A 72,089-nucleotide genomic window follows, 5' to 3' on the forward strand; every position below is an offset into this window, starting at 1 on the left:
CAGTGCGCCCCCAACCTGCGGAAGGAGGGGAGCAATTCGCTTCAATCAAACATGCTTCCAGTTCATAAAAAAGACGATTATTGAACACCGTCCTCCAGCAGTGCCCACAGACTGTCACCCCTTCTTCCCGGGAGTGTACGGGGAATATATCCACCCTATAGCGTGAATATAGCATGCTTCCAGCAGTGTGCTCTACGTCGCTACAATGTGCAAGCAAATGATAAAACACGAGCTTGCTGTTGCAGAGAAGAGGATGTGAACTCGTTGCGTAGCTGCAACGTTCGAGCTTCATTTCTTTGACGCTAGCTCCTTGAGGGCTTAGACTACGATTATGAGATGCTCAGAGAAGATAATAATTGACTTTTACTTTGCACACCACATTGTTTCAGACTGCATCGGAATGTTGGGCACCAATTTCGTTCGGAGCACGCTCTCGCGGAAAACGAACGGTTATGGGTTGCTTGATGACTCCTATTATGTTTCCAATTTCGGAGACCTGGTTCAAATCGTTGATTACGAGATTCAGTTTATGATTTGCGCAATGCTTTCGGATGCTTTTCTCTTATTTTTGTATTTACTCTTACTTCTTTTCCAGCTGTAGCAGAGCATCCATCATACCCCTGTCCAGTGATGTTTGAAAGAATCAGCCCGGCTGCAGTTAAAAACTTCAAGATCGCAGCGGCGATGAAAGCAGAGTTCAGTTGCTCAAGCTCCACACATCCCCACAACTGCCCTCGTATGCAAACTTCGGTCCCTGCCTTGTCAATGTAGAGAATCCCTATTGACATATAAGCAAACGAGGATGCGCAAGAGGAGCTGACGACAGGAAACTACATGCATTTCGTCTTAAAACCCTAAAGGCGAAGCTTAAGTGCCTATTCCGCCATTTGTATCGCTACTGAATGAATGAAAGAAGTGCTTTCTCCCGTATTCAATTTTTCTGGAGAATGTAGGCACGATACCGTCGCACTGGAAAGAAATGCGAACAAAGGAGAGCGGAGGAAACGGTCCACTCAATAGATGGGCCGGTCATCATCAGAATAGGAGCGTTCATTTAGCCGGCCACAGATTTGCTGCTACTTTACGTTCCCTTCCTGGTTTGTCCACTGGAGCTCCATATTCAGCCTTTACTAAGGTGGCGACTTGACCAGCGCAATTTCGCTGTCGGAAACGCCAGGGGCTCGCGTAGGTGAAAGCCAATCCTTCGTTGCTGCCTACAGCACTTTCATTTTGCTTCTGTCATCGCATTCGCCTTACCCATGTGCGCCGGAGCTGCTACCCTGCTACTAAGGGCGAAACTGCATTGCGCAAGTCACTACCCCCTTAAAGACTGAATGTGGAGCTCCCGTGTCCAAACGAGAAAGCAAAGTTATAAGAAAACAAAAGCAAAACTGTCGCTAACCAGAATTGGCGCTCTTATCTCTCATGGCTGTTGATATCAACAGTGATATTGTCTTAGACCTATTTCCACGCTCCCCATTGTTTGCATTTCTTTGCATTGCCGTAGTGCGACTGAAAAGTAAACCTTCCGCCCTCTTTATGACTTCTTGCGTTCTCTATGTTATCTTTCCCAAAACGTTCTCTAAATGTGAGAGCTCTCAGCTTCACTAGAACTGTACCCATTTCGTCACTCCCCTCGACATCCATAGCGCAAGGTGCCACCATTATTACTGGGGCAGTTTTAACTTCAAAGCGGCCACTTCGATAAAAAGAAACATTTAGTCATGCATTTACTACCACTTTACTAGGCACGTAAATGTTAAATGCCTGAATAAGCACGAATGAAAAACATTGTTTACTTAATACGATGAGTCCAGCTAGTCAAAGCTACCAAGCACTGGAAGATGTGCTGTGGAACATGTTTACTGTCCAGGATTCGCAATGTAGGAAAAAAGAGACCCCATAAGTTCAATGCGGAGAAAATGGCTGTCAGCCTTCAGACATCGTCAATGCGAAAGTTTAGTTCACATACTTTGCATTGATGCATAGTTCTCCTTTCGACAAGTACAAAGGCTATGTCTTTATTCGTAATTACAGAAAAGGCTGTCTTTATATCTGATTAGAGAAACGTTAGCTCCCTTTCGACTTCGGCAGCTGTGGCGAAGTCCCCATTGTTTGTCTTGACATAGCCATAGCTGCTGTTTTTCCTGTACTCGTCGTCGTAGGCCTCCAGATCAGTCCAGAAGCCCTCGAAGTCGACAGGCGGCGCATGGCCTCCGTATTCTTCTGGAAGTATTTCGGCCGGGATCTCCTTGTGCAGCTCCTCAAACTTCTCTCCGAAAAGACGAAACTGCGTTCGTCATGACCAAGTAGAAAGGGATAAATTTTCGATAGGTTCTATACAGCGTGAACAAGCTTAAAGCAGGATGTGATTCTCATTTTATCCAGAATTTGGGTATTGCTTATTTGTAGCTATTTGCAGGACATAGCACACCAGTATCTGAAACTGTCTGTCTTCGGTGAGCCGAACAGCGTATGTCTCTCTTGCGCATTAAAAAAAAATCAATGAATTATAAAACGCAAGCAACCAGTGCAAACCAAAATACCCTTCTGGAGATTTCTGCCCTAGAGCTTGGGGTAACTTCCATAGCTTATATTGTGACTTGATAAACAATAACAAGCTAGCTACCGTCCGCTACCTGCAGCGGACAATATCAACGAAGAATGCGGTTAACAAATATTCACCTTCGCCAGGTTGAACCTCATCGTGTTTAGAGATATAGGATATGTCTGTTTGGGAGAGGTTGCATATTAAGCCGGCGCAGTGTCTGACTTTGCCACAAAACTCACTCGAGAGATTAGATATCAGGAGAAATGTGTAAAACTCGTTCATATCCGAATACCGGCGACAATCTAAGTACTAATCAATGGCGTTAAATAAGAGTCCTAGAATTAGGAAGTAAATATCCTTTCATGCGAAATGGAGCCACCCATGTAAAAAGCCAAAAGTTTGAAAGAATGGACCCTTAATCCTATGTTTTTCCCTGCGAGCCTAGTGACGCATGTGCGTATATTTTGAGAACAAATTAATTACAAAACAGTGTAGATACCCAGATACAAGCCTCAATGTGTATCGCACAGTAAGGTTATAAGGGTCGCTCACCCTCTCCGCCAGCTTCGTCTTGAGGATGGGTCGGACAAGTGCGAATACCATGTCGAAACCTACGCTTTGCCTTACGTGGTGCAAAGCCTTCAGTCGCATTGGCATGCAGTCCTGGAACACGAGAGAAGAGAGCCGGTAGAATGCAATCTGAACTTGCACGCAAGCTGGAGCCACCAAAGAATCTAAAATAACAGCGCGAACGAGAGCAGAAATCAGGAGAAGGCTCAAAGCTTTCTCGAGAGAGTGAAATGTAAATTTGCACCATTCACAAGCATTGAAATTGCTCCATCTCTGCTAGTTGTGCTTCAGTCCGGCTACAGAGACCTGTCTGTGTTTACTATGAGAAAAGTTCAATGCGTGTGAATTTGCGTTGGTGATTTCGCGAACTTGAAACAGAATTCAAAAATAAACAAACAAATCATGCGGAACCCTGTGTGAGCACAAAGCTGAGGCTTACAAATGGCGGGCATAAGTGTAGTTACCTATGAATAAGCATAAAAAGAAGAATTTCAAGTAAGGATGAAAAAAGACGGGGTTCCTTACAGAGTGAATTAGCCTTAGCAAAATAGTGCATTCCTTAACAGATATTTACCCCAATTATGCATTAATATGAACTACAGTTAGGTGTATGCCTCTCATTTTTTTTTTTCAACGTATCGTTGATACAGGGTCCATTATTAAAGTAATGAGCATTTTCTCGGAAAAGTAGATTTATTGGCTGAACCTGTACAAATGGTTAAAATTCATCAAAATACTCTCCCTCGCATCAATAGTGCCCAGATACGTCTGCCCTGCCTGGAAAGCACCCTGAAAGTCCTCGACAGGAATGTCTCTCAGCAACGCTGTAACATGATTTTGGATGTTTTTCACGGTCTCCCCATGCTTTGCTTTCAGCGTTTTCTCTAGTCGGGGAAGCAAAAGACGTCGCACGGAGCCAAGTCGGAACTGTAAGGAGGATGGGGGACCACCAGGGTTTTACTCTAGCCCAAGAAGTGGGTAACCATAAACGACGTGTAGCTGGGGGCAATGTCATGATAGAGCTAGATCATGTATTTGATGTCAGTCCTCACCTGCGTGACCCGTCGTTTAAACCTCTTGAGCACTTCGAAGTAAAACAATTTGTCCTTGCGGTACAAACACAAAATAGATGAATTCTCAGACGTCAAAGAAGACAATGAGCATCGTTTTTATGTGAGACTTGCTCATTTGAGCTTTCTTGAAGTGGGAGGATGGTTTTGTGTGCCACAAGCTGCTCTGCCTTTTCGATGGGTCGTACTCAAACATCAAGGATTCGCCTCCGGTTATCACAAAGTTAGGAACGTTCATGCCGGTTCGCCAAAAATTTCCCTAAAACACAATACCAACCAAGCCAGGAGAAAATAACGAAAGTATTACTTTTCTGCCTTCTAACTTTTTATCATTTCTGTTTGTAGAATTTGGCGGGTACTAGCGGGAATCAACTGGGTGGCGCCCCATTTCGGAAACTAAACGAAGTGAGGTATAGGTTTGTCCGAGCAATCGCCAGTTAGTCTCAGCTTGAACCAGGTGCGAAGTTTCATATAAACCAGCTTGAACAAGTTTAACTGGTTAAGATTTACACCTGGGCAATCCGCTTTATCTTTCCTTGTGCTCCAGCCGTCTGTTATTTCCATCAAATGACATTTGGCGGCATTGAGGTTGGAGCACGCCATATTGGAACGGTGTAAGTCGCGTGCGGGCATAAGATGACACATTGTTTCCTTCACTTAAATAATGTTTAATAGGACTCCGGCTTATTGCTTGTATGAAGACCGTTCTTCCACCGTAATTCCCGAGTAGCATTCTCTGTCTTTCTATAATATTGTTTTTCTTCCTTTTTGCCAGATTGCGTAACGTCTCGGAAAACACCACTAATAGAAGCACCAGACGTGTTGGTACGGAGTCATGCATCGACATCTTCAAATTTGGCTGGGGATCTAGACTAATCTTACGAGCCATGATTTTAGTTTTGATAATGATTTCTGGAGGAACAGCGTGAACTGCGTTTTTTTATCGTGGGCCATCAGCGGATGCACGTAGGCTCATGCAGAACGTTTGATTGTTACCGACATATTTAGCGTCAAGCAATAATGTACGACTGCGGTGTCTGGCATCAGGTATTTCCTGTATTCCGATCCTTTCGATGGCAAGTACCACTCACTATAATAGGTCGCATGGCTCCAGAAACTTCAAAACCACACAATTTAAAACATTACTAACATTATTCTCAAAGTATATTTATCTATGTTGAATCATCGTGTACGTACACAAAACCTAGTTTAATTCTGATACGAGCAAAATCTTTCAGCTCATACACCAGATATTCTAAATTGAGAATATTTGTTTTATATTTGCGCATACAAGACCTCCTTTTAAGGCGTGCACTAGTTTTAGTTTAATAGCCTGACTGGCAAATTTGGGCGCTAAACTAGAACGTCTCAACTTTTATCAAGCTCCTTTAGCGTTTTCAGTACTTACAACTGCATTTTATCGTTTGCTTCTGGCCGCGTCAAATATGTTTTAAATGGTTTGACAAGGCTACTATCACATTTTCTATGTCTACTGGCAGAAAGCCACGGCCGCTTTTCTTTGTTCAAGCATATGAATCGTATGGTTTTTGTTAGGCAGCCTTAAAAGCTGCATTTTATGTTCACACCTTCCTTAAGTTCCCGAAACGTTCCCGCCGTTTTTCTTTTATTTTATTTTTCGGCAAACATCACCCGCCAATGTTCAGGTGTTTATAATGTTCACTTTTGATGAAGCTTATAGAGCTTAGTTTTCTCCGTATGATACTTATAATGTAACTTTAAGTGCATATTTTGACGCATAATGTGCGAAATTTAGTGCCTAAAATCGGGCATTTTATAATCGAGACATTTTGTGTTATGCATAAAATATAAATAAAATATTCAAGAGTTTTATTATTGACTGCTGCTACTAGATGAATCACTGCCTGACACGAGACGCATTAGTAACACGTATTGCAAAAACAAAAGAGAGGATTTTTTTTTTTGCGCAAAGGTGAATGTTTGAAATATTCTGATTCTATTTGCAATGAAATCAGCCGACTGTAATCAAACTGCAATGCTCGCAGCACGAGTCTATGGGGGCCTGTAATAAATTACTGACAATCTTAGGCAGTTTTTCTTTTCCTTTAACTCCTCTACAAATTGCCTAGAAGCTATGATTTGTTTTTACAGGTTGAATCAATCTCAGCACTGGACATTCTCGACACGGGTTTTCTTGTAAATGGAGATATATTGGTTTTTAAACTGGTCGCGACTACACTGATTGCGAATTATAGTCTCGGATATTCGATGCTTTTTAGTCAGTATAGTTTATGGCTTTCTACATGCTGTGAAAGAAAAAAAAGCATTGGAGCAAAAATAAGCAAAACATTGCTTCCTCTTTGAATAACATAATCAGAGGCTAATAGCGGTATTTAAAGTTACTCTGCGATCCTGAGAACGATGCCTGCTGACCCGTATACGAACGACACTTTGTGGTTTTCCGCCGAAAAACAGAAGTCTATTTCGTGGGAACACCAGAACCAAATTTATTTTCATTATTATCTTGATAACTCCTCGTCACATTGCGTCAAGTATATAAAGGCAGTATCTCGCAATCAGAAACAGAAGTCCCTGTGTCTATGTTTCTGTATACCGAAAGTTCAGATTAAGTTCACGGTCCTACTTACTTGCAAATACTCGTAGCCTCTCCTGATCAGCCCCGCGTTAATGGCGAGCACTTTGTCAGGTGTGAAGCCTCCGTAGTCAAACAGCATTACCATGCCCAAAGTTTGTGTAATTGGATCCTTAGCCAAGTATTCCAGGCACAGCAGTATGGCTCGGTGGACATCAACATATGAAGATTCAGCTATATTCCAAGAACCTTGAAAATAAATGAAAAAGAGATAAAAATAAAATCATTCGAATGGACTCCACATATGAAGTGGCAGATCTATATTACGTCTTGTTTATGCTTAGACCTCTATTGCATCTCCAAGACCCTAGACTTGCTTTATGCGGTTTTAACATTCGTCATTCCTATGAGGGAGAACCTGTACAGGAGTTCGGGCACGTGTACTACAAAATATTAGAACTGTTGTTTGGAATTACGAGTAATTCCCAACTGCCGGTTCTGAAATAAAGCGCACCCGATTTAACCAAACTGCCCAAATTCTTCATGCGTTAGCATGCTACATTTCGGTTGGTTCGCCGCGAAAATTTTAGGATTAGGCTTAAATTAGTGAAATTGGTTATTGGGGACCTTAGTGGCAGAGCAATATAATGTTCTGGAAGCGTTTAACGCACCTTAAGAAGACAATGAGATTTGGTTGTGTTCTGAGTCTATTTCGCTCGGATGAAAGTTGATGACTAATAGGACGCGCAACCCGCAAGGCAAGACAGTGACAACTAATAACCAGGGTTGTTTGATTGCGAAAGTTGTTCTTTCGTGCAGTGGCCAGGGAATCTGATCTCTGCACGCCGTTGCAGGTTGCAAGCCCCTGCCTAAAACTTCCTTTTCGGAAAGTTTCTCATCCCCCTCGTTCTCCTAACCGTCGCTGCAAAAAAAATTAACAAACACAAATTAACAGTAGCAGTCATTTTCCTTGCATCAGGCGGCAAATCAAAGCACCGACCCCGACGTGGTCGGTGCTTTGTGGTGGTGTTGGTGAGTTACTGAGTCTGCGCAGTCGGTGGACGTGCCGGTTCCATCGAGCTATCTGCGCATCTCATGCGCTCAGTATCGCTTTTGCGCGGAGAAAAGCACCCAATGTTTTCAAGCTGCAGGGCTTTAAAAAATTGGCCTGCTTTGTCCGATATGGCGTCGTCTTGTTCATAGTTTCGAAGTCTGTACTGGCACTCACAACTTTCTTGATTAAGTTAAAATGTTTTATCTCGAGTTCTACTTATTCGGCGGTGTATTTAAAATTTTTGTTACAAACATTACGTCGGCAACTGATGACAGTTTGTTTCCGATAATTTCTTTTGTTTTTAACTCTGTGGTTTTAAGATTTTGAGAACTATAAGCCGAAACACCTGTCCCAAAAATAAATACAAGTTTTAGGCATCGGGACGACCCTATAACAAACTCACAAAACTGGTTCTTACAAACGACGAGGACAGGGTCGTTGCTTCTTACTATTCTTTCTCCTTGGAGTTCCAAACAAGAGCTTTCTCTGCTACCCTAGAATTGCATTTTTTCCTAGCGGAATGAAGCTGCCATACTTCCGTGTGTCGACTGACGATGGGGTCGGCGCAGTGCGTACGTGAGCGTGTTTTTTTTTTTCTCCTTCTTCTTTTCCTTCTTCTCAAGGACAGGCGCGATCAACCACGGCGAAATGGCGAGATTGGGGTTTATGTAGTTCTCGCTACAAAACCCGAAGTGCAAATCTCGTACTTTCGTTTCAGGACGCCGGTATTTATTGAAGCCCAGGTTCGTTTCATTTTTGTCGGGTTAGGAAAATTATTTACATGCTAGCTGTTTCATTCCGAATATGTTTACTGTTGTATTCCAACTTCTGTTTATAAATACGCTATTCCAGTAAGCTTACAGAAAGCGCTGCTGCACCATCAACAACTTGAAAACAAGATTAACGGCTGTAAACGGGAGCACCACTGTTACAACCGCCCCTATATGATCATATAGATAATACAAGCGCAGGAAATGCCAACACCACATACGTCCCCAAGTTTAACAGGTTTCTGCTATCTGTCAGATGGTGCGATCCGTCACGCGACTATGTCGGCAGTCGCGTAGGTGGCTCTGGTTAGTTCTGACTGTCGAAAAACCGGCGCGGCTTGGTGAACCATCTCGTGACGTCACAACCAATGCTAAATAAAGGAAAATTTACAATATCGCCTCCCGAATTTGCGCTTTGACTTCCCAGAGTTTTTTTTTTTTTTTTCTTGGTTATATCTAATAATTTCGTATCGCACACAAGAAGGGAGCCGCTTAGAAACTCAAAACAGGCATTAACTCTAAAAAGATGAAAAATCACCAGAGTTGCCCTCAATTTGGAGAATGGAGACGAGGTTTCAGGCTCAGTAGAGCAGAGAGCTGCGCAAGCTGATTAAAACAAGTGGAATGGACGCCGACAGGGACAGCTAGACGTGAGTTACTTTAAAAGAATAGATAACGTATGACTTTCGACAGTTCTACGGGTCATGTCTTGTGCTGTAAGCGTGGAGGGGAGTCAAGAAATATGCGAAAACCCAACGCAGTCTCCGGGAATGCCGAGTAAGCGGCGGTGTCTGTTTTCAGAAAAAGAAAGGATGCCGTGTTTTCTCGCTAATTACCCTCTGACGCATATGTATACACAAACGATTGCTGCGTGCGCTGGCTGGAGCATAACAACAAATGAGGAATCGTGGTATTTCCTTATTTCTATTCACAGGGAGGCGCCTCAATTTACAGTTTGGAAAAATTTTGTTAAGCCACAGTGTCCTAAAGATCAATAAAACTGATTATTACCGCCCACGGTCACAAGAGTTACAAATTAGTGGATCATGAGTAACACCTTAGCGCCGTCCTAGGTCTGCTCGAGTCCTAAAATGTTAAAAGAAGCTATAAACGTTTTCTCATGTTTGAGCAGCGGAAAAACCTTTCAAATTTCAGCAGGTTTTGGAAACACTGAGTATTTGATCGGTGCTATTCTGTTCCTTTGTTTTGTGGATCGGGAGCTTCCGGACGTGCAAGCTGGGTTTCGCAAGGGCAGAGGAACTAGAGACCAAATTGCCAACCTCCGCTGGATCATGGAAAAAGCAAGAGAGTTCCAGAAACCCATCTACTTCTGCTTTATTGATTATGCGAAAGCGTTTGACTGCGTAGATCACAGCAGATTGTGGCAAGCTCTCCAAGAGATGGGAGTTCCAATTCACCTCATCTGTCTCCTCACGAACCTGTATGAAGGACAAGAGGCCACAGTCAGAACTGGGCATGGTCTTACTGATTGGTTTCCGATTGAGAAAGGAGTGAGGCAAGGCTGCATACTGTCGCCCTGCCTATTTAACCTATATGCAGAGTGCATCATGAGGAAGGCCGGTCTGGACGAGTCTTCAGCTGGAGTGAAGATTGCTGGAAAACGTATCAACAACCTTAGATATGCGGATGATACCACTTTAATGGCAGAAAGTGAAGTGGAACTCAAGAGACTTCTGATGCGCGTACAAGAAGAGAGTGAGAAGTTTGGGCTTAAACTGAACATTAAAAAGACAAAGATCATGGCGTCTTGCCCTATCAAGTCCTGGAGCATCAATGGACAAGAAGTGGAAGCTGTGACAGATTTTCTCTTCTTGGGCTCCAAGATTACCTCGAAAGGAGACTGCAGCTATGAAATTAGGAGACGCCTGCTTCTGGGAAAGAGAGCAATGGTTAGCCTTGACCGCCTAGTAAAGAGCAGAGACATTAGTCTGCCAACCAAGATCCGTATAACTCGTGCTATGGTCTTTCCAGTTGTGATGTATGGATGCGAGAGTTGGACTGTGAAAAAGGCTGACCTCCGAAGAATTGACGCGTTTGAATTGAGGTGCTGGCGCAGACTCTTGAGAGTTCCTTGGACTGCCAGAAGATTAAATCAGTCGATATTGTCGACCATAAACCCTGCCTGCTCATTGGAGGGTCAAATTCTAAAGTTAAAGCTCAGCTACTTTGGTCATCTGATTAGAAGAGAGGAGTCGATGGAGAAAGATTTGATGTTGGGAAAGGTTGACGGTCGCCGGAGAAAGGGTAGGCAGCGAACGCGATGGTTAGATGGCATCCTCGAGGCACTGCAGATGAAGTTATGTGATGTTAGGAAGATGGTGAGAGACCGGAAAGCGTGGCGTGAAATGGTCCATAGGGTCACAAAGAGTCGGACACGACTGAACGACTGAACTGAACTGATTTTGTTCCTTTACTTTGCTTCCACAGTTACTTTCACAGTTTCAGCGAGAAATGAATATGAACACGCAAAGAGCAATAGAAACAGAAATAATGGAGAGAATTGACAACGCGCTATTTCGTCGAGCATGAGTTTCGCGCCTTACACCACAGAGGGGGCTCGTGGATAGGCGGCCTTGATACCTGCAGTGTCGGCGCTCGCTGCGCGGCTGCCGTCGAGGCATTCAATGTTTTCCTTCCTCCACGCATTCAAGGTAAACCTAGGAGGATGGGCAGGTGTACTGCCTTCTGACCAATGCCAAGGCTGTTTCTCGTCTGTGATCTACGCATCACCCGCTGAGCCAAGCGGCAGTCTGGGGCTTTCTTTCTTTTTTCTGGGCGCTCCATGCACGTGTGGCTTTCCGCGAGAATGCCGCTGTGCTCGGGGCAGCGAGACCAGCTCGCGACGCGTCCGGCTTTGGGAGGACGCCAGCAGGAGCGACTTTTGCTGAGACGAAGCGTTCGCCTAGCAATGCATAACATTTGGATAAGGCAGGAAATGTAATTAGGCTACACATCCCGGAAGACGGACGCTCTTGAATCTTTTTTTTTTTATTTTACTGTTTAGCTCTAGTCGCTTGTTTATCTTTTGTTTGATGTCTGCAGCCCCCAGGCTCGCGCAGGAGCGACGCTCGTGCGACGTGTTCTATTATGTTTGGGCGATTTTGTGAAGTCACGAGACCAGATGTGACGGTCTATTTAGCAGAAGGGGCCAAATTGGGCAGCACTTTTGAGGTAAGGATTCAAAATATAGCTGGACTCATCTGGACCCATAGAAGCTACCATTTTGCATTGCAGGAACACTCGTACGACATAGTTTAATTATAGTGAGGCTTTATGTTGAATATGTGGTTTCCCGTAGTTGAGTATATTCCGAATGTATGGTAATGAATGTGTGGACACAAATTCGAAGGGGTGGCAAAATTAATTAATTTCACACAACCGCGCTAATAAGCTAGGGTCATCCTGTGTACAGCACTCTGTGAAATACGCTTTTCGCGCTTTTTATTTTGTTCTGTTATTTCACGTAACCGCGCACTAACTTGGCGAGAAAGCTGTGAATCTTCAGTATCACGCTAATCCACCCGTCATTCTTTGGTTATTCTTGGATGTTGCATAGCTAGTTGTATTTCTTATAGAGCATTGAAAAGGTCACAGTACGTGACACTCTGCTTCTTTTCAAATTTTTTGATTTGTTGTTTCTGTTGCGGGAAAAGCAATGGCCGCCTCTTTTACACACACACACACACACACACACACACACACACACACACACACACACACACACACACACACACGCACACACACACACACACACACACACACACACACTCACACACGCGCACGCACGCACACACACGCGCGCACACACACACACACGCACGCACACACACGCGCGCACACCCACACCCCCCCCCCCCACACACACACACACACACACACACACACACACACACACACACACACACAAACACACACAGGCGCACGCATACTCATACGTAATACCAACCGGGCTTGAACAAGAAGATGGGGCGTCCGTGAACGTCCTTTTCTTGCATGACCATCATGAGTCTCCGCGTGGCTGGCGACACCTTGGAGGACAGAAAGTCCCGAAAGACGGGTCCGCTGGCGTTTCGTATCTTGTAGTAGTTTTTGACAGTGCGTAAGGCCCCTTCCACGTTGTATTTGCGCACACGCAGGAAGCGCAGAAGAAACGACGCATCCTTCCGGCTGATGAGATTCTCCTCTTCTGCTATAAACAAGGGGTGAAAATTTGTCAACTTAGTTCTGAATAAGCCATTCATTCATCCAACCACGGCCGGGCTCAGACGGTGACGGCGCACGCTTTCCTACGGCCTGTACACTTGCCGCGGTTCATCTAAGCGAGTTGCTGTCTTCCGCCGCGAGGGGCGCGCAGGACCTACCCAAACTAACCCAAACCTGGCCGCTCGCTTCTGTGGCGGCAGCCGGTGTGCGCCTCCTTTTGCGCCTTTAAGCGCTCGTTCACGAGGTTCATGATTCCAAAATAAAAAAAAAGAATTGAGGGGAGTTCATTTCGCGAATTCCAAACGGGAATTTTCTTCAGAGAGTTGGCTGTTACAAAATACAAAGAGGAGGAATCGTGCTCCTGTTTTAACGAACTAGACCGAGTGTATAATTAATTTTGCGGTCGTAAATGATCACCGCTTTACATTGATTTATTTAGTTTGTTTATCTCCCTCAGCACGTACTACGTGGACACGAAGGATATGTCTCATGCCTAACTGAACAAGCGCTGAAAGTGAAAACAAATAAACGTGAGTATCGGGGAATGCAGACTCAAAGTGTGCATCATTTGACTTTTTCTCCATCCACATCGTATAGCGCACTTTTTATAAGATTTCGCTGCATCAATACATTGCCAGTGATTAATACATCCAAGTTAATTAGTGTGGCGAATCTAAAGATTGTCAGTAAAGATTGTTTTAACTGGGTGAGTAGTATGAGACACTAATCATATCATTAAACATGGATTCCATTTGCCCTCCGCATGTGCTCAGTTCTCAAGTGTACTATGAGAGGAACTGCTGATCATCAAAAATATAAGGACAAGACTATTAAAACACAGAACTGATCACATGAGCATTTTCGGCCTCTAAAGTCTGTTCGCTGTAGAAGCAGATCGAACGCGTGGTATGCTGTTCCCGTCAGATCCATTGATCGCTGCGATGCATCGAATTCTGACAGCCTTTCAGGAATAATGGACGAGTGAAGGGCAGTACCTGTTTTGCCTACATACATTATCTCAAAGGATATACCAGATAGATGTTTTTTTTTTTTCGCTTTTGGCCACGTTTCTGTCTGGTTTCATACATACGCTAATTTTTTGGGCGCCTTCAAGTTTCAGTCGGCTAATCAGGCTGGTCACTGACCTTTAGTAAGTTCTGTTACCGCAAGTTGAAAACAAAAATCTACTCTTGTCGTACTTTTCGTGCACTTCGAATTGCTCTTTTACCGTATTGCCTCTTCCTGTTCTGAGGCGTACTCATCATGGCCTCGGGGTAACAGACGGTGTTCATTACTGTCTTCATATAGAGATAGCCGGAAAAAATCCCGACACATGCATATGCCTGCCAGCAACGCTGCTAAATCATGCGGCTAGTTTGTAACGAATAAGCTGACTTATGACAATATTTGACATTCTCAACCGCAGTGTACTTTTGGAATTTCCTTCAAAGTGCATGGTTGTATGTTTTCTGCCCACATTTCAACTCTATTTCCCCTGCACGATGTGCACACGCGTGCGTGAGTGATGCATCCGCGCCTGGAATAGGTGACCTGCCTGACGTCTGACCCCTCCTTCGCCGTGTGACTACAGTGTCAAGGTTTGCTGCTTCGTCCTATTCTGTACGTCCCGGTCTAGAAAGACTACCGGTGTTTCCCTTTACCTTCGGAGTGATGCAGAACTCGGTTCCAAACATATAGCTTAGCTGTATTTTACGTTAGAGATTTTACCCGGTTATTGGTGTTCAGCAAAATGCTGATGCGCAGCCAGAGCCTGTAAGGATGACTCACGGCAGGCGTACCCATAATCTCCTCTCACCCTCAGTACTGCGGCAAAAATCAAGCTAGGTCACTCGGAGCGCTCCTCAAGTTTACGATGTCTTGATGGTGAGAATGAATGCAGGTATCACAACCGAGTGAATGCGTTAAGAATGTGGCTTGCGGCCGCAAACTTGAACAGTTCCGTTTCCTTTCTTCAGCTTGTTGCGCCCGCGGCGGTCGAGTAGGGTCACAGCGCCACGATTTGAGCGGCGGAAGTCAAGAAATGCCCTCTGTGCGCAGGCCGTAAAAAGCGCACCGCCGTCACTCGAGTCCCGCTATGATCCAACCTAGTCCTATGGGTAGACCGATCCTTCCGGAGGCACTAAAAATCACTGTGAGGTATAGTTTTTGAACCGTCGGGTCCAGAATATAAGTTAAATGAAAGTTGATAGCTCATAATCACTCTGATGGGACCTTATATAGCGTCGCACTCGACTCAGAACTTTATCCAGAGAATCATACAAGTGTGACTGTTACAAAATGAAAACTCCCTTCATAAGAGGCAAGCGCTAATATAGAAACAAATTTTAGAAATTCAGAGAAGCCGAGAAGGGGCAGAGGTCAAAACGTGTTGGGTTTGAAAATCCGAGGAGAACGGTAGTTTTCACTGAATTCAGACAATTACACTTTGACCTCTGAAGCAGGGCAGTGATGGATGAAGTGGTGAAGCTTGCGGCTAGCCGTGACTATAGTCTCAGCCTAAGTTGTTTTTGGTTGGCATATGAGAAAGTACAGAGCTCGGAAATTATTCTTCATCTTAATCCCTCTGAACATACTGGTACTTGTGACCCTACAAAGTAAAACTGCGCCACCCCGTTAGAGAATGTTTATAGCTACTTGTTCTTCCTCACCTGACAAAAGCTGCAAAAGTTTGGCGAGAGACTCTTTTCTTCGTGCTGGAGTCTCTCCAAGCTGGTCTTCGGCGATCTGTTGGAGCCTAGTAGGAAGAGCATCTTCGGATGTATCGAACAAGTCGTCGGTTGACTTCTTTATGTACACGCCGGACATAGGGGCGATGAATTCTACCGATGCCAGGAGTCGGCACAGAGGGAACTGCAAGGGCGAAACGTCTCATAACAGTGTAAAAGAAGTAAGCACTCAAAGCGGAAAAATTATCACGGCGGAAAGAAGCAGGCCGACTAACCGAGTTTCACTTTCACCTGGAAGCAAACCGGTTGCAAGGGCAATCGGTGGGCTGCTTCTTATAAGACCACAGACGATTGCTAGTCAAACGTGGCCCCGTGAAAAACGCAAAGCGCGTAAATTTAAATGTCCTGTTTTGTCCTGCGGTTGGAGCAGTCTCCTGCGCGGCACCGCATTGCATTAAGTAACGTCTTGAATCATTAAAAAATCTGTCTTTTAAATAGGTTAGTCATCACAAAGTTCAATAGAGGGTGCGACATTGAAAGTGCGGTAGTAAGCTGGCAGTTGCATCAGAATGAAAGAAAGAAAGAAGAGGAGAGGCAGCGGAACTTTACGCAAGACCTTTCACTAAAGCGTTTTTCTTTTTTTATAGCCCTACAAGAATAGTAATTTCTAAATATTGCGACTAACCACAATGTCAATACAGTATTATCACCTGGAAGGCAGAGAGCGGAGACAAATGGATATTTGGCAAAATAAAAGGGCACATCGTTTAGTTCTTCAAGAATCTAGAAAGGTTTCAGCGCCTCGTACACCGTAACTGACTTGCTTGCATACGATAAAAGCAAACTTGGACGTCTACTCCGCGCTTGTAAATCGATGCATCTCAGAAACTAAACGATTTGAAAGGGCAAAACCGAAACATAGCCCAACGACACTGGCCGCTTGAGGCGCTGCCCAGCAGGAACGTTCTTTGCCTTCCAACAGGACTTTTTGCCGTCTTGTTTTGGTGATAAATGTTAGCATGCAGTTTCGAACCAAAACTTACTTCACAATACAGATGTGTAACCGCATTGCGCATTTTTCATCTACGGAATGTCTTTAGCACCACGGCGCTTGTACTAGCGAGAATGGGCTGCGGTGATGATACCTGTCTTTCGGCTGTTGATGTTGCCTACATTATAAGGGCTTTTTAATTGTTTTCAGCAAGCTGGTATTTTTGAGATAAAGAGCCCGTACTCTGTCCATACAGGCTAACATCATTGTTCTCTTCAGTGTCACATAATGAAGTACTATATAGTCTATAGTGCCGCGCGAAAATTAGATATGATAGCAATAATTAAGGAATGATAATGTGAAATGATAGACGATTCTAACTGCTAACTGAAGCCTGTGGCAATTTTGGCAAGTGCAGAAGAGGCGCAGCCGGAGTTCACAAGTGGCACTCTCTGGAGAGGCCGAGTGTAGGCAGGATGGAACTCCAGAGCCAGTCACGTGGCTTCCATGTGCCCTTGAAGGAGAGAGCTACGGTAGACAGAAGCGCACGTTCAGGGAAGTGGGGCTTAGATGCGCCCTCAAGAGTGGTTTCAATTAGAGCAGGAATGTTGCATAACGTAGTTGGAATTGTCAACTGATGCCGAGCCCGCTATGCGACCTAATATTCTACTTAACGCAGAGCCCATCATGCCGATCCCATCATTGTTCACTGTGGTGACATATGGCATGAACGATTAACGAAAAGACCAATGTGTGGCCGGCTGCATTGCGCCACTCCCAATCAAGTTTACTGCAATGACCACTGTTTTAAGCATGAAAGGCTTTGAAGTCCCCTTGTCGGCCACTTTGATGTGACGTCGAGCCAAAAGTAGCGAAGAGATTTAACGAGACTAGTTTTCCGCCCTCGCGGGACCGATATACAATCGCTAGGTCCTACCCAAACGAGTTACATAACATCATTGTTTGCAATTTCATTTGGTGTTAGTTGCGACATCACTGAAGCTGTGGTATAAAGTAAGCTGAATTTTAATTTGTTATTTTTCATATAGCATTGCAAAAGACAGATATCCTCCTGAGACCCGGCTATGGGGATTTGTCCAATGTATTGGACACTAAGTAATCAGACAGTACTCCTATGCCAAGGCATTCATCCTCATAAAACCCTGCAGTCCAATATATTGGACACCTGCTAGCGCCATCTATTCAACATAGATGAAAACGCATTGTTCAAATTCCCGCCAAAACTTTTCAAAAGGGCGACATTCAGCGGCGCGGCGTTTGATGGCACCTGTCGGCGAAGTAAGTCCTTTTTCTCGTATTTATACCTGCTTTCAAAGCATATCTTTGATTTTATATTAAAGGTAATACAACAGCGAATGTGCAGAATAAGAAATGTAAACTGTTCAAGCGCTTACTTTTATTCATGCGTCCTTTGATTTCGCGTGTCCACTGTGTTGGACGCTGGGACTCAACCCGGTCATTTTGACCGCGCTTTTGCCACGGCCTTGTTATGAATAGCAGACGAGTATTGTTGCTATTTAGCGGCTTGCGGACAAAATCGCCTCTATTTGTTGTGTAGCAGACCGGCCTCGCATGTCTGATGAGACAGCTGACGAAAGTTTATAACTTTAATTAAAAATTAAAATTTATAAATTATAGCATCATAAATTATAAATTTAAAATTTTATAATTTTGTAATATAAAACAATGTTCTTTTGCACCAAATGCCCGCTCTTCTTCTGCATCACAAAGGACAGAAGATGTTTTGAAATTGCCCACAGAAAGTGAAGAAGCAAGCGAAAGTTTTTTTTTTTTTTTTTTGAGCAGACGAAGGCTCACTTTTACGTTCTTTTTCACCATTTTACCTTAGAAGTTAATAAAAAAAATTGCACACGAGTTTGAGAGCATTACCTGCGGCATGTAAATACATACGCGTTTGCTGAAAAAAGAACGGGTAGAATCCCAGTGTCCAATATATTGGACATCGCACTGAGCCGATACTATCAGGGCTATTCAAAAAACGTTTAACACTTTTCACCTTCATAACCATACTGACTTATTCTGAAAGTTAAAGAAAAATCTGTGCACCCAATGCATTCCCGGTCTCAGGAGGATATATGGGACCATGCACTTATCAGTTGGCTGTCAATTGCCTCAGACCAAAACTGTACCCATGAAGCTTCATGTGTCCGTTCCTGAATAGTTCATTCCCAAACAGCAAAATAACATGAAAAATTTTAGACTTACTGTCCCGAAACCCCCTGAATTTTTTTCAAGCTCTGCGCTCCTGTGACGCTTCAATGAATGGGATTAAATTCAAAATTCTGTCTTTAGAAAAATACCAAGAAGCAGGCGTAGTGGTAAATACCCTGAAACAGAGGAGAAAAATTTAGGCAGACTCTTAACTTAGCTCTTAGGGGTATATGTTGTGACAACGGCCTGTGGTCCTTTTCTATTGTATGCATACTCCTAAGGTAAAACTTCGCGCGAAAGATTTCACGACATGCATATATTGTGTTTCACCGATAATGAAGCAACGTTTTTTAAACTATCTTTTAGAGATATCGAGATGGCTTCAACGACATTGCACTACCAGTGTTAGCTGACACCGTAAAGCAAGAGGCGAGCGCAGGCGGCACACTAACCTTTTTGCAGACGTAGCCTGGGCAGCTGGGCTCTCGCTTCGTTCGGTCTGCTCTGGGCAGCGTCGTTCGTTTGCCTTGCTGCCCGTCCCACCACCGCCGACCGTGAAGACGAGAGAGGGAAAGGACGGTCGTCCACGTGTGGTAGTGTATACTGTCAAGAGTTATAGCCAGGCTGGTTTTCGCGCTGACGGGCAAGAAGGGGTGTGCTTGTCCTCCGCGCTTTCCGCCGCTGCTTCGAGGTTAAGGTTGGCCAGGAGGGGAAGGGTTGTGGCAGCAGTTAGAGAGTTCCAGCGAGAATGTCGTGTCGTGCACTTCCAGCAAGTGCGGGTAATGGCGCTCCCCACAGCAACATACAACGGTTTAGAAGCATTGGAAGCCCGAGCTCAAGTTCGTTTGCGCGACGACAGCGCCGCGTTTCCAAACACTTCTATCCTGGCTGTGAGCTGTGCACGATTTTGAAGAGGGTTGCGTCCGGCGCTGCCGGTTTGAGGGTATCGGTGGCATGCGCTTGGCCGCGCCTGCTCTCTCTCTCTCTGGGTAGACACACTTGTGCAGATAATTAAAAGCAGAATTGGTTTATAAGTTTTTGGTTCATAACGCAGGTGTCCTTGTCTGTTTGAAGGATGAGACGAGAATTAAAAAGGTTAATGATTCAATAAAAAAGCAGAAACGTTTCCTTCTATAGGTATCGCCTGGCAAATGCACAAAAATTTAAAAAAAAAAAAAGTTGAAGTGAGCTGCTCCTGGCCAGAAAACGCTTCTAGCGTGTTCAGTTTTGATGCAGTCATTTTATTGAAATACTGGAATATACAGTCTGAATCCTTTCTTTTTTTTTTTTTGCTCGAGCAGATCTGTAAAACTTTCTATTCATGTATCTCTTCGGCTTTTCACTCCACCTGCCCTGTTATTTAGGTTTGCTGGTAATTTCATGAAGGCCCCACCGCTGGGTTGAGTTGTTGCGGCGATCAACTGCTGAACTTAAGGCTCAGTGGATAGAGTGCTCGACTTCCGAGTCGAGCAAGGACGTGTGATAAAATCCAGGTCGCGTTGGTCGTAGCTCACATTGAGCGCGATAACACAAGGTGGTGTTCGAATTCACATTTTCACACAGTCTGCTGCACTCATGCTGCCTTTGGTTGCATGTGACAACGCATGTACTCTCAAAGTAATTGGACATATTATCAGCGGACAGCCAATGAAAATTATGTCAGCCTCGTGTACTTCCTTCTGAGATCATGCGCCCAATGCTCATCTGTTCTTTCTCCACTCGTAACTCAGCCTTTACCGCAACATTTTAGCAGGCCTGGCATGTAGCTAGATATATTGTCGGCTAAAAAGCTTTTCTTTCCTCCTCTACACATATAAACTTTGAAAGGAAAACGTTGTAGTAATATTCTGTTCGTGTGCTATGAATGAAGCCAGCTTAGCAAAGCATGATCTGTGAAGTTTATGGTATAGTATAAATTGGATTGCTACAGAAAACAACGTCACTCATGACACTGTCTTCTGTGTGTCAGAAGTTTGTAAATTCCAGTGTCAGAATGTTTTTTGTCACATTTTTTTTTTTTAATTTTGCAATGATTCTTGGAGTTAAGTTCTTTGCAGTGGAGATGCTAAGACTAGAGGAAAATAAATTCACCAGAAGAATATATACTGTAAAATTAAAAAGAAGCTTTAATGAAATGATGTATGTGTTGAACAGGAAAATCAGCACCTTGTCTTGGGGCAAAGAACACTTCGACTCTGGGAGAAAAGCATGCTCACGAATTTCTACACACATTAGCAGACACATTCCTGCAGCAAGTACAGATGTTATTTCAAGACTGAGAAACAAGGTCTCTTTCTGCACTTTGAGAAAAGGGCCACTGCTATCATTTTTAATATAATCTACGGATTTCATTATATGAATCGGCAAGCTAGATTGCTCAAAATCACTGTTTTGTCCTGTGCAGCAAAGAAGAGAATAGCAGACTTAAAATAAACACAGAGTGCAATCCAGTATACAGTTTGTTTCTTGTTCCCCTACCCACACTTCATTAATTTCTTTATAAAGAAAATATGTGTCATTTCAGCAGTGAGAAATATTACAAGATTTTGAAACCAATGGTAAGCGCAACCAGAAGTCATCAACAGAGCGCACTTGCACGAGGAGGCTCGGATCCATGCTCACGCGAAAAAAAAACACTAAAAAAACCAGTTATAGAAAGGCAGACGCTCTAAACACCGACGCATGGAAGCAAAAAACCTCACTCATGCATGTAATCAGAAACGTAATTCATAAAAGGCTTATATCGAAATACTGCGATACATATTAAAGTAGGTCAAAATATTGTGCTTTGAAAAATTTCTCTCACCTCAGTACTTTAGCAGTGCTTGGAGGTCAGTTAATGCTCACGTAGTGGCTTTAGACCAAAATAGTCTAGCGCTTTATAGCCATGCAAATGCGTGTTAGAGTTATCGGGAGTTCGCATTCACTTCAGGCGTACATTCCAATTCTAAGGGACGTAAAAGGAAATAAACTTGCGCAATAAGTAGAAGAAAAGAGAGACGTGACGACAGGGCAGAGCAAAAAGTTCCAACTGGTTTTATTTGGGAAACTGTAACTACCATATATAGAAAAGGTAAATCATACCACAGCAATCCAAGATTAAATACGTGAGCACAGTATTAGTAGTGTTAGATAAAAGAAGCGGCGCATCTTCATCAACGGACATCACAGGCAAATTGTTTGGTTATAGCAAGACACTCCGCAGACTTCACACATAGTCTTTATCGAAACATGACTTAGTACAAGAAACCCCGTCATTCGTTTCGTCGGAGCTGTAAAACCGTGACCAAAAAGCGAGCCTTTTAGGTCCACGCCAAACTGATTTAGTGTAGGAAGTCTTCAATTTCTTTCCACTTGAAAATGGAGACAAGACGATCTTTCAGAATGCTTTGTGGTCTTGTTATTTTCCTGCTGTCACGCGTTCATAAATGTAATTTATTAAAGATGCATCAGTATTAGTGCGCACACCCCCAGACATTCTTAGAGTGTGGGGGCAGCTGTTCCGGTCTCAAAGGAGAGGCCCTCAACTTTTGTGGCAAGCTCAGCCGGAAGTCAGCTGCCTGCAGTGACAGAAGGGGGTGGCCGTTTGGTGCCCAGCTTTCGCCGGTTCAATACAAATGAAATGTCGAAGGCAGAGTTAACTAACAAACTTCTAGCACTGCAAGAGACGATACACTAATAAGAATGCACAGAAAACAGGTTCACAGAAACACAATACAAATCATGCAACTAAAGGGAGTTTCAACAAACACAGATGTTTTAAAACAATACACAATACACGAGAAAGTCAGAACAAATAAACACAAAACTGTTTTCCGAGCACTGTCGCAAACCGACGTCCGGAAAGTCACCATGTGACCGCCCTATAGAAGTGCGCCGCTCCTATACTGTTTTATTTGTGCGCCATCATGTGCCAGTTGACTCTGGATTATTAGATTTATGGGCACGTAACTACGACTCTACTATTTTTTAAATTTATCTTCCTCCACTTAGGGGGGCGAGATTAATTGATGGCTAGGGACTCTTTTTTTGTTATGGCACGGATGCAGCTTCCACCAAAGAGTGCCATAGCGCAAAGTAATTTTCTTTACAGGAGGTGAGATCCACTACTCGTTGTCTAAGTATTTAACACAGAGAAGCCGAGTACTACAGCATGAGAAAACTTGTACAGACAGTATCACTCTTGAATACCTTGCTGCGCAGGGGTCGAACCACGCATTTCCCTTATTCAAGGTGCATGCTAAACTCATTATGCCGACGCAGGAAGGTTTCTACGTTCCATCCTCTCTTATATATTTATGGCATCATGAAAACATTTATTATTACACTGTAGGCAGCTGAGGAAGAAGGGTGAACTAAATGAAATCGTATGCGTAAATTGTTATGACCAGGTCTTTGATGATCCCTGAGGACAGTCTTTCCATAAAAAGAACGGCCAACTGCTTAGGACACACACCGGATAGAACTGGCTGTGGTGTTTTGGAAAGCACGTGATGGCGGGCTTCACTTGACGCCTCGATGAAGGAATGCGCCATCGTGCGTGTTAATGATAGCCTAGTAACTCTTAAAAAATAGAAAAACTGCGTAAGACCTGAACGGGATGCAGGGTGAGGGCTTGGGGTGCTTAGACTTGACAATGCTGAATTTATGATGTGAACTCTGACGAGCTTTCTTTCGCTCTTGGAGAAATGCCGTTCTGCGCCATGGATGTTAACGTTGGACTGTGTAAATAATGTACTGCTTGCACATTAATTCCTCTCGTCAAGAAGCCTCAGGAGCGCGATCTCCTTATTGTTCAGGTCCTCAGCGTTTCACCTGCAGGGGCATTAGCTATGTCAGAACTTACAACGTTTAGAAAGGCAGAGTTCCAAGGAAGCGAAGTCCAATTCGTCCAGTGAGTGAATGTTTGATATGTGTCGCATTATCTACCATACTTCATCACCCTTAACTTCAATGCGTGTCATCACAATTAGGTGTCTAGCTTAGTGCTGAGCGTGCTAAACTAGGGCCGCGTCTTTACTGCCTGTTTTATATGCCGGTTGATGTGGGGTGTTAAGTATGAACTTATAAATTTTAGTGAGATTAAGAGCAATACTGTGTTTTTGTTTTGGACAAATCATGAAATGCTTCGAGATTGTAGCAACCGCAGACAGAGTAAGTCAGAGTGAACATAACGTTTTGAGATTCCATGACTTGTGGAAGAGTGCTGTATTAAAAATCAGTGCCAAAGGCAAGATCTTCAGCTCAGAGGCTCGTATAGCAATTCTAGAAAAGCTTATATTTTCATCCTGATGTACTGCACAAGCGCCATTCTTTTGCAAAGCTTTAGGCTGCACCATCAAAATCAATTTACCTACATACCATTCAACGGGAGCCTTCTATTTCTTTTATAATGTAATGTTATGTACAGCCTTATTTTTTATGGCATTCTTTGCGACTCGGTGCCAGCGCAGGGCATATCTTAAAGATTTTGACACGCATCCATGTCAGACATTTCCCATCAACATGTTCATAAAAATGTATCTTACGATATATCTCTCTTACCTCCATAGTTAAACGCAATGTCCCAGAAAGGCTGGCTTGTGAAGAAGGAGGCGATGAGAAAGCGTATACAGACCTTGTCAGTCGTAAATCACAGCTCATACAGCTTAAGAATTTAAGCATGCTCTTCTTTCAACTGGAGGAACGACCATATATTTTATTATATTTACAGAAATGTGAGCTCCTTTTCGATTTCTTCATCTGTGGCGAAGTCCCCATTGTTTGTCCTGACATAGCCATAGCTGCTGTTGTCCCTGTACTCATCGTCGTAGGCCTCCAGGTCAGTCCAAAAGCCCTCGAAGTCGACGGGTGGCGCGTGGCCCCCATATTCTTCTGGAAGTATTTCGGCGGGGATCTCCTTGTGCAGCTTTTCATAGTTTTCCCCGAAGAGACGAAACTACGTTTTGAGCAGCGAAGCAGAAAGGTGTGAACATTTTGAGGCTAAATGATGACAGTCGAAGCAGAAAAGCATGAATAGATATTTTTGTAGCCTAAATGGCAACAGTCCCCTTTAACGAAAACAGGGAATATTCGTTCAAATTATAATAAAGCTCTTGTGTGCGTTGTCCGCAAGACTACAACATTGCGATTTGTTCTTAAATGGCTTGCGTTCATTCAGGGCAGAATCATAAGGCAGAGTCATAAGAATCATAAAGCAGCTCGTCTAATAGATCTGCCAACATAGTATTCAAAAGAGATTCAAGCTTCACTGAAAGAGATTTAAATAAGCCTATACGCGATTAAAAATCGTTTTACTTTGATACTTTTAATCGGAATTTCTGCGCATCTTCTTCTCGTCCGTTGAAACATCTAAAAGCACCAGCAAGGCGTTGTCTTTCGCAGAGAAGTCGTCGACGATGTTTACGGCACGCGCCCTGCCTCGCGGCGAAGCACGCTTTCGCAAATGCGTGGTACATGTGCCCCCACCCCAAGGATCTTTATTCACCACCTGAAGTGGAACGGATGAAGCGAGAAAGACAGGCGTAGCAGGCTTTCGGCGCGTACGGCAGACATCTTTTCATTGAAGGCGCTCCATCAGGTTACGCAGGTGAACGCTACTTATTTGCACTGAAAAAGCTGCTGATCAGCATTTTCGAAATGCCAAAGCTTATTTGCAACACATATCTTGCCTAATCAGAACATACGTAAACCGTAATTGCCCTCTGGTTTCGCAAAGCTCCATTTAGCAGCTTTTTATGCCTTAATATTTGTCTATTAGACAAACCTGAATCTGTTGCACATTGAATGGTTACGAGGAGCTCACCCTTTCCACGAGCTTTGTCTTGAGGAACGGTCGGACAAGTTTGAAGAACATGTCGAAGCCTGCGCTTTGCCTCACATGATGCGCAGCCTTCAGTCGCATTGGCATACATTCCTGGAAAAAAAAAAAAAAAAAGGAGCAAGCACACCTGCCTACATATTGTCGCGTGGTGGCAGAAACGCCATAATAAAAAAAAAAACAGCACATTGTTGAAGCAATAAAATTAAACATTTAATGGTCTGGCTTGTTCCCGCATAACAGCTCAGCAACTCGGTGCAGGCGAGAGCAAAAAACATGTTCGACTGTCGTCGAACTACAGAATGTGTGTTGCTTCCGGCAGCTAATGCCCCAAAGAAGCGTCGAGGCAAAACCTCACAAGATATATAGAACAACCTGGAAATACGTAGAATCAGTGGCGCATGGCTGCAATCATTCCAGACACTTCTCAGTGCATCCTATGCCGCAGAGAAAGTAGTGAGGTCACACTCGGCGATGTTGAGCGTGAACAAACAAAACAAAGCTTCATGGCAATATCTTCTGAATGCACAACTACTTGCGTCGACAATGATTTGGAACTTTAGACAATATGGCCGAAGCATGGCGATGATGTATGTACATATAGCAATGCGCGAAATATTCAAAGCTTTTTTGAAGTATCAAGTATAAATTAGTGCACATTTACGAACAGCAAAAATGTTCCTTACAAGCCGTTTGTGATTTAATGCGGTTTTTCCGCCCTTCCTGCCTTGACAGATTACTCGAAATAAGGTGCACCGATAGTTTGGTTCAAAATTGTATGCAATAGAATATTTTAAAAAAATGGAAGTTGGTTACATGAAACTAAACGAAACAAACACTTCGGAGATTGTTGCTTTTGCATTGAGGCAATAAAAAAAAAATCTCGAGATTCGGAACTCACATTTTTAGACCACTGTGTATATGCAACAGAAAACAGCCTGGAAACAGCAGCTAGTTGAGTAAGCGCAGCCTCACCATGATACACATCGCTGCCGCATTCTCGGTTTTCCTCTCGGGGATTTTCGGTTTTTTGGTACACTTGGCACACTGCTCTCGCATCGCCAGTCTCCAATCTCCGTGTGCTTGTAGTTGAGTTCAGTTGGGCCTAAGTCTAAAATCTTTATTCAGTGCTGTGTGTCAGATTTCTTTCGCGAAGTCAGCATCCGATAGCAGGGCCTAAATGACCGCACAATGCGCTTGCGTTTTGAAGGAAGATGGATATCATCAGCCTGTGAACGTGGTCACTTTGCTAAAACGGCGCTTTTCACGAAGTAAGCTGACGAGAAAAGCGATACAGAAATACAGCTGTGAGAGCTGAAAGAGGAGAATATAAAGTCATTTTTCACTAGCAAGTAAATCACAGTTCCTGTTATGTATTTTACAGGCAAAATAATTAAGTGGTGTGCTTAATTTTTATAAAATTCACGTATTATTTTGTAAACAAAGAGCATTATCTGTTATTTTTGTGAAATAAATTTTTTCCCTCTTTGTACCGTTCTCCTTATTATCATAGATACGGCATATCGGTATTCACTTCGGAGATTGCCAACTGTGCCTCCGCCTAGAGCGTCGGCACGACGTTGGGACCGCGACGCGGAAGCAGACCACTTAAAGCGTCGCCTTTATTCGGTTCCTAAACGAAATTCCTGTTTAACGGAGAGCATTATTTCTCAGTCCCTTAAAGTTCTGTCGAAAGCAAGTCCACTGTACGTCATTTTGCATGTCAAAATAAAGACCGCAACCTTGTGTACAGCGTAAAAAATGATTTAAAGACCAGAGTAGATTGCTATCTAAGCTTAAAAAGGGCTGATATAACTGTGTCACGAAAACAGTTAAATATAAAACGACACACATCCACGCCAGAATCTAACATTCTATGATGAGAATAAAGATACCTTTGTTAATAATAGAGGCAGTCAAGGAATGGTATTTTATCGCCATTAAAACTACGCCACGCACGAACTGGCGGAGAACAGTTTCAAAGCGCAAAGGCTGGAGCTGCGACTCGGAAGTGAAAAAATTTAAAATTGGTAGTGGCTTAGCTCAGCTAAGCCAGGATACAAGCGAAATCAGCAGGATTGTTTACAAGGTTGGCTTCGAATATTCTTGTTGCCGACTCACTCGGTGTTAACCGTACCGTGTAGTCAGTAGTTCGCCATGTCTTCTTAGCATCTCCTTCTTCTTACTGTATTGCCTTGTCTGCTTGTACTCGCAAAGTGGTATCGACCCCAGCCACTCGCAACTACCGTTCCGCCTTTTCACGCTAACGTTTGGCAACACATTGTTCACGTACATCGGCCGTCTCTGACACGCGCTTAACACTCCGCGCTTAATTCTTACGTACGGGCAACCTCCCACCATGCAGTAACTTCAGGGTCAGTAGGAGCAGCTTCCCGTAAGCACTGAAGATACCGCTTGCTACACATGCGGCCACTCACCAGCCGCGTCATCTTCTATTGCGCCTTCTCCCAAGGCAAGCGGCTGCTTCGCGGCTGATATCCCCCGCCGCGGCGAAGCCGCTAAGAGCATAGCGCATGCTTATTGACCTAATAAAATGGTTTGCTCGAGATGTTTGTAAGTTTGTGATCGACAAAGACATCCTAATTGCACATCTGACGTTATTTATTTATTTATTTATTTATTTATTTATTTATTTATTTATTTATTTATTTATTTATTTATTTATTTATTTATTTATTTATTTATTTATTTATTTATTTATTTATTTATTTATTTATTTATTTATTTATTGTAACCTCAGGGCCAAAGGCATTACAGAGGGGAGTGGGTTAATTAGGATACAGAACAATGAATATAATACAGTGAAAACAAGTAGTGCAAAATAAAATTTCTCCAGAATAAAACAAACAACATTCACAAAGCGTAAATAACATAAAATCAATGTACACGACACAGTGGAAACAGATATAACATATGATCAAATTCCTTCAGAATAATCATTGTTAGCTATTGCGTCGTGAAAGGTTTTGTTATCTGAAATGGCTGCAATAACGGGGGGGTGCAATATATATGCACCGCTGCCTCACGTTTGAGGCACTGAAAATGCAGCGATATGCAAGGGATGTCGCTCTGTCTCTCTTCCTAAATCACTGAGAGGATCATTACGCCACTACGTACCTGTAAATATTCGAAGGCTCGCCTGATCAAGCCCAGGTTAATGGCGAGCACTTTGTCGGGTGTGAAGCCTCCGTAGTCAAACAAGATCACCATGCCCAGTGTTTGAGTCGTTGGATCCGAAGCCAAGTGTTCAAGGCACAGCATGACGGCTCGGTGGACGTCGACATATGGAGATTCACTGAGACACCAGGAACCTGGCAAAGAGCAAAATACTGCTATGATGTATAAATTTCAAGTGTGAGCTGGCAGGTGCCTCTTATTTGTAGCACATTCATAGAGCTTTATTCGATCAGCGGAGCCTGCCGCATGTTTTGTGTGGCCTTAGGATTCGTTATACGCACGAGGCGGAATCAGTACTTTAGATATAGGGTACCCGACTCAGCGTTTGAAGTGCGATTGGCTGAAATTACTAAAATGCTGGTTGCGAAAGAGCAGTTGATCTATTTCCCTTTCCAGGCAAGACACATGTAAAATCCTCTCGTGGACAACGATGGTGGTTTGAAACAGATCTTCCCCTTTGAGGGGTCTGAACAGAAACCGAAAGGGACAATGCGCCCTTTCTCTCTGCCGCAAGAAACAATGCTTCTTACAAGCCTTCTAGCGCTTCCGTGAACATCTGTTTGGCAGTTAAGTAATAGAACAAATGGAATGCATGTTTTTGAATAGGCTATTCCTTGCGGCATACTCTACAAAGCACTGAGCCCTAAGAGTTCGAAACCTAGCTTAGAATGGCAACCAGGTAGTGCCCTGATCCTGCACTAAGTTGTATTGAAAATAAAAAAGAATTAGACAGGGTTTACGTCCGATTAAACCGATAAAGGCGTGCCAAATCACTTTTTGATGTGGTTTCGCATGGTCTCGCTCAGTACTTTATAATTGAGTGTTTGGTGGTAAAAGCATTTTAGTTGGTTCTGGTTGTGAGGAAATGAAAGGCTGAATATATGTGTCACATCTCGATGAACATAATGGCGTACAATTGGGTATACATAACTAGTCATTTCAAATCTCTTCGCAAACATGCCTCCAACTTGGTTTGTGTAGCGAAATGGCATGACGCCACCTTGAACGCTGCGTTATAAATGACTGTGCCACAAATTTGAAGCGGAATCACGTTATGTGGGCACGTTCGAAAGCTCCCACAGGCTTTACTTTTAACACTAAAAAGAAACCACCGTAGCCGATTCGAACTTGGGTTCTCGCGTTGAGCAGCCGAGCGTATCAACTATTCAGCCACTGCGGCTGCGTTTCCGCTCTTTATAACCAGATTCTAAATGCGGGCACACCATTTGACACAGCGGCTCTTAGATGGCGGCACATGTATAGCTGAAACGGCAGCTCCCATTCTTTTCTAACTATAATTAGTTGACAGGATAACCCCGCCAACTGTTTTCTTACCACTTATTGTGGGCATTCTGCGGACGCCGTTGACGAGCCAAGAGAGCATTTCGCTTTAAACGTCGTGTACCTATGCTTCAAGGAATTTCTTGCGATGCAGCTTTCTCATTCTGGTCACAAGAAGTGCCAGAGACTGGTTTGCTCGTTGGCTAACCAGCTAGTGACGTTTAAATTATATCGTACTAAACTATAAGGCCATTTTGTTTGGTTTAAAAAGTTTGACGTCCCAAAGCGACTCAGGTTATGAGAGACGCCGTAGTGAAGAGCTTCGGTATTTTTGAAAAGCTGCGGTTAACTAAGTTACGCTGATATCGAAAAGAGCGCCTTGCTTTCTTCCTCCACCGAGAAACGGTCGTTGCGACTAGGATCGAAACCACCTCCTTGCGAACATAAAGTCGCGCGCCCTGACCAGAGATACCACAATAAGGTCGTTTGCAAAGCTGTGTTCACGGCCTTGTAGATACATGACCTTGAAATCAGTCATGAAATGTACTTACTTGGGCTGAACATGTCATGAGGTGAGCTGTTTTCAGCGCAAAACATGTCACCAGAAATTGTAGTATAGAAAGTCACGCGGCAGGACATGACGTCGCAAGTAAACAATTGTGGTTATTAGGGACTGGACGTCCCAACTCAAACATAATTGGCGTATTATGCATAACAATTGTTAGCAACTGGGACACCAGCCAACGAAGCAGCCAGTTGTACGGCATGCACAGCAGGTGCTGCTGTGACAGAGCCCTTCCTCTGCACCCTCCCCCCCCCCCCCCCTTCTTCTGGAGGGTCGCTTGCTCGTAAGGCATCCGTAACGGACCTGCAGTGTCAAATTTGGTCTATTTCGAATCAAAATTGGGGCTCGTGCTTTGTTCATGCAGCTTTCCATGTGCGGTTACACCAATTCGCTGCTTAAGGACAGCTCAACAGAAGGGTTAGTTGGGCGAGTTGTAGGTTGTTCATGGTGGATTGTTGGGTGCTGTTTAACACAAGACAAAGAGAAGAAAACACGGGACTGGCGCCATCACTTGAAGACAGCTACATCACTTTTATAGAATTCCGCGATATTCAAGGATTCCTTTTTAATAGGCTGTAAGTAAAGCATGCAAAGCCTTTTTGTGCTGGCATTCAAGCGAGTATGACGTAATTGACGATTACAACTCTAACTTCTTCTCACAGCACTGAAGGAAGGTGGAGAAGTTTGGTGCTGACTTCATGGACGGTAATATTTCTTTTTTTCGTTTCCTTCGCCCACACCCTTTTCTAATGCCGCCAAGCAATGTTTCTCGGTCTTCGATTTTCGCAGCGTTGTTTTTAGTTCTTTAAACCAAGCTTTTCTAAGCGTCAAAAGTATTGGTACAGTCAATGACGTCATCATTCGCCCCCAACCCGTCGCTGTGCATGGCGGAGAAGCCGATTAGCTATCACAGTTTAAAATGCTAATTGCGCCACTGTTTAAAATGCTAGAGCCAAGATATTTGTAATCCTTAAACTGCAGCCTATAACCATCCCGCCCTTCTGAACTCATTGAAATCTAAAACCGGTGCAGTTTCACTTTAGGGATTCAACCGCCATATGTGTCTTCAGCAGTACGTCCTAACTACTGCACTACACCACGCGACCTATTGCGCGGGTGTATTCAGAGGAGACAGAGCGGAGTGCGCACCGTTAGAAGAAGCGGAAGAGGAGTGGAGAGGGTGCTGTTAGAGAAGCAGAAAGAGCACAGACGACATCAAGCTATCGGCCGCGAGGGGGCGTGCACCACAGAAGGAAGCTTGCAAGTCTCGGTCGTTGGTGCCGAGCAAGCTGTCGCCTTCCTACAAACAGTCGGTCCTAATTGTCTCCTTTTTGAGTAACAAAAAGGTGGTACATAGTTTCTCACAAGTTACCATTTGAGGCAGTTACCATTTGGTTGCAGTTTTCTCTTTTTCTCATTGTTCGATGCGGAGCATCTGGGGACTGCGTTTCCCAATGATTGGACCGAGCACAAAGCGTAAATCTATCAGCTACATAAAAGAGTGCCACATTCATGTCACTTTAGGATTGGTATGCGACCTCATCAAAAACAGTTTTGCTACAACTTGTTTTTCTCATTAAAGCCTGCCATACTAATTGTCGCCGTTAGAACGTATCTAAGGCTCTTGTTTCAGGCTTGAGCGGCGCTGCCGTCGGCGTAACCAGTGGGCAACTAAAGGTTGCCCAAAGTCCTATGGGATATGGTGGCCCAGGGGGCCACGGCCATCATATCACATCTTGCATTGACCAACCTGTAGGGCGCAATGTTCTGATTGCCCTCCCGCAGGCTGCCATGTTCATTATGAACACAGAACACAGATAGGCTGATGAATAGCAGCGCTGCGATACTGAAGGAGCAATTAAAGCTATTGCTTCCTAAACTTAAAGGTAAAGTTTAAGCGTATTATGGATATGGTGCCCGGGATGTTTGCCTATTCCATATATTGAAGTCTATGGCAATCATTGTGAACGATACTGTTGTGGTGCCTGCAATATGAGGCGGGCGGCGGCGGAAAGTGGGAAGGCGGAATCGTAAAGTGGAAAGCGGAGGAGAAGGGTACAGGTGGCGGTAGGCGTTATGAGCGAAAAATCCCGAGCATGCTACTTGCGTGTGTATTGGCATGTCACATGGACTGCAGGCTCGGTTTTGTACTGATTCCTTTCAGACTGTCCAACAGCAACCTCGGCAGCTGTCAGATGGGAAAGTCATATGGGAATCCGCTACACTTAGATCGCGAGTCACACGTGCAACATTTAGGCCGCGCAGGGACATTGGGACGGCTTGGTAAATTTGAGGCTTTGTACCTATGTCGGGTGGTCTCTCACATAATGTGGTGGTTTACTATTGCATGCTGTATATGCTGGAGATGAGTAATATAATAGGGCCGCAGATTAAGGGTGCGATGACTTAGTGAATAGGAAAGTGCATGAGCAAGAAAGTAAACTGGACAGGGCAGCTGCAGACTGGAGCCATTAACGTGGTTGTGTTATGCCCTTGAAGGCGGAGTGACGCTGGTTTCCGCTTTTTCGCAGAAGGGTAAAACGCTCATTTCCCCCACGCTCCGCTCGCGACGAGGTCGTCCAAACAAGGCGGCGACGCCGGCAGTTGTCATGGCAGTGGCTGCTTTAGAACAACCGTACTGAGGAAAGTTGAGTGCATTTCGAGGGCACTTGTGGGATAAAGTACTGAGTTGACTCAAACTGCACATATAAAGAACTTAACCTATCTCCCAATTTCATTACTAGCATATTGCGAGATTAAACTGCCTGGACAACTGCCCTGAAATTTCGGATTACCACAATCGCCAGCCATTATTGCTTTTTTTTTTTTAATTTCTTGCCCGCGTATAGGACAATGTGAATACGAGCTAGTGTTTCTACACTCGGCCATGTTACCTGCAAACTGCTGTTCGCCGGTCAACTTGGCTACGTTGCATTAGCTTGCGACGTCTACACCCAAGCTTGTAATTAGCATTCGGTCATAACACCTGCCCAATGCCAGAACGCCTATAAATTCGGCCACAGAGTTGTCCGACTGTTCATGAGGTTATAGAGCGTTAGCTGTGCTACCCACATTCAGCGAGTCTGGAATGATGCTTGATATTATTTATTGATATTCTTGATATTGATAGTCTTGATATTAGTTACAACAGGTGCTTGCCTCAGCGTTGACACAGTGTGGATACCCCGTGACTACATGCATACCACGGGACCGCAGCATAGAAATAAAAAGGAAAATAAAATAAAATGTATAATAAACTGAAATGGAAAATAAAAAAGAATAAAAGACATGTCTTCACATTGTGTCAACAGATGACGCCACCGATCAACTGCATACGTCGGACCGGGCGCCACATCTTTATGCACCGACATGTGGCCTGGGGTATATATAAGTGCGCGTGCCGATCGCTGTATACAGCCATGGCTTCATGTCTATCACGGTCAACCACTTCACTGACCATCACGGCGTCTTGGCGTTGGTTCAGCAAAATAAATAAGAGCTCCGTAAGCATTTTACGAACGTGTCGTGGCTGAATTTCTGAACCATATATGACATCAATTTACACAGCAATGCTACCATCTAGGCGTGCCCTAGACGAGGGTAATTCATGAGCTAATGCTCGAATACATGTTTGGCAGCTTCGAACCGCAGCGTTTTTGACGCCACGTGGTCTCCGAAGTCACGATCCCAGCCAGCCAATTAACGTTCGGCAATGTCACGTTAGCTTAAGACGTCATAAGCATCTCGTCCAATTGCGTCTTTTGCGACGCGGATAGAGGTCGAGTTTTCTTGCGAAAGGTACCTTATTACTGTCACAATAAGTCGACCTGTCGAAGTGTTCCAATGTGATTTGAAGGGCTATTTTACAAATATTACACACCGGGTTTGAAGAGGAAGATTCGACGTCCATGAACATCCTTTTCTTTCATGACCATCATGAGCTGGCGCGTCGCTGGAGACACCTTGGAGGGCAGAAAGTCCCGAAAGATGGGTCCACTTGTATTTCGGATCTTGTAATAGTTTTTGACGGTGCGTAAGGCCCCTTCCACGTTGTATTTGCGCACACGTAAAAAACGCAGAAGAAACTGCGCATCCTTCCGGCAGTTGAGGTCCTCCTCCTCTGCTGCAGAGAAAGCGTGAAAATGTTAGGAGTGGCTGCGTTTAAATCATTCTGCTAATCTAACCGGCAGCACCATGATGCGTGCGGTTATAATCCATTCCTCATCTGAAAGTCTTATGTGATTTCTGCCCAGTATCGAAATAGAAAATGTGGGTAAGTTACAAACAAACAAGATGCCCGGGAAATTATTAGTGTTCTCTATGGCTTTAGCTGACGTTAGACAAAAATCAATTACCAACCAAAAAAAAAAAAAGGAACGTCATGGCGCTTCAGAACCTACGCGGTTCCTTTATCAGGTGTGATGGCGGGTGTATTGCGGCCTCCCTTCAAGCCCGCGCTTAATCATTTACTGGGTGATTGATGGCGGACCATGTATTCAACAAGCTTGACGACTAGGCGAGTTGGTAACGGTTCATTTTAAACCAACCAAAAGATGAGACACGGGAAAGAAGAGAATCAATATTCAGTTGTCAGTCCAGCCTTGTCTTGTTCTCTTCTTTCCTGTTTCTCGTCTGTTGGCTGGTTTAAAATGAACCATGTATTTAGGAGGGGGAAATGTTTGTAGGGAACGGTTAAAATTCCTCTTTGCCTGCTGAAAATTTTATGACTCGAACAAGAGTGTCCAGCGTGGGCACGGCTTGGCGTCCAGTAAAATAATTCCCTCGATGTCAGACTTGTGGTCACATATCGCGCAATGTTTGGCCATCGCTATTTGATCATTGTGCATTTTTTTGACATCCGTTTCGTGCTGGTTCGTTGTTTCGAGCACTCCGAACAGACGATCAACTATACGACGGCTTGAGCCTTTCCTTTCCTTTCGCGTTGCGGTCTTTTGGGAGGGGAAGAAAGCGGTCGATGCAGGAAATTTATTTGTGTGTCCTTTGCGCATCTTCCTCGCAAGTAATACGAGACAAGATTTCACTAGCGCCTTTCACATGCGGAATGTAAACGCGTTCTTGTAGAACACATTTGATTGGTCCAGAGGTGGAATTATTTTGCAGCGCGGTCTGCATATCGTAAGGTTTAAGCAGGACTCATGAGACAACCGGTGAGGGAAGAGGGAATGAAGTCACTCCTGAGTGAGATGGTGAGTGCTCCAACAATCAAGGTGAATGCAGTTGCTTTTTTCCACGCCTGGCGGAAAAAAACACTGGCCCACTGAAACAGCTGTGCGAGCGGGAACCGTAAAAGAGTTGAAAAAATAAACAAAGACAAATCCAAACTCTCTTCGGCAGAATATTCGAAGTTTCTTTTCCTGTTTCGCTTGAGCTCCACCTTCTTAGGCGTTCACACTGTGAACTCTATAACTGCCTTCCTTCGGTCGTCTCCTGACAAACTGATGTGTGGACCTCAGTTGCAGCATGGTCGCGTAGCCACTAGCTCTTCGTTTATATTTGCTTACAAAGTGACAAGCGTTTGAACGCGAGGGTCGAAGAACCACTTTGCAGTCGGCCTCTTTTCTCGATGCCAAGAACATTTTGTGAAATTGTTTTGTTGTCTTGTTGCGACGGGGTCCACTTCGTACTCTCCACCACTCAGCCCAGCCCGCAGTAGGCACCAAGCCGTGGTTATAAATTTTCAAGCAGAGAGGTTTCTAGAAAGTCTTTTCTGAATCAGGCCGTCAACGGCTATCATGGGTCTCTCGCGTAACAGGACCCGGAAATGCAAAAGAGCAAATAGCGCTGGACTCTCTCCTACTAAGCGAGCGCGGCTTCCCTCCCGGACCCGCACTCGTCTGCAAATTAAGGGTGGGTTAGAGGGGGAAGGATTTAAAATGCTACACAAACGCGTGACTACATCCAGGCTACGCCTACTGCTAATTCAAGGCCGTACTCGGAGGTGTGCCGTGTGGTGCGCGCAGAGTATCTGAGCCACAATTAAAGCGATGCCACAACGGGGGAAACAGAGAAACAGATCAAACCCTCCATTGGAACAGCGGTACCGCGAGTGTTTCAGATATCCTGTCACAAAAGCATGTGAGCGCTCGCTGTGTACTACCAGCGAGTGTATAGAGACAGCAAAGCGGCCAATTTCATTTCTTGTCCACATGTGGGTAACCATGTCATGCGGAAGCCTGGCAGCAGCTTTCTGATGCTTCATACCACTGGACAGAAAATACCAGTCAGCTCATGCTTTCTGGTGCGCTGAGCCTTGAACCTAAGCTCTGCCCAATTCTTTTTTTGTTTTATTGATTTTTTTTTTCATGATAGAGTGAATGAAGGAAGCGGGGTAATCGTTCTTCTGAAGGTCAGAGACAACTCGAATCTTTTCTCTGTTTTCTTCTGAAGAGGATGAGATAGTGTATGCTTTCTCCAGTAAACTTCTTAAGGCAGATGCTTTGGGAGGAATGGGGTAGTTCGAGCAGAATTGGAGGTACCGTGCCATGTGGGTTGCCCTCTTGTAGGCTAAGAACTGTATGCGCTTCTTGTGCCTCATGAGCAGAATTCAGAGAATATGAAGGCTGCCCTGCTTTTCGCATTCGGCGGTGGCTGGTTATGTCGAATCTAAGTGCGACTGGAAGTTCGTTATTTGAGAAGTCGTAACCACACAATAACAATCGTCTACGGAATATAGGATCAACTATGGTTGGAGGCTGAAGCTACGAAGCTCCAGTCTTTCTATGCACTAGATGTTAAATTACCTACCGTGACTTAAATTAACGCTTGCATTTTAGTTCCAGTGGTTTACTTGAAGAACTGTGCCTGATAAGAGGAATAGCCATTGTAGAAGTAAAAACTAACGGGGTTGGAAATTACGTCGATGCTCATTGGTGTTCGCTCGTGCAGTATTCTGTAATTCTGTCTTGCATTTCGAGGGACAGATACTGCTACAGGAACTGGAACACTAAAAACTAGCAGCATGGCATCGAGGGCGACAAAATTCAAACCATCCTTGATGATCAGGACAGACATGTTGGACGGAGTCTCCTATATGTGCGTTTGTCAGTGTTGCGCCGGTGAGAGAGCTCGTCTATATGCTTATATCTACTTCGTCGTCTACTTTGTGAAGGCAGACAGAAAGGTGCCACAGGAGAGACAGGGCGAAGTCCACAATCGGCCTTAGAGGAATGTCAGGTTTCTGAATTTTCGGCAGACTGTACAAGCTTAGAGATTATTTTCCCCCAACTAAGGTGAAGGTAGAATCTTCTGTAAGCTAGGTATCAATTGAATTTATCTGCAAGATGTCTGCTGAGGTCGATTTGCTGCGAAACGTCTGACATGAATCAATGCTTAATAGTGTGAAAGCCTTGAGGGCCTTGTCAGCTGGAACAATTAGATGAGGGCGCAGTCACGGAGTCTACGCAGAGCTTTTGTTCCTTGTAGGGACAGGTTACTCGCAAATTCTGAGGTTATCTTTGCGATGACAACAGTCGCTTGCCACGCAACGTCTGCTGACATATTCAGCACACATGGGGAATGTTATCCACTTGTTGTGAACCCTACCTCGCTTATATGCACGGTCCATGACCCGGCAGATGACTAAACGGGGCTTCTAACGGCCAGCTGCAACTCGGCCTCAGACACAACTGATCAATAAATCTAGTAAATTTTGAAACTGGGATTGTTTCTAAGGCTCCTTTTATGTGGCCGTTATTTTGTAATACAAATTGTGTTCCCAAACAGACAGATCTTTGTCAAATATTTTCCTTTTTCTTTTGTGTACGTATGTGCATAGTACTATTTTCAATACCAAGCGAATAAGATTAGTAAAGGTAAAAAAATTATCAGATATAGATTTAATATTTATAAAACTTAGTTGAATACTTCTAGTATATTTGTACTTTCATTCTCGTTTTTTTTTTCTTGATATTCTTACAAAACGAGCAATCATGAGAAATGCCACAATGACTACGTACAGCGCTGCGGCAAGGCGCCAGTGCTTGCGGGGTTAAAGCAGTAGTTGCTAAAGTAGAAAACTAATCTTCGCAAAGCGGGCGCTATATAGAAAGTCGTTTTGTTAATTTCATCAAAGTATACTTAAAATTAAGATACATTTTTACTATTGCTGATAAAAGATATTAAACAGTGTTTTAAACAACACAGGACATTAGATGACCGACGGCTATACTTTAGACATGACTGCCAAGATCAGTCTGCCATGCAAACTTTGCTCATCTTTCCTGAGCTCTGCCACATGTCAGATGCCACATGTCTGATGTCAGATGTGTTGTATGAGAACTACGGAACCGCAATGCGAGTGCCCTGCGTCAAGGAGCTTGACCCTTGTGCATATCAATTTGCTCGATTGATATGTGCACATTGATACGATTGCGCATATCAATCGCGGTAGGATTGTAGATGGAATCGATGCGGGCGCTGTTTTTGAAACAATCGTCGAGCAAAAAGAAAACGCGAGCATTGGTCGAAGCTTGTGTCAGTTATTCGGACATATCAGACTATATTCGATTCGTTTTGAAACATTTGGGCAACTCACCACTCAATTGACACAAATAATCTTATAAGGTAATGTTTCGGAAAATCAAATAAGCTAATGTTCGCACAGTACTGCTTAGTTCACGTTCAGCCGCGGTGTAGTGCTTCTTCAAAAGGCCCTTACAAAGCGATTTTAAGAAAAATTGATTGTTGGCTATGACTCGCTTGCGGCCAGGCATCCCAATCAGTTCGATGTTTTTAGGCTGCTGGCCACAGGACAGTGATAGCTACACTATTTAGTGTCTGAAAAAAAAAATTCACAGCAACAGACAACACGACGTCATATATCTGACAAGTGTATATGAACTTATACCTCGATTGAACTGCGGTCATCTTTCAGAGAGACGTCGACACTTGGCGCGAATGAAAATGTCAACGGAAGTAATTGCGAAAATAGCGGCTTGGGTGCTGAATACATCCGCAAGTAGCATCTGAAGAAAGCAAGCTTTCGGCCAGCAAATAGTATAGTCGCAACTCAAGTGCCTTGTGTGTGATAAACGCGACGTATTATAATATCAGACTTTCATTCAAACTTTACATCTTAAGAACGTTTTAAAATCACCACTGAAATGGCGTACCACTCGTTAACTCATTTATAAGCAGCTGATTATTTTTATACCTCACCTGATAAAAGATGCTTAAGTTTCGCCAGGGATTCTCTTCTCCGCTCTGGAGTCTCTCCGAGTTGATCTTCGGCGATCTGTTGGAGTCTTATTGGAAGAGCGTCTTCAGAAGTATCAAACACATCGTTTGTACTTTTCTTTATGTACACGCCGGTCATCTCAGGGAGCGAATTTAGGACTTCGCTTTTGAAGGCACCGCGCAGCCAAAGCGTTTCCGTAAAAGTGCGAAGGATACCGGCAATCTCAGCGGAGAAAGAGGCAGCGCAGCCAGGGGCGGTCCAGCCACACTGAGCTTCACTCTCATTTCGCCGCAAACCGGTTGCCACGGCCGTCAAAGCCGACGCCAGCCTTGACAGCAGCTCAGCTGCACGCTCGCCAGTATGAGCTGTCCCTGAGCCCCTGAACGATGGTCAGCGCTTGCATCTAGCGGTCCTGTTTGTATACACCGGTTGGAGTACACTCTTTACACTGATGAACAATGAAGGTCAACTGAGCCCTCCTCAACAGTAGCGCGGAAAGCCGAGCTAGTTGCTGCGACATTTTGTGCGAACAGCGCGAAACACAGCGGACAACAAAAAAGACGGCACGAGCGCAGAGTATCCACTAAATTTATTCGACAAAACACTCATAAATACGTAGAACGGTCCTTCAACCAGATGCGCATGTTAATAGATAAAATATAGCACTGAGAGTTATTCAAAATTTTCTAGATATGAGATTTCACGCCGATTGATATTAACAGATGGGGTGTTGACGCACGCGTCGCAGTTGTTATGGATGAAATATGGTTCCTTCAATTCCCTTGACAATTCAGCTTTGTGCCTGTACAGGACCAAACCTTTGTCGAAGACTGGGATTCAAGAGGGCTTATGGCGACATTTTATATGGTGCAGTGCCAAGCTCGGGAACGGAGCTTTAACTAAGGAATTGTTATGTTCTTTTAGTCGTGTATGTTCTGGCATCTACCTGTTTGCTCAATGTAGTTTTTTTCACACGTGAAAGTTACAAATAAACGACACTTTCTGTACAGGGGAGAAAAGGTGCATCGTGCTTAACCTGACATCACTTGTTGTTAACGCTTGGTGATACTTGATTCATTTTTCTGTCGATCTTTGCACAAATGCTGCCCAGCTTTATGAGCGAGGAGAACAATACTGGCAATTTCCATCAGAGCGAAATCTCATATCAAAATGATTCTGCACGATTTTCAATGTTTGATTTTATCTATAAACATGCGCCCCTGGTTGCAGGATATACTTCTGTATATCATGCTTGTTTTGTTGAATACCTTCAGTTGAAAGTCAGTAGTCATCTCGCCTTCTTTCTTGACCGCTCTGTCTCGCACTGTTTCTACAACGAAAATTCTTCTATAGCTAAATCAGGTCACTCAGCCCAACATATGAAATTTTCTTTCCAACAAAGGACAGCTATCAATAAATGGTGTGGAAGCTGTCCCGTAAAAATTCTGTTAGGAGCCCCAAACGTCAGTTATTTTATTAAGATAGAGAGAAAATAGGGCGGAGCATCTTGGTAACGTTTACGTTCAGCTTCTTTTTTTTCCATAGAGGTGTCCTTACGGCTATTCAAAAGAAAAAAAAAACTGGTGGATGTCCCGAGCTTAGCTGTTGATGGAATATGTTATCAGCTCACCGGAAGGTTGGGGCGTAGGGTTAAATGAAAAAGTAGGACCACGTCGTTTCAGCTGCTTAAAATCCTGAAAGTTCCAGCGTGTAAGAACGCAAATAGTGGCTGGTTGTTTTCACTCGCCGAAGTATAACCTACACTATCTGATAAAAATCTGGTAAATAAAGCACGGACCAAAGTGCATCCACATAAGAGAACACCAGAATAAAAGCAGCAATGAATTTCGGTCATTGATAAAGTGTAATTCGATCTGAGGCGTTACTGAGTCTTAATTTAAAATGTCATCCTCGAAACATTAAACGCTTTGTGTAAAAGGGGACAGGCGGAGAAAAAAGAGAAGAGTAAATGCTTGTCACTCTCATATTTTGACTGTTTAGACACTCACCCATCTCCTACGACCGGCCGCATTCATCGGTCTTCTGTCACACAAGAAAAATATTTTGGTAAGTTCTGCTCGCATCTGTTTAAAAGTGTTGCGCTCCCGGGCCGTACCACCGTACGTTTGGCGATGCTTCAGTCCATCTTTGAAGTTATCTTTCATACCTAAACAATCTATTCTACGAAGTTCACAGTTACTCGGCTCCATGGAAATAAAAATTGTGTGCGCTGTGCAATAAAAAAAAAAACTGCCTTGAAAACTTTTGTTCACACGGGTTCATAGCGGCGCTCAGCCTACCTTTCCTCTCCAGTCTGCGGCGCTGTCCGCGAGCACGGTGTTGACCTACACAGCCATTTTTGACGATTGCCTTCACAAGATTCAACTATGGCGACCATCGCAGCTGCCCCTTGACATAGATGAAGGAATATAACGCTGTCTAATGGAAACTACCATGAAATAATAATATTATTCCTTATTTTCATCAATACAGGGTAATTAAGAATGGTAGAATAAAAGCCACAGGTGCTTGACTAAGTTCTCACTCTCTTTACAGCGGGCAAAGGCGGGATTTGTCGGCTCTCGTGTTACACATATTAAAATATAACTGGAAGGAAGTTACCGACTCAGGTTACCGACATTCTAGTGGAAATTAAGAAGAAGAAATGGGCATGGGCAGGACATGTAGTGCGAAGAGAGGATAACCGATGGTCGCTGAGGGTAACAAATTGGATTCCGAGGGAAGGAAAGCGTAGCGGGGGGCGGCAGAAAGTTAGGTGGGCGGATGAGATTAAGAAGTTCGCAGGGATCAAGTGGATGCAGCTAGCACAGAACCTGGTTAAGTGGAGAAATATGGGAGAGGCCTTCGCCCTGCAGTGGGTTTAGTCAGGCTGATGACGATGATGATGACGATGGAAGGAAGTAAACGATGAGACAAACGCGAATAACATGACACTGCGCAGGAGAATTGAAGGTGTGGTACGAAAGTAGTGTTCGGTAAATGTTGCGATAACAAGTGTAGATCAGGGATAATTAAAGTCGAATGTGGCAGTTATTGCGATCACTAATCGTGTCGATGTCCGTGAATTTATTTAGGATGTATGGTGCTTCAGCGGCGATATTAATGCGGCATTTGAACATTGGAAGTATGACAGTGTGTTCAGAAATCGAAGAAGTGGATTGTTGCCATGCTAAAAACAGTCTTGTACTATAGTTTGAACAAAATAGTCGCATGTTACCTGTACTCACCTATAGGGCTGAAAAGTGGAGGCTAACGAAAAAGGTTCTGCTTAAGTTAAGGACAACACAGAAGGCTATGGAGCGAAAAATGGTAGATGCAACGTTAAGAGTAGGAAGTGCGCAGATTGGGTCAGAGAAATAACTCGAGTTAAGGACCTTCTGGTGGCAATTAAGAAGAAGAAAAGAGCATGGGCAGGGCATGTAGTACGTAGAGAGGACAACCAATGGTCGTATAAGGTAGGAAGTTGGACTCCATGGAATGGAAACCGTAGCAGGCAGTGGCAGAAAGTTAGGTTTGCGAATGAGGTTGAGAAGTTCGCAGGGGTCAAGTGGATGTTTATATGAGAAGACCGAGTTATATGGAGGATTATGGAAAAGGCCTTCGTCTGCAGGTGGTTTGGTCGACTTATTACGATAATGATGACGAAATCGAACAATAGAAATAAATGTTTGTTGTATGTCCGTGCAGCAGCAAATACTTCAACTAATGTATAACCTAGTCTGTGCATTAGTCGAAGTATTGTGTTTTCTAGAAATGAAAATTTTCGTGCACTTCAGTGCATTGAGCGTCCCATATTAATGTGCAGTAGTTACCAAGCAAAGAAAAATGCTCTATAACTTTTACATTTATGAGGGTTAATGTGTTTATGCAATGGCGCCGAATCAATTCGGCCTTTTCTAGCAATATTATTTACTTGCTCGGATCATTGTGTATATTGCGAAAATACGATCAAAAATATTTGAACCACTTAACTATACTACTGTATTGAGTTTTATATGATATATAGTAGATTGGGCATTGTTTCATCTTTACACGGAAAATCACTGCTTCTCATTTAGCGTCATTAACCGGAAGTAAGTTTGTATGTGTCTGCGAGTATTAAACTTGCTTCCTCGGCTAATTAAGTAAGTACGTAAGAGGAATATACCCTCAGCGTCCTCTTCAAGCACATCGTAATCCGGCATTATAATCTTCCGACTTTCACACTAGCCGCAACAACTGACCTTGATGATGAAGAGGTTGACAAAGCCAGGAGTGGGATATGAAGAAAATGTGTGTGCCATGTCTCCCTAGGCGAGAAGGCGAGCAATGACGAGGGCAATAAAACGCGGCTCACATGTAAGCGATACCATGTCTCGCGAGGCAGTCGCTGCGCTGATAGCGATGGACGAGAGCGATAATGGGTGCTCCTTAAGTTTGGAAATTATGCTTTTGACGAAATCATTGGTAGTGGGGCTGCAGTTGGCGCCGGCTGTTCGCCTTGTACGCTGCCTAGCTCAGCCAATCCTGCTTTCTTCTCCTTTTTTAATAAACGTGCGCCCAAAAGATAATCGCAATTTCGAAAGTTCTAGGTGTTTTAGGGCATTGTGTGCACTTCGCAACTTCAGTTATACACAACTGATGATGGCTATGCTGGCCTGAACGCTAGTTTGATTTCTCCAGGTTTCACGCACCAGAAAAATGCTTTTAAAAGAAATGGATGAGAATGACTTCTATTTGAAAGTTCATTTAAATAAAAAGAAAATTTCTAGAGTAGATGTGCAGCTCCAATATTTTCTGAAAGACGAATGCGTACATAAAAAAAAAAAAATATGTTCCTTGGGCGATAAATTTCTACTTTAAGTAGGAATCTGACGTCGTACGATAGTATCTGGCACCATTTTTGCCATTGAAGGTAGTAATAAATTTTGTCGGTTGCTACAAAAAAAAAAAAGTGTCCAGAAAAACGCGCAGAAAAAGGCGAATGAAGGCATAAGTTTTGTCGACATAATAGATTAAGAAGAAAGGTCATGAGCAAAAGGCACACAATGTCAAGAATAATGCTTGCTATCAACGAAAAAAAAAGAATAAATAGGGTCGCAATTGTTGTTAGTTTTTCAGGTAGCATGGTTTTCTTTCGATAAGTTTCAAATGGAAACTACTTACGAGTAACAAAGAGCTCTAGGGTTTTCGTTTTAGGCAAGGAAATGTGGCCCCTTTTATAATTTGACCGTCTCAAATCTCCCTAATTTGTAAGAAACTACTTTCTAGACCGAGAAGCTTATTGCTTCTTTAGACGCGTTCTACAAAAGCCCTGCTAAACGGCTTATGTAAAACTTCTTCCGTGCTGCACGATTTTGATAAAGGTAGTAAAGGCCGCAATGAAGAGCTTTAAATAATGACTGATTGTGCCCCAGCCGCTTGGTACCTAAACGGAAATTTCATCTCAAAGTAACGAAGGGGTCCGTTGTGCTCATTTTCTCGGTTCGACCCACTTGTTTTTGCTGAAACATTCGGCCTTTAAAGTGCTACACACCAGAGTTTGCTCTAGGTCTCACTTATAAAAACGGCCGTACTTGTTTGTCACCGTTACTGCAGGAAAGCTATGCTCCAGGGCTGCCAATTGAAAGTACTAGATAAAAATTTGGTGCTAGTGACGACACGTTTCTTATTTCATGTTGCGGAGCTTTTGTGTTTGTAAGTTATTTGAGATACGCAAAGCTGAACAGATAAATCAGATTTCAAGTTGGCGGATTATCAAAGAATTTGCATAGAGTCACCGGATAAGTTTATTTAGTGCCTCTAGATTCCCATTACGGAGACACCGCCTTCCCGCCGAAGCGCTGCTCTCGGGAACTGCAAAGGACGGCACGCACTCATGGTATCCGGTGAGCTTGGTTTCCTCTAGCACACACAAGTCCGGCCGCACGTGGCACTTGCGTTCGCATTAAAATTGCGGGTGCTACGGGCATTCACGCATCGTCTGTTGCTATTACCGGCTCGTCAAACCAGGCGTGGCCCTGCACGCGAGGACGCTATGTTTTTCTCGAGGGCCAGATTGCGATGTAGCGTTTCTGTCTGCCGTTTAGGCTTCATTCGGGGAGCACAACCGTGACCAAAGCGATGAGATGACAGCAGTCTTTGTCGTTTCCACGTGTTGGCAGCCTCCTTTGTTTTCTGCTTTCCTTCATTGCTTGGTTTCTCTCTTGTTCCTCCTTTTTATTCTTTTCGTCGCTCTTTTTAGCTGTTCTTTTTCTTCTCTGCTCAACTACTCATTGTTGTTTCATTTTCCTATTTTTCTGTTTAATGTCACCCCTTATTTCAATTTTGCTTCTCTTTCTTTCCGCCGCCTTCTTTTTTCTTCATTTCATTCTTTACGTGTACCTCTTTTTTTCCTTCGCTTCCTTCCTAGCTTCTTCCATGTTTTTGTTCAGTATTTTATCGGACCAGTTGAGTTTCAAAAAAAGATGTTGCCATATTTGTGGCTAGACTTTGCCCAGTTCACTCGCAGTACGGAAGGACATATTAAGTTCACACAGCAGTCGATTCCCCCTGCAACGAACAATATGCGAATCAATGGAAAGTAGATGATGGGGCGATGTGGAAAAATGTAATACTGCCATATATTACGTCGCATTTCCTTTCCCGTGAACCAATATTATACCAGCAATACAAGCAAGAAGACGGCAAAGCATGGCGACTGGGTGAACGATGATTTAGTGGCTGGCATAGCACGAGGGCTCCGCTCGCCCCACTGGCGTAACACTTCCCGGGGCCACCGAGTGATCGTCTCGATAAGTTCATATAAGTCGGTGGTGACGTGAGGGTGAGGATGTTCAAGAAAAGATAAAGAGAATGATGCCCTTGCTGCCACGATGACGATGACCATGACGATGCTTCGGTAGTCTGTCTCCCCTGCAGCTCTTCAGCCATCCGCCACCAAAGCATCCATGGGACCGATGGCTCGAGGTCGTGTCGGGCGGCTGGGCGGGCGGTGGTTGCGTGTTTGCATCTTTTGGTTCTTTTAGGCCCTGCGGGTCTTTACAGTGGTCTCGACTCTGATCAGTTCGTCTGTAGTCGTCGTCTTCAGATCCGGGCTGGGGAGGGGCGGCGGTAGCGGCGGCTGGGCGGATCTGGGCAAGAAGGGTTGGAGAGACGTTGCGCGGCGATATCCCGAGCTCTCTCGGCCAATGGTCCCAGCGTACGGATGGCGCCGACGCTCCAAGGTACACCGCACTTCCAACCAAAATGGCACATGGCAACAAGCAAGAAGAGGGCACAACATGGGGACAGGGGGAACGATGACTTATTGGCTGGCCTTGCACGAGGGCTCCTCTCGCGCCATTGCCGATCTTCTTGGCAACTATACATATTAGTGAATGTTGTTTTCTTTCCAAGGACTGGAGTTCCTCTCTGTGATTAGCGGCTCAAAATTGCATCCAGCGCCTGCGCCTCAACATTGACTGCACCCATTGCAGTGTTTACGGTTGAAAGATGGGCAAAAAAAGACAAGAAAAACAGAAGACCAATGGGAAACATATTCGTTCATCATACCTTCTCGTCTTAGAACTTATGTTCGCTGTTTTCAGCACAGAGCTTCTGGCCGCGTAAGTGAGCGCCTTCTGTGTTAGATGTGTTCCTGCAGAATTGGTGCAGAATCATACGTTCTTTTATTTCCAAACGACCTGATACGTTCTTCCGAGTTCGTGTTAATGTGTTACTGTAATACAGATGAGAACAACCTTCGAGCGTAAACTTCCTTCATTCTCAAGAACCAAAGTATTTTTTGATGTGGCGTCCGACTTGTATATACAATAAGGAGATAATGCTCCAAGGCGACAACCGCTTCACAGAAACAAGCTTGTCTTGGACTGCTTGCTAATAAAATTCCATTGCAGAGCTACGTACGTTGTTTTACTGAATAGCGCTAGTCCTTCCTCAGAACCCTTGTCTGAGTGAGCGTAACGTTTCCTCGAATTTCACTACTTTCCTCTCTTTTCTTTCCCAGATGTGCACAAAAATAATGACCCTTAACCGGGACACACGCTTTTCATTGCCAATTTTAGTGTGAATGAAAACCAATTTCTTCATGAAATACAGTCGCAGCTCAGCTTTATAAATATTCAGAGTATACGGTGCTTCTTGCCACAAATCACGAACTTGTTTCGTCCGCGCGAACTTGGCACGTGGAAGACTGAGGAAAATACCCGTGAAACATATCACTTGTTATCTCTAAAGTAAACGACTGTGTGACACAGAGCAGCGCACGGCTGCTGGAAATCGTTACAAATAGACCCTTTTTCTGCGGCCTTAAATTTCAAGTGTATGATGCCACAACCTTGCCGCAGTTTTGACTCGTGCGCTTGTGGGAAAACCTAAACTGATACAAGATGTGTAACCTCCTGAAATGTCCTTTTAACAATGAGGAAATCACGAAGATAAATGTAGCAGTTCAGCGGCAACTAAATTTTCCCTGCTGAAGTTCGCTCTATTTATTTCTTTCGTGATGTCGAGAATAAGCGATAACTTACAGAAACGAAGCCGATTAAAATAGTGTTACGGCGTTTTTATAGGGATGACAGCAGGTTTAGATCTTGGTATTTTCTTCGCAGATTATTTCACAGTCCCAGCAGCGGTGGTTCAGAAAAGTTATGTCTGTTACTTTTTAACATTTGTGCTAGCCAATCATAAAACGCAGATGACTCAATTGTAGCAGCTATTTTCAGACGTTCTGCTGCTGAGGCCTAAGTATGCGGGATCAAACCCCGGCCGCAGCGGCTGCTTTTCGATGGAGTGAAAAGCTCCACCCCCGGCTGCTGTGCGATGTCAGTGCGCGTTAAAGAACACAGGTGGTCGAAATTTCTGGTGTCCTCCACTACTGAAATAATAATTAGGCCAATAAGTAGTTTACGTAGTTATTTAGAGGCAAAAATGTAAAAGTAATGGCGAAAATGGTCTCTCTAGCCAATGGTTTGGCGCCACATTTGAATAGATCAAATACTAAAATAGTTAATTAAATCAGTCAATTAAGATGCCGTCAAGGATGTGACGTCATGCAATCGGAAGTAAAGCCGAAAAAGGGCATAGGAAGGGATTGGCGCGCAATTTGAAAGTATCGAAGACTAAAATGGGTAAACAAACATCATCATCATCAAAACGTTTTATTTCCACCGAAATGAGATTTTGTTTTTTTGACCCCCCCGGCACACAGGCCTAAGGGGGCCCTACTTAGCAGCCTCGCAAACTAAGGTCCGGTGAAGACACATTGTTGCTTCACGGCCTCAGCCGTCAGGCTAATGGTTTGTTGCTGTTGAGCGCGGTTCTCGCTCCGCAGCAAGGTCTCCCAGGCTTCTCTATCTATACTTTGCTCGGCGCTCGGGCTGCCAGCACATTCCCAAATTACATGGTCTAGAGTGCCCCTCTCCCGCATGTTATGCAATACTGGTCTATCTCCTCTTTAATAATTGTCACGTATACCCAGAAGGGGCTTATATGACTTCCCCCTTGTAATCTTCTCCACGCAGTTGCCTCCTCGTTTCCGAGGGAACGGTCGGGCGGCGGATAGGCCCTCCTGCTCAGCTTATAATGTTCCGTGATCTCGTTGTAAGAAATCAAGCTATCTTTCATGCCTATGCGAGAGGGCTGCTCTACGGCCGCCCGGTGATAGCTCGGGCAAGCTCGTGTGCAAGAAGTGAATTAATTTGACGTCAAGAATGTGACGTCACGCAACCGGAAGTAGAGCCGAAAACTGACATAGGAAGGGACTGGCGCGCGATTGGAAAGTACCAAAGACTAAAATGGGTAAACAAGAAGTGAATTAGGCAACTAGAAGCAACCAACAACATCATCCGTGCTTTCGCATTACTCCAATGCAAATTCTGCAGTGCTCTTTAATTTTTAATAAGTGCACCATGGGGCACAGTGAGGAAATAAACAGATTACGGCCTGTCGAATACAACTGCAGGCATGTCTTTAGAGCCTTCAAAAATGCTGCTTTTATTGCGAAGTATATTTTGCTTCGTACTTCTATACTTAAAAACAAGCAATGTATTACGTCCCTGTCCGTAAACGATTACCTTACGTCGCAGTATATAGTTGGGGCATAACATTAAGTATTAATCGGATGCCGCGCCTTCATTTTCGAGAAATATACTTCTTTACACAAATATAACACCTAGCGCTATGCCTGATCACTAAATTCGTGAACGTTAATCAAATGCCACAGCTCACCGTACATTCCCAAATCACAACACATGAAATGCCCCTTTATTTTGCTCGATGTACAAGATCGAAATAAAATATGGTCTTTTTAATAATGAAAGGGTGACCAGCCGAAGAGACAAATACCTTGCTGTCATCTAGAAATGGCTGAAGGGCTCTTCCATGTGCCTCATCACTCTCGATCTGGGACGCCTGTATAGCCACCAAACCAGCATCACCCGGTTTAGGTATGAAATTATTTTCATACCTAATCTGGGCAAAAGACTCGAGATGGGGAAAAAAACTGATTTATTTATGGACTCGAGATGGGGAACCTCCGCCCAACCTCCACCCAATCTCGCTAACGTCAGGGAAGGGAAGAAGGTGGGAGTGAAAGTGGAAAGAGAGAAATGGGAGCTTAAATAGAGAAGAAGGAAAAAGACGAGGGAGAGAAAGACGCGCGCTACAACAGCTGTCGTCCACCATCGAAGCGGTGGCGGGTGCAATGACGGCCTACAGCAGATAAAAATTCGGTGGCAGGCTAGCCCCCACTTCAAGCGGCAGTGACCTCCCTGCCCAGCCCCATCAGGGCCAGGAGCAGCCACTCTCCTGCCAGCTGTACTATGTCTGCTCCTGTATGCTGTGTGGTGTGGCGTTCAAAGAAGAGCCAAATGAAAGGGGCAGCACGGACGCCTGAATCACACACCCAGCGTGGTCAGCTTCATATGTGTGAATCGCCTGGTGATGCCATCGGTTATGACCAGATAATGACGTCACATCCTGTTATACTTAAGCGTATGTGACGTCATGATGACGTCACTAGGGAAAGACGTCACAGTCTAGCGGTATCCCACGGAAACTCGCAAAGAAGTCGAACACTTCACTCTAACGCACGCACGGGCGTGCTTGTGAGTCATGAGCCATTAAAGGCTTTCGCCTTACAATTCCGAGAGCACTGGAGAATCTGCAGGTGGTGGTGACAAACTTTATTAAGGTGAGCCTTAGTTGTAATATCTTAGGGATGAAATTGCTCTTGGATGCGTATCGTGGCCAGAATATGATGCTTCCCGGCGACTTCCAAAGCCCAGTCCACAAGCTGACGTTGGGCAGCCGGGTCAGAACTGGACACCGCAGCCTCCCATCGCTCGAGGTCTGTGAGTTGTTATTCGGCTGGCGGAAGTTGCTTCGAGCAAGAATAAAGATTGTGAGCGAAATCGCTTTGGAAGCACCACACAGGATGCGTTCCGGCGTGAACAGTCCCGGGTGAACAAGGGCTAAAGTAAGCAGGTGAGAGGAAGGTGCGGGAGTGTAGCTGGCGCACGTCACCTGCTGCAATTTAGTGAGACATTTGTAGAGGGGGATAGGCAAGACGTTGTTCATGTTAGTGCATAGTGATCTCGTGTTAAGCGGCCATACGATCTCGAGCATCTCCCCAGGTGTCGGACTCGGTGGCTCCTGCTCGGTTGACGAAACCTCGAGCTAAAGAATGAGCCGCCTCGTTATCTTTGTGGTCGGCATGAGACGGAAACCGGAGAAGCTCAATAGGTCGAATAGGGACGGGACACCGACTAAGGAGCCGGAACGCGAGTGCGGAGATACGGAATTTTGCAAAGTTTCATACCGCTGTCTTCGAATCAGTGAAAATGAGGGTCGCCGATGTAGCATTAATTCCTAAGGCTACTGCCGCCTCTTCCGCTTCCGTGAAAGTGGAAGCGATGACAGTACCTGCTGTAAGAGGGGTGGAGGAGTTTAACACTACCACTAAGGGAAATGTGTCAGAAGAGGTATAAGAGGCAGCATCAACGTAGACGGTCTCCGGCTGTGTGCCATAGTGCTTGTGTAGGGCTGCAGCCCTAGCAGCACTACGAGCCGCGTGATGTTCGGGGGGCATGTTCTTAAGAAGGGGGTGAATGTGAAAAGGTCTCATGTGCGGCATGGAATGGTGGTGGTGTGGGGGTAATATCCATGGGAATGTAGGCCTATAGCATCAAGAATGGGATGGCCAGCTAGGGTTGAGGAGAGCCGATCAAGTTAGGCAGACCGATGAACCTCGATGAGTTCGGCGAGGGTATTGTGTACACCCATCTTAAAAAGGCGCTCATTCGACGTGTGGCGGGGAAGATTTAGGGCCATCTTGTACGCCTGATGGATAAGGCAGTTGACCTTGTTCTCCTCTACTCGAGAGAGGAAGAGATAGGGTAATGAATAGATTACTCGACTAAGGATGAAAGCCTAGATCAGGCGACGGAGGCCGTATTCCCGCATGTCACGGTGTTCATTTGCGATTCGTCAAATTAAGCGGACTGTTTGCTGAACGGTAACAGTAGGCTTGGTGACTGTGGCAGTGTTCTTGTCATTGCTCTAGAGAATAATTCCCAGGATGCGGACTCTCATCACCTCCTTGACACGGACGGCACCAATGGTGACCTCTATGCTAGGCGGGGGAGCTTTGTCTATCCTTGCGCAATGCGGTTGAAGGACCAAAATTCAGATTTGGTAGGTGGGCATGCAAGACCGACCTTATGAGCATGAGAGGTCACCACGTCTACGCCAGGTTGCGGTGTCTAATGGTTCCCACATTACCCGTGGAGGTCCACAGGGTGATGTCAGCATATAAAGAGTGCGAGATAGCGGGAGTGGCTGACAGAGCTTTTGTCATGTGGATGAGAGTAACATTAAACAGAAGCGGAGAGAGCACACATCCTTGAGGGATACCTCGGTTTCCAAGGGTGACAAGAGGGGAGCAGAGGCAGAGGGGATTTCAGCTGTGCGCTGACAAAGAAAGGCTGAGATGTACTGATGGATTCGATGGCCGACGTGTAGGGACGACAGAGCGTCCAAAATGGCCGATTGGTGTACGTGGTCGAACGCCCCTTCCAGGTCGAGGACGAGTACCGTGCGCGTCCGCTTCTTGTTGCGGGGGTGGAGGATGTCTTCTGTGAACTGAAGCATATCTGGAGTGAAGAGGTGGGGTCAGAATCCTACCATTGTGGGGGGAAAGAGAAGGTTATCGTCCATGTATTCCTGAAGACGAGCAAGAATAATCTGCTCAAGAAGTTTCCCTATGCAAGACGTAAGGGAAATAGGACGCAAATTTCTGATATCCAGAGGCTTGCCTGGCTTGGGGATGAAAGTTATGCAGGTATGAGCCCACTGCGAGGGGAGGGTTCCCGTTCGCCAGCACTGATTGAATAGGTCCGCAACAGCCTGTACAGACGAGCCGCCCAGATTGCGGAGCGACCTATTGTGACTCTGTCAGCGCGGGGGGGAGGGGGGGGGGGTGCAGAGGTGGCTCGGAGTTTCTGCATGGCCGCGCGAACTTCCGCTGGGAAAATATTCGCGTTGAGGTCTGTGTTGGGGATTTCAGTATACGGGGGAAGAGGTGGCGGTGTTGTGGTTAGATATCGATCATTAAGGGCTTGGAGAAGTGAATCATCGGAGAGAGGGAGTTGATGCAAGATGCGTATGACATTCTTGCATTGGGTAGCCTTGGTGTGAGCCGGGTTCAGGAGATGCCTCAGGACGTAACAAGTGTTTTTGAGAACAAAATTTGCAGTGAAGAAATATGAAAGCCTGGGCATTGTACTGAACATGGTGCATCGCGCGCCCCATGTCGAACACAGCCAGCGTACGTTGAACGCATCAATATTCACCGGCGTTTTATAATTGGTTTACAGGAAAAGAAAGGCGCAGTATCTTTCACTCGCGGAATTCCTCTACTATCACCCTCACGGTAGACAAGGAGAATTATGATGTGCGTTTCACGATACAAGTCGTGGAGCAGTTGGTTAAAGCGGTCTGCTTGGGACCCGGGGACTGGAGGTTCGATTCATTGTAGAATGTCCCAGCAAAAACAAGTTTACCAATAGTCTAAGAATACGTGTTAAATAGTTTCCAGCTTGAGGCATACGAAGCAGTGATTTGGATAAGGTACAAAAACCCCTCATTTCTAAATAAGTCTTAACTTATAGTGTATTGTTGTAAAGCTTGAAAAATAAAGTTTCACTCCTCTTTGTACACCCGAATTTTTCCCTCGTTCAAGGACTATATTTCATGAACCTGCACAGTGCAATCGTTTGTAGAATAGGTTTGGAAGACAGACATCGCCTAAGCCTTCAGAAACTTTCTTCGGCAAACCAGCAGGTAAAGATTCAAATCAAAATCGTCTTGCAAGACATTACATTCCATTACACGTCTTTAAGGAATTTGAAAATTCTCCCTTGCGGGCTCCCAGAATTTACAGGACATTCTACAACAAACATTTAAAAAAGACCGACCCGTGGATACGTTCGAAATTAGATTTTTGTCAAAGAAAATGATGATGGGCAGGGTGGTGCAGTGGTAAGACGCCCGACTACTGTGCCGGAGTTCCTGGGATCGAATCCCGGCCTCGGCGGCTGCGTTTCGATGGAGGCGAAACGAGGTGGCGTCCGTGTGCTGTACGATGTCAGCGCACGTTAAAGATCCCCAGGTGGTCGAAATTACTCCGTAGCCCTCCACTACGCCCCCCCCCCCCCCCTTTCTCTCTATCCACTTTCACTCCCACCTTCATCCCTTCCCTTACGGCGCGGTTCAGGTGTCCACAGAGCAAGTGTGACAGATACTGCGCCTTCCCCTTCCTATGAACCAACCAACCAACCAACTGCTGCACATGGTCATGGTATTGGGCCTGCACAGTATTTGGTGACCTAGAATGGGTTTCAGGCACGCAGACATCAATGCAAAAAAATAAGGCAGTATTTTCGAGAATCCGTTGGTAGTGTTATCGCTGGTTTCAAGACAGAAGACCCAGTGCTATGAGTGGCTTCTGCATGCGCTGCTGCACATGAGCGAATTTTAATCGACTTTGCAGCCCGTAGTGGCATGATTTTTAAAGCGTGAGAATTGTATGGCTATGTAGACGGGTTCTGCGTGAACGTGACCTTGTCAGGCGGTAAAAAAGGCACTGGTTGGTATATCAAAAAAAAGAGTAGGACCATCGGATAGAGCGTTAAGGAAAGACGTGCAAGTAACAAAACGGTTGATGTGGGTTAATAAGGTAACTACTTAGAGCCAGTAGCGTGTAATTGGAAGCCAAGATAGTCGCCAGCCAACTTCCGGGTTCGGTTATCAGCTTCCGGTCACGTGTATCAGTAAATAAATGCGAAAGCGTGAGCTCTGCTGCTGCACACGGTACATCGCACGCCCCTTGTCCAACACAACCAGCGTTCCGTTCAACGAATCAATGTTCACCGGCGTTCTATAATTGGTTTACAGAAAAGAAAAGGCGCAATATATGTCACTCGAGGAACCCCGCTAGCACATCTCCCAGGCAACACAGCAACGCTCAGGCTTACGCATTTCTAATATTAGTTCGCATTCTGCAGTGATCTCGGAAAATTTTGAATCCGTGTTGTGTATTTGTCGCATATTATTTTGTGAGTTTAAAGTCAGGCTTTAAATTTGGCAGTAAAGAAAAAAAAGATGGAGGCTCGATTCCCACTGGAGACAGAATTTTTATTTTTCTGATGACGTCTTCAGTACGATTGACAAGTAAAATCTAGGAGAAAGTGGGACATTTCTTGCGGACGCTCGTTGCTAACGCGCGGACATGCTGGCGAGTTATGCGCCATTAAAGCAAAGGTTTTCGCCTAAACATGTGTTTATCCAAGCTGGGCGTAATTTGTGTAATGTAACCGGCAGCACAACTGTCACCTGAAAATCTAAAGCAAGCCTAAAAAACCCCCAAAGCGCTTAACTCTTGTTTGAGTAGATTTTGGCACAACCAACAGTCTTTGTGATAGCGTGGGCCATTAAACAAAATTGCTGACGTACCTCCTTGCTCGGTAAAGGAAATCCTGTTCATCAGCAGGTTGTCACCAAGGATTGGTTAATTTATCTAATTCAGGAGGAGAGAACTAGACGTGCGCAATTCGAGAATTTCATTATGAATCGCAATTACATTGTACAATTCAAATTCCATACTGGAGGCAAGGGAACCGGGCATGCTACAGAGATATTTTAAGCGATAGATGCGTATAGGATAGGTAGGTATGGTGGGACCTCTGCACTGTCTCATAGCATTGATCTATAGACATTGCTTTTAGGTATCCACTAATCGCAAGGTAAAAACCTTGGGACAGCTGACGGTTGGTAATTGGCCAATTAGTGCGACGCCACTCGCGAGTGTCCCGTGGGTGAGTACGGCCCCCAGCAATGCGAGTAAAAGCCTGTATGCGCGCATGGGTTGTTCGCGTAGCTTTCGCTAACACGTCTGGCATGCGAGGCAATTTCGAAAGGAATTTGTGTTTCGTGCAGTTTGGACAGGGGATAAAATGGTACTGCTAAGTATAACGGCCTTGGCACAGAATGGAGTAATTCTGTTTCCTGTCAAGATTGCTCTCGTATCACATTTAAAGAGTGCAGGTTATACTGTCGAGAAAACGGCATACAGACTAGAGGTGTGACTCAGTGTATTTGACTCGTTGGAAATGCATTATGAGTTTCATTGAGAAACACGTGTTTGAGCTTTTTTTTGCTTTAATCCAGTCCACGTCTTCTGTCTTTTATATCTTCCTATATTCGTGTAACCACCCGAAAGATAAACATGTTAATTTTATCGATACAAAGACAATTTCAGCAACGATCTTCCTGAGTAAGTAGTTGTTGTTGTTTTTTTCACGAGATGGTGGTAAACGTTCTGGAATTAGTTTTATTCTAAAGAAAGCTGAATACCCGGTAAGTTTGAAGAACGTGTCCACCAGGAAACCACTTCATGTTCAGTAGTGTTGAGGAAAATTGCGCGTACCTGCCACCTAGGAAATAAATAATCCATCAGAGAGGCAAAGTCTCCACAAAAAGCTTGAATTTAAATGTTGTATTTCCATTGCCGACTTATACGTAGTTTCAATCGTAAGGAGAAAAAAAAGGCAGTTTATATACGTTACCTAATATGTCATCAAATTTTACTGGCTACGATATTCGAATGTTAAGTTGTTAAAGAGCCGATGATGCTAGTGACACCTCTACGCTTCAAGTGGAAGTAGCGATCAGCTTGTTTCTTTTTTTATATATACAAATTGATTGGAACAGAGATCGTCTATATGTTGCCTTGTATTTATTCACTACGTAGAGCTCTTAACGCGCAATTATGTGCTTCTTTCCCTTTCTTCGTCGTTGTCTCTTGACGCACCTTTTATTGGTTTCAAATGAGGGCGAGTCATGTGATCATTTTAACTAGCAATAATTACCACCATAATACAATCTTCCCAGTCAAAATCACTCACAGAAAATATTCTATTGCCATAATAGAAACCCTGCGCAGTTTTTGGCCGCGAACCTGTAATGCTGTAACAGTAGAATTTTCTACGTTAACAGCAAATTTTCTTGCTCTAGTAAAAAAAAAAATGCTTTTTATCGGTTGCAATGGGTTATTAGTTTAGAGCTTAAGGGCTGACCCTTTGGTCAGGGAGACAGACCAGCCATCATGGTGATGATATTTTGATGGAAGCTGATGGCAACAACGCAAATGCACATTCTGGTGTTATTGCACTTAAATACCTGAATACACACCATCTAATAAATAACTCTTGAGGCCTCTTTTAGGGCTTCCCTTAGCTCACACATCGCTTTGCGTGTACAACCTTTGTGTTCGATTGACAACACCCGTTTCTCTTACTGCTGCTACTGGATATAGTCAACCCGTCAGAGTCACCGCTATATCCACCGTATAGGCTCAGACTCCAAATAACCAATACGCTCTTTCGATGAAGTATGTATCCCACGTTTGTGTTTGGTGTCACAGGTACCGCGTCTCTATATGTAGTGCTCTTTGCTCTTCGGCCAGTATTGTTGGTCTCATCTCCTCGCGGAGATTAATATCGATGCTTTGTATCGGGGAAATGAATCTGTTTCAAAGAAATTGGCAAAACTGCAAGTCATGCACGTGTGTGAAACACTAATTAGTGCTAATTCTTTCATTCTAGTGGCTTATACATTGCCTAAAGCTATCAGAAAGGGGGCCATTTTTCCATGCTCATCTGTGGAGAATCTAAATACACATGATGAAGCTCTGGGCTGAGCGTCCTGCCCTTCGCAACTGAACTCTCCGTCTTTCGCATTTAAGTGTTGAATAATAGACTGTGATGTGAAGATTACTAATTTACTTGCTAGAATTTAATTGCGGTGTCAGTCTCGCGTGCGTATTTACAGGCAGAAAAAATAGTAAAAAGGACCCTTAAACCACGTTTCGTGATCGTTACCTATCAGCCACAAGCAGAAGTCATTGCGTCCGCTTCGATCTTGGCTTGCTTCCGAGTTTCGGGAATGGGCTAGTCTGGGTTGGCGTTGTTCGATAATCTCGGCTGCCTGTCTCGAACGGCTGCGACCTGTGTATTTAGCGTGATGGCATATATGCATGATGTGCTTGCCTAAGGTAAAAGAAGGAACGGCGCAGGCAGAATTTTATGAAGAAGATGGTCTTCAATGCACAGCGCTAGTGTCTTGCAGATGGATCTTGATGAAACAAGCACGATGCTTTCTGCAGAGTGATGAAGACAACATTGCTCCACAGAGCGAAATGAAAGAACGTGTGGCACACGAGTACGTGATGTCATCTGTGGTACATATGAGGTACTAGGCACTGGAATAACTGAATAATGAAATACCCTACTGATGCCCTGAGGCAATAAATATCGATTAAAAAACATGCCGCTACCTGCTAGACATCAGACGCTCACGGCACTCCGGATACCACTGCCAAGGGACATGCTGTGTCCCTCCCGCATTGGAGTGCTAGCTATAGCAATGGTCATAACTACAGTATCTATAGTCATGGCAACAGTGATACCTCCTGGTGGAGTTTTGTAGGCGCGCCACCTGCATGCCATTTATGCAGTTGCAATAAGCTGTCGCCCTGCGTTATGAAGCAAATTTATAAATCCTGTAACCTAAACAAACCTGGGATTTCCTTATATCGCGTTCTAAGAAAATTAAAGTATATCACTCAGCAGCTAGCATTGAGTGCAGCACTCTTTTAGAGCGCAGCTCTTTGGCAGCCGTTCCTGGATTTCGCGTCGGCGTCGGCCTCGTAACCAGCTCCGCCCCCCTTTTAACCCCCCCCCCCCCTCTTCTGCGTGGCAGCGAGGGTGCTGTCCGGCTGCGGAAACGCCGGCTCGCTATCAGCGAATCGCGGTGCGTGCATCCCAAGCAGAAACGCAGAGTCACGTTCACTTGATTTGCTAGCGGCGTCAGCGACATCAGACAGTCGCTGCTATCTGTTCGTCGCGCAACGTTCCTATGGGCCCATGCGCTGCCTCCCGCAACCTCCCGATAACTTAATGGCTCTCTTCATTTCTCCGACCATAAAGCTTCTTTCATGACAGCCAAGAACAGTTAGTGGAGTGTTTCTTGAAGAAATACGTGTGAAAATTTAAAAAAAGAAAGAACAAAAACGTCTGTATTGCACATATGTGTCTTGCTCGAAACCTTTGCCGCGATCTATCGAAAAAGTGAAGAGCTGCGCTCAAACTTGGCGTTAGGAAGAAACATAATCGTCGGCAATTGTTTTCTTCGGTGGTTCGTTTTAAACTGAGTGAGGTTTGGGGAACGCACGCTTTTACATGGCCTTTGCGTATTTTAGCGTTTGACTTTGGAATCTACTCGTCCAGATGTCTTCAGTGATATATAACTTTACACTAGCCCACTAATTATCGGTTAGTAGCTGAGATATACAATACGAGCAATAAATTAGTCGATAGATGCCATTCAACGGCATATCATTTCATGTTGTAGCATAAAGTTAAATTTTTAATGACGATAATTATTTATCAGTTCAATGCAAATATACTCGAAATATGATATTTAACAATATGCCACCTAATATTGTAGAGTAGAGTTCATCTTAACCGCAATAAAATAATTAACACTGATAGATTAAGGCCTACAAATAGTGCAGCGCAGTAATGCTCGACATAAGGTATCCAATGCTGGAAACCTTGTAGGCATCATACGCGACATCAGCTGCACAACCACTATACGGACACACTCCACACACGCATTCTGTACACGGCCAATATGAGCAGTGCTACGACTTGAAAAATGTTATTGGGTTCTCCAATAAACCATAAACCGCAATAAATGGACAACGCTGTATGACGAAAACATTTTTATCAATATAGTTTGTGCCCGTGATCCTTAAACAGCCTTTAAACGAAATACCACTATAGAGTTGATATGTCTTCGCAACCATCCACGTTCGTGACCCATTTTAACTCACGTTGGAACTACCGTAAGGAAAAACCATGTCCGCAGAGGAGCGCGTACACCTGCTGAGCGGTTGGTGCTTGAGAGTCTATGAGAAGGAACTGGCTGCTGCTGTCACCTACCGAGAAAGCAAAACGGCAACGCAGCCGCTATCCTACAGAGATTCGTTCCGTAACAGGCAGGTGGCAACACCAGTCCAGACTATCGCACGATGGTCGCATCGAATTTGCTCTGTTGGCTGACGGAAGCGTTTCCTTGTCTTCATTGATACCCATGAACATGAACCATGCTGCTTAAGTGTTATTAGGCGAGCCATAAATGCATGAAAATTGCGGGAAAACTGAAAATGTTAATTGTCTGCACCTTCGGTCGACACCTAAACTTAAAATTAGCGGCATATGATTGGAGGTTCATATGCAGACGGCTCAAATTCTTAACACAAAATATCCTCTCACGTTACTAGCAGATGGATGGTGAATGAAGGGCGAAATGGTATGCAAAACCTTGAACGCCGCGCAAACAACTGTTGCGCATTTTCGCGTTGCAACCATGATAATGCCAGCGCCTACTTTTCTGCGACATGAGTCCTTTAGGCAATCGCGTAAAAATATTGATAAAAACTGTCAGCCGAAGATGAGGTAAATTACAGTAAACGTTATCCGCGTTTTATTTCTAGAAGAACAATATTTTTTAATTTAGCTAGTTTTGTGGTTAGCCTCAATGGAGAGCTCGAGGCCATGGAGAAGACGACGTCAGATAATATAATGAAAGAAAGAAAAGCTCATTTTGGAAAGTTCTGCAGAGTGCAGAAATACGTATCATTTTTCAGCACAAAACGAGAAGTGGGCACCATGGACGCGCAGTAGGCTCGATGGGAACACAACGCCCACTGATTGATTGTGTGCTGAAGGACTACGGTACTAAATTCGCAATTCTTGCTGTATTCTGCAGTATCGTGCACTTGGCTTTGTTCCATCCCTCTGAAATATAACAACACTGCGAAACCAAAGATACAATAGCGCATGAAGTAGGAATCGGGCACCGTTGTCACCAGCGTTACTAGCTTCCTTCGAAGAGGTTAATAACGTGGGGCCTGATGGCAGCACGAAAATAATGAACGTGCATCCTTGAATGTAACATTTTCACGAAGGATCGTGCACTTCTACTGCGCTCAGGTTTGGTTTTGAGACTGAAATGAAAAAAAAAAGAAAAACTCCTGAGCTCAACGCGACAGGTATAGAGTATATGTCAGCTTGAAGCCCTAAGCCTGCCTGAACCGTATTCACATTCGTGGATGATGGTACGACTTCACATAGACATGACATGGCACGGGTAATTGAAACACCCCACAGCGATAAATAAATATACAGTTGTAATGACGTAGCTTCACAGTTCCTAATCCATGTGCATGTTCGTAACCTCATTCTACTACTGTTAGCATTGCGTCTTAAACAAGCAAAACAAATGTCTGAAAAAAAAAAACTTCTCCTCTAACCGCACTGCCCTTTGCGCTGCGAGCAAGTCTTGCTAACCGTCAGCCACAGATGACCGTCCGTTCAGTGCAACTGTGGGGCTTTATGCCGCCCTCTCGTGCCGCTTAAGTAGCAAGATTTCGCATTAAACATTTATCTTTACTTCATCGTCCCGCGAAATTTTTCTCTCGCCGCCGTTAGTTAAAAGATGAATTGTATATTTTGTTTTCGTTTAGATAACATGTGGCATCATGTTGCCCACGACTTAGAACCCGTAATTAACGCTTACTCCGAACTGGGTCACCTAAAATGTTAATTTAGCAGTCTTTGCTAAATATTTAATTAGAAAGGTTCTTACAGTACAAACAACCGTTGTGCCTGAAACCTTGTTCCTTGGAATGCCTCCCTATTATAGAGTACTCCCTGTTTCTAGGATTAGTGGATGGAGTTCCATGAAATGATCTCTGTCTGCAATATGTCGGTAGTGCAACTAGTTACATTGGCACATTCCAAATTTGCAAAGGAGCCTGCGATTAAGCCAAAGAGAGAGATTCGAACCAATTCAAACCGAATAGGAGGATACATGTTTGTTGCGTTATCCTTTACCTTGCCAAACAATAACACCCCTGTCAGACGAGCAAATTTTGTGTCACTTTCTACGAGCGACGTTAGCCTTTAGTGTCATTCGCATCGTGTGACGCGATGAACTTTAATATGATATTCGCTGCTGAACGCACTAGCCAAGAATTGAGTTTGGCCAACTCACCGGACTTTGTTCGGCAGGCGAGTGTTGAGTCTCGACAGCATAGCATCCACATATTTATATATATTTTGAGAATTGCGATATTTTGAAATTTTCATTGTAATTTCATGAGCGTTTCTTTCCATAGTCACCAGGTTTGAGCTATCAGTCCCGTGTGCTCTGTTGGCAACGGGTGCTCACGGGTGGCACTAGAGTGGACAGCTAGCGGCAATTAATGCTGAAAACGTTGCGAACTTCTAGTCTACTGACATGGTGTGGCAGGGACCGGGCCTTTTTTCTACGTTTTGTTTAACGACAGGCCAAGCAAGCGTTGTGAAGACATGACAATGCTGCCGTGAGTGCTGCTCAACTGGAGAGTCGAGGCGGCATAGAAGTGCCGTCGGACAAGCAATGAGGCGCTGCCTGTTATTGTGTTGCTCTTAAAACGTGATTTCTTGTGAAACATGCAGGCTGCTATGAATCAGACTAGCTCATGCACTTCCCGCACTCGACCACCGGTGACCCTCTCCGTACGTATGCGCTGGTATGTTTTAGGTAAACGATGGAAACCAATGTCGCAAAGCTCTGTCCGCGATAACCACGGTTAGCAGCGTAACTAAGCAAAAACATGGTCGGTTTTGCATGTGAACATCAGTAACCACGTTAGCGAAAAGCGTGGTCAAGCATGCCCGTGTGACATAGAAATGCTTTTTTTAGTCGTGAACACGCATTAGGATGCACAAAGAAAGCTCTGAATATTAGCCTGGGATAATTGTTGTTTGCGATAAAATTCCATTTTAAGGTAATTACGCGAAGCATTTTAATTTTCACAAAAGGCTGCACCATAATTTCAAAATCATACTTGTTTTTGCAGCGTGACAGCAAGCACCGAAATTTCTTTCAATCGAAGTGCACTTCATGAACGTGTCACTAAGGTTGCCGTGCGACAGGGATATAACAGTCAATTTGGAGTCATCGCAGTTGTCTTCACTTCTGCCTGCGTCCGGGGCTTTTACAATTACCTTTTGGATGAACTTTCAAATGTCAGCCTGCACTAAGATATAGTATAGTCCAGCATACCATTGAAGACAAAAGGAGTTCGTTCTTGATAGGATTATACATATTTGGCGATTTCTCTTAAAAAGGTGACATTTACAGACATCTGGCGACGAAAAATTTACTCTGGCGACATATCTGTACTTTCGGGTCACTTTTTCTCTAATATATCGCGCACTATCGAGTTTTCTCGACACGTCATTCGGGCTTTAAAGATATAATTGGCGTCTTTATGAACATATAAAGTGACGTGGACAAAAAGACTCAATAGTAATGGAGAATGGCGGAACAAAATATCCAACGCACTGCTTGTTGCTACCATTTAGATAGAGTGCAGATTGCGCCTGATAAGCACCACCAGCTCTAGATATAATGCACCACGTGAAATGGTGCAGAAGGTTAACAGCAATAGCTACACCCGAATTGAGAGTTCTGACGTACATTGTGGGCGCTTTTATTTAGTTCATCTGTTTGTTGTTCAATATGTCCCTTGCGATATTTTATTTCACAAAGCCTTTTTGTTTATTGCAATTTTACATAAGGGATTGGTAAGCTAATCATTCTGATAAATATTTAGGTTCAGTTATAATACATGATTGCATTTTCTATTCATTCTTCGTTTGTCCGTACTATAAATGTATAATAGACAGTTCGCATAAAATTCCATTCTGTTTGAAAAAGTGATAGCGTCTCCGCGTCTCTCCCTTCACAACAGCCCTCCACGCTATCTGCGCCCCGCAATGCACCCGGCGCCTCTTCACTGCCGGACAGTTGGGTGTTTTGGCGACGTGGGAAGGTACGAGTTTTCTCATAACCTAGTCCGATGCTAGCCAGATTCAACTCCTGAGTGGGATGGAAAAGCGGTCCCAAAAGTCGAACAAATGAGGGTGCTAGGAATAGTCCTCCAAACAAACGGTTACAAAGGAGAAACGGGAAAGAAACTGGAAGGACAGGTCATACAAACAACAAACTTTATAAGGAGAATAGCCAATAAAAAAGGAGGCCTTAAGGAAAGTAACCTAATAAAGCTAATACAAGCTTTCGTAATAAGCAGGGCAGGGCATGCCATGCCATACTTAGATCTGATCGATAGGTTCGATAGCATGATCAGAAAATACATTACAAAGCACTATACCTCCCGGCAAGTACCTCCACGGACAGGCTAATGATGCTGGGAATACACAACACATTAGATCAAATAAATGAGGCAACACTAGCTACGCAACAAACAAGGCTAGAGAAAACTAAGAGCGGAAGGAACATATTGAGGGAAATAGGTATACAACCGCAGCAATAGTGGCCCAAGACAGAATAAATAAGAGGGGAGGACCGGAAACGAATCCATATCCCCCCGTTACCAAAGAACATGCCCCCTGAATATATTAAGCAAAGACGAGAGAAAAGGGCAGAAACCCAGACACAGAGATTTGAGGCAGAAAATCTAGGTATAATTGCATATGTAGACGCTGCATACTGCGGCAAAGGAACAATGAATGCAGTCGTAGTCAATGGCAAGCGAGAAATGGTTGCAGCAATCTCTATAAAAACAAGATCGATACAGACAGCGGAAGATGCTGCAATAGCACCGGCTCTTGCTCAGATCGAAGCAAAATACATAGTCAGTGACAGCAAAAGCCCAATCAGGAGCTGCACCGCAGGAGTCATGGTGACGACCGCGGCTAAAATCCTCAATCAAAGGAATAGAAAGAGACATCACCCTTCTTTGGGCGCCAGCCCAGGCAGGCGTGCCCGGAAACGAGGTGGCACACAAACTAGCCCAAGATCTCACACAGCGGGCTGGAGGAGTGCCACCAGAGCAATGCAAACAAGAGGACCTGATTACCTATAGTGAAATAACAACGCACTACAGACAGAACAGGACGGTCCTACCACCACCAGACACAACGTTAAGCAAAGAGGAAGCAATAGCATTGAGAAAGCTACAGACAAATACATACCCGAACTCTGTTCCAGTCAACCATATATGGCCTGAAATACGATCAGACCTCTGTTTATTATGTGAGGAAAAGGTGATCACTAGGTTACATAATATGGGAATGCGCGAAGTCACCAGGCAGGGATATTTAAGACCCCTGGGAGACCCTTCTGCGAAGCTCCGACTCCAGAGTCCAAAGAGAAATCGTTCGACTAGCCGAAGATGCCGGCCAGAGACCAAGAACTACCGGCCTGCAACTAAGGCGACTCTCCCATCTTCCGGGTTTTACCTTCGAAGAGCAGGATAGTCACTCTATTGGATAAATAAAAGTTCTCTTTCTCTCTCTCGGTCACGGAGGACCTATAGAAGAAGGCTCCCACATTGCGAGCTCGCGGAATAGGCGTGTGTACGGCATCGACATGAGCCGACATCATGTTTTATGAATAAAGTCATCAATACAAGTATGTCAGCAAAATAGGGTCAATAATTGTCACTTCCTCGTACCATGGCGACATTTTTGGCGACTAAATTAAACGTTCACCGCAGTTGGCGAATTGTTGAGCTACTTTTCAGTTTTTGGTGTTTTTGTTGCCAGAAAACCTTGCAAGCGTAACTCTTGACACTAAATAGCAAAACGGTACAAGTCTACCGATGGAGGACCTGCTGATATATTGTTTATTACGCTGTAGTCTTCCAATACCAGAAATTTTGCGTTTTTATATGCAGCTTTTCATTGAAAAATTCGGTCATATAGAATTGGCGGAAGTGTAGATTCCTACAACTTCGACAGTTTTTTAACGTTCAGAAAGCGGCAAAAGACCGCCACAGACCGAGCTGCCGACGTCATGAACCGTAGGAACATGAACGTTTGAGTGTGGTGGGGCCGTGCGGGGACCCAGGGGCCTGCGCGCCCCGAACTCCTCGGTTAAAATGTTTTTACTACTACTACTACTACTGCCACCGGTGGTTGCACCTGTTGTAGGCCGTCATTGCACCCGCCACCACTTCAGTCGCAGACGTTTCCCTCTTTTTGTTCCTTTTTTTTCTATTTTCTCCTCTGTTCGCACGAGGCAGCGGAGGTGGCTCACTTCCAGAGCCAGTAGCAGGCCCGTGCATTTTGATTTCCTTCTGCCTACAGTCGCAATAGCAAACAACAACGCACGTTAAAGATCCCCAGGTGGTCGAAATTACTTCGTAGCCCTCCACGACGGCTCCTGTTTCTCTCTTTCCGTCTCTCACAGCCTGAGTTGCTTTGGGACGTTAAACCCCACAAACCAAACCACTCTCCCTCCCAGTTTCATCTCTTCCCTTACGGTGCGGTTGAGGTGTCCTCCACAGTGCCCCACCGGGGTGGTGCAGTGGTAAGACGCCCGACTACTGTGCCGGAGTACCCGGGTTCGAAACCGACCTCGGCGGCCCCGTTTCGATGGAGGCGAAACGAAGAGGCGTCCCTGTGCTGTGCGATGTCAACGCACGTTAAAGATCCCCAAGTTGTCGAAATTATTCCGAAGCCCTCCACTACGGCTCCTCTTTCCACTTTCACTCCCATCTTTCTCCCTTCCCGTACGGCGCGGTTCAGGTGTCCACAGAAAACACATGATACAGTTATCGCGCCTTTCCCTTCCTATAAATCAATCAATCAATCAGTCCTCCACAGAAAACAAGTGAGACCATTACCGCGCCTTTTCCTTCCTGAAAAATCAATCAATCAACACAAGTACTCTATTACATGCATACATATCTGGAATTTATTTCACGGCTGTGGTGAATACGTTTGATGAACCGTTCTTCCTCACCTTAAACCAAGAGTACAGCCGCGATGCAGTGAGTTTGATAATGACATATTCGCCATCTGCAGCATTTTCTGTCTATCGAGAGATTTTTGCCTTTATATTCCGGGTACTGTTTCCATCCCGCGTGATATAACCTAGGATTAAGCTGCATAATAAAAAAAAAGATATTGGTTCCCTCTGTGCATTAGAACATATTGGCCGGCTAATTAGTCAAATATCGTAAAAAGACATGTTTCCCTTTCTTTTTTCTCCATTTCTGTTTTTACTCTCTTTTCTGCCTACTTTCCATGTGTATTTTGTCTTTTTCTGCGCGCGTGTTTAGTAATATTTTTTTTCCGGTTCAGGAAGAAGTAAACCGTCAGTTGCTAGTCAGGGCTGTGCTTGCCCCTCTTCTCATTTGGTGTGTTAGTATTTGTTTGCGTTGTTGATTTTAGAACGTGCCTCTATGCAGCCTTAATCGTGTCTGTGATATTCGCGAAAGAGAAGATCTCGTTATTCTATTTTGCTTTGACATTTAGTTACGGAGTTTGGTTATAAGCGGGAGCATATAAAGGAAGACGTTTCCAATTTAGTTATGTAGCTGCGAAGAGCAGGTGCGAGACGTTAATGAGAAAAGGAGATCTCGATTTGGCGGAGAAATAAGCGCACGGTAAGCATAATATGACCAACGCTCCTCGCGAACATTCGAACATAGCACGCAGAGTCACAGGGACCGAAAATGTAGGAACGCGTTTTTAAATGGAAAAACAGGCAACACATTGAATGTAGTGACCGGCGCCGAGGCTGGCGAGCCTTCTGAGTGTATTATTGTGAAACATTTGATGGCATGTCTTCACTAGTAGCCCAAGCGTTTTGTGTGCGTCGAGATTCCGAGCCTTTCATATGCTAGTCAAAAGCTCAGTGGGTAAACTTCTGCTCGCAGAAAACAATAAATTTTCCAAGCTTTTAAGTGTCTTCCTTAAATGGCAGGCTAATAAAGCAGCAACATAGTGATTTAAAACAACCTTGGGAACCGAACTACACTTCTCTACATAAAAGGCGTTACAGAAAGCAGCCATTTCAGCATTTTGGGGAGTGAGATGGCCTTCTGTCAGAATGGTTTGGTTTTGGTTTATGGGGTTTAACGTCGCAAAGCGGCTCAGACTATGAATGCGCCGTACTGGAGGCCTCCGGAAATTTCGTCCACCTGGCGTTTTAACCTGCAGTGACATCGCACAACACAGGGGCACCTAGCTTGCCACCTCCATCTGAAAGCGGCAGCAACGGCCGGGATTCAGTCCCGCATCCTTGAGCACAGCCGTCCATCACTCGTACCATTACACTACCCCGGCATGTGCTGTCAGAATGGGTAGTTATGAGAGTGGCCCCACCACGGTAAATTGATGACCTGATTACACCTCTCAACTGCTGATCCTGAGGTTGCGGGTTTGATCCCTGCCGTCGAAGCTTCGTTTCAATCAAGGCGATCGCCAGGGTCCCGTGTATTGTGCTGCGTCAGCCAAATTAAGGATTCTCAGCTGTTCGAAATAGTCAAAGCCCTTCACTATGACGTCCCTGATTGACTACGTCTGAGACCTCAAACTATATTGTGCAACAACAGCGTTTGCAAAATGATACCTTTTTAGTAACATTCTTCAAATTCAACATTCTTCAACACAGATTTCGTCAAGATAAGTGAGGATGCAAATATTGTTTAACCACATTTTATAAAAGTCATAAGTTGGCTATATACCGTATTAAAATAAATTTAAATTGGTTCACAGGAAGGGAAAGGCGCAGTAACTGTCACACTTGATCTGTGGACACCCGAACCGCGCCGTAGGGGAAGGGAGGAAGGTGGGAATGAAAGTGGAAAGAGAGAAAGAGGAGCCGTAGTGGAGGGCTACGGAATAATTTCGACCACCTGGGGATCTTTAACGTGCGCTGACATCGCACAGCACACGGACGCCACTTCGTTTCGCCTCCATCGAAACGCAGCCGCCGCGGTCGGGTTCGAACCCGGGAACTCCGGCACAGTAGTCGGGCGTCTTACCCCTGCACCACCCCGGCGGGGCAATACCGTATTGTCATCATTATATTTTTCGGCCACCGGGAAGTTTCGGTGCTCTACAAGGGCTGTTGTTGTGCCTGTAGGAAGAAGGAAAAGAAAATGCACGGGCCTGCTACTGGCTCTGCAGCTGAGCCACCTCCGCTGCCTCGGGCAGATAGAAGAGAATATAGAGAAGAAAGAAAAGCAAGAGGGAAAGAAAGACGCGCGCCGCAACAACAGCCGTCGTCCACCACCAGCGGTGGTGTGTGCAATGACGGCCTACAACAGATAAAAATTCGGTGCCAGGCCAGCCCCCGCCGCAAGCAGCGGTGACCCACCTGCACCAGCCCCATCAGAGCAGAGCACCCCCTGAAATCCGCAAAGAGAGAGTTTGCTGTAATACTGTGGCACTTCTGCCACGCTCCGACCTTCAGCAGCGTCTTGGTGGAATGGTCACATACGATTATGGTTGGTTGGTTGGTTCACAGGAAAGGAAAGGCGCAGTATCTGTCACACTTGCTCTGTGGACACCTGAACCGCGCCGTAAGGGAAGGGAGGAAGGTGGGAGTGAAAGTGGAAAGAAAGAAGGGGGAGCCGTAGTGGAGGGCTACGGAGTAATTTCGACCACCTGGGGATCTTTAACGTGCACTGACATCGCACAGCACACGGACGCCACTTCGTTTCGCCTCCATCGAAACGCAGCCGCCGTGGTCGGGTTCGAACCCGGGAACTCCGGCACAGTAGTCGGGCGTCTTACCACTGCGAGTGTGAGAAAACCGGGCAGGCGAGAAACAATATTGTATATGCGCAGAATTTATTCGCGTCGTGACGTAAAAATACACAAAACAAATCAGGAGAAATAACACAGAAATGGAAATTATTAATATTTGGTTCACAGGAAGGGAAAGGCGCAGTATTTGTCACACTTGATTCTGTGGACACCTGAACCGCGCCGTACGGGAAAGGAGAAAGATGGGAGTGAAAGTGGAAAGAGGAGCCGTAGTGGAGGGCTTCGGAATAATTTCGACAACTTGGGCATCTTTAACGTGCGTTGACATCGCACAGCACAGAGACGCCTCTTCGTTTCGCCTCCATCGAAACGCAGCCGCCGAGGTCGGTTTCGAACCCGGGTACTGCGGCACAGTAGTCGGGCGTCTTACCACTGCACCACCCCGGCGGGTGGAAAATATGCAGAGTGCCTATCCTTTGATCTTTCAGCTGCTCCTTGCGAGCAATAAGACTAAACTGTGCTAAACTGTGGAAACTTTATGGACACATTCTTTTATGAGTTCAGATATTAAGTTGTACCTGCCATTTGAGAGCCGCATACGCCCGCAATCTAATTGGTTTCTTTCAAATTTTCTCGTGCTTTTCTCTGGCGAAGAGTGCCGCCAAGTGAAGCAAGAAAGTTCACCAAACTGTGTGCACCTGTCATCTTTAAACTGTTTAATCTCCAAGAAGGGAAAAGATGGCGTTTTATTTCATTGAAACTGTGTTGTGGCTTTACGGCTTTCTTCCTATACTACGTCTTGCTCTGACAATCTTAGTTTTCATGCATTGGCATTATCCACTTCATGAAACTTGCTTTGTGTGATGCTGCTTGGTCGTTCGACGACAAAACGTATCTTGAGAACAATTTGCTAAACGACATATGATTGAGATGAAGCATATGATTGATTTATAGGAAGGGAAGGCGCGGTAACTGTCTCACTTGTTTTCTCTGGACACCTCAACCGCACCGTAAGGGAAGAGGGAAGGTGGGAGTGAAAGTGAAAAGAGAGAAAGAGGAGCCGTAGTGGAGGGCTACGGAGTAATTTCAACCACCTGGGGATCTTTAACGTGCGCTGACATCGCACAGATGAAGCATATGCGCTGCTCTGCCTCGTCACGGCCACAGCTGCGTAGCCAGTTTTGGTCTGTCATGTGTTTAATAGGCAAGCAGGAGAGAGAGCACGTGTACGAGGTCAACGAACGGCACGTAGTAGCAAGGCTACTTTAAGAGGTCCTGGCCTTCTGTGGCAGTGGTAGGAATAAGAGACTTTCTACTTCTTGACGAGGCATAGCAGACATCGTGATGTTGAGTGTACGGCTAACCTTCCTGCAAAGCAAAGTTATTACCGTCAAGGTTACTACCTCTCGGCAATCCTGAGCATTATTTTCTGCTTTTTAGCAATTTCCTCTACACATACAAAGGGAGCCGTGTGCTTACCTCTCTTCAAAAAAAAAAAAAAAAAAGAGTACATTTATATGACTTGTTTATGGATATCCGCAACAACTCTTGAACACCTGGCTTTCGATCATAGCTTTCAAAGGGATAAAGTTACGAACATGACCTATGCTTTGTAATCCTCGGTGAAATATAAGAAAGGTGAGAACAAAGGAAGGCAAACTCGAAGATGAAAGAAAAGTTTTTCGGATGAACATATCGTATGATAGCTTCTAAGGATATCTTCAAATAATAGTTGTCAACTCCGTAATGAAAGGAAACATTCAATGATCTGTGGACGCAAGTGCGAGAAGCGATGAGCACGTAAACGAGATGATTAAAAGGCCTTTGTTTCACCTTACGTTTGAGGTAGATTCCTTCTCGCGCTTTCCTTGAAAAGATGGCAATACAGATGACAGGTAGAGACTCCTGCTTTGAAGGCATCCAATGCCATGAATCTCGTCTAATATTAGGGTCTCTAATTCTTCCGAAGCACCATGTGATTTAGATGTGGTTCTACAAAACTTCTAGGCGTAGATATGAGTCGAAATATTTTTGCAGGGAATTTGCGACTACTGTTTTCTTTCGAAATGTGTTCCAGTATCTTAACTTCGACACCAACGTAATATTAACCGCTCCCTATCAAAGAACTCCTGGTCCCCAGAACAACT

At 44.6% G+C, this 72,089-nt stretch overlaps 2 protein-coding genes across 2 annotated transcripts; both read right to left on the bottom strand.

Annotated features, from left to right (window-relative positions):
- Positions 1-2,051: 2,051 nt before the first annotated feature.
- Positions 2,052-19,213, bottom strand: LOC146185490 (alpha-tocopherol transfer protein-like). Its single transcript, XM_084605541.1, has 6 exons — positions 19,135-19,213; positions 15,481-15,682; positions 12,555-12,797; positions 6,819-7,012; positions 3,104-3,214; positions 2,052-2,290 (listed from the first exon to the last, which is right to left on the bottom strand). Exons 2-6 carry the CDS (start codon positions 15,635-15,637, stop codon positions 2,060-2,062), a joined length of 936 nt encoding a protein of 311 aa, XP_084461667.1. The 5' UTR covers positions 15,638-15,682; positions 19,135-19,213; the 3' UTR covers positions 2,052-2,059.
- Positions 19,214-24,389: 5,176 nt separating this feature from the next.
- LOC146185491 (alpha-tocopherol transfer protein-like) lies at positions 24,390-39,880 on the bottom strand. The gene is made up of 5 exons (XM_084605542.1): positions 39,724-39,880; positions 34,427-34,666; positions 28,641-28,834; positions 25,488-25,598; positions 24,390-24,620 (listed from the first exon to the last, which is right to left on the bottom strand). The coding sequence occupies exons 1-5, from the start codon at positions 39,878-39,880 to the stop codon at positions 24,390-24,392; spliced, it is 933 nt and encodes a 310-aa protein (XP_084461668.1).
- Positions 39,881-72,089: the final 32,209 nt, after the last annotated feature.

This window comes from Amblyomma maculatum, chromosome 6, assembly GCF_055883805.1.
Source record: "Amblyomma maculatum isolate TAMU_Amacu chromosome 6, ASM5588380v1, whole genome shotgun sequence".
In the NCBI taxonomy this organism is placed as follows: domain Eukaryota; kingdom Metazoa; phylum Arthropoda; class Arachnida; order Ixodida; family Ixodidae; genus Amblyomma; species Amblyomma maculatum.

Excerpts from the sequence above, each read along its gene's own strand:
- LOC146185490 (XM_084605541.1), bottom strand. The coding sequence starts at position 15,637 with ATGTCCGGCGTGTACATAAAGAAGTCAACCGACGACTTGTTCGATACA. Across the intron at positions 12,798-15,480 it reads ACTTTTGCAGCTTTTGTCAG|CAGAAGAGGAGAATCTCATC; the intron begins GTGAGGAAGAAC and ends CCTTGTTTATAG. Across the intron at positions 3,215-6,818 it reads GAGGCTACGAGTATTTGCAA|GACTGCATGCCAATGCGACT; the intron begins GTAAGTAGGACC and ends CTCGTGTTCCAG.
- LOC146185491 (XM_084605542.1), bottom strand. The coding sequence starts at position 39,880 with ATGACCGGCGTGTACATAAAGAAAAGTACAAACGATGTGTTTGATACT. Across the intron at positions 34,667-39,723 it reads ACTTAAGCATCTTTTATCAG|AGGAGGAGGACCTCAACTGC; the intron begins GTGAGGTATAAA and ends TCTCTGCAGCAG. Across the intron at positions 25,599-28,640 it reads GAGCCTTCGAATATTTACAG|GAATGTATGCCAATGCGACT; the intron begins GTACGTAGTGGC and ends TTTTTTTTCCAG.